Below are 72089 nucleotides of genomic sequence, written 5' to 3'. Positions count from 1 at the left end.
AAGAAACTACCTCTGACATCTGTCCTATATCTTTCACCCCTCAACTTAAAGCTATGTCCCCTCGTGTTTGCCATCCTCATCCGAGGAAAAAGACTCTCACTATCCACCCTATCTAACCCTCTGATTATCTTGTATGTCTCTATTAAGTCACCTCTCCTCCTCCTTCTCTCTAACGAAAACAACCCCAAGTCCCTCAGCCTTTCCTCGTAAGACCTTCCTTCCATACCAGGCAACATCCTAGTAAATCTCCTCTGCACCCTTTCCAAAGCTTCGACATCCTTCCTATAATGCGGTGACCAGAACTGCACGCAATACTCCAGGTGCGGCCTCACCAGAGTTTTGTACAGCTGCATCATGACCCCGTGGCTCTGAAACTCGATCCCCCTACTAATAAAGGCTAACACACCATATGCCTTCTTAACAGCCCTATTAACCTGGGTAGCAACTTTCAGGGATTTATGTACCTGGATACCAAGATCTCTCTGCTCATCTACACTACCAAGAATCTTCCCATTAGCCCAGTACTCTGCATTGCTGTTACTCCTTCCAAAGTGAATCACCTCACACTTCTCCGCATTAAACTCCATTTGCCATCTCTCAGCCCAGCTCTGCAGCCTATCTATGTCCCTCTGTACCCTACAACACCCTTCGACACTATCCACAACTCCACCGACCTTCGTGTCATCCGCAAATTTACTAACCCACCCTTCTACACCCTCATCCAGGTCGTTTATAAAAATGACAAACAGCAGTGGCCCCAAAACAGAACCTTGCGGTACACCACTAGTAACTAAACTCCAGGATGAACATTTGCCATCAACCACCACCCTCTGTCTTCTTTCAGCTAGCCAATTTCTGATCCAAAGCTCTAAATCACCTTCAACCCCATACTTGCGTATTTTCTGCAATAGCCTACCGTGGGGAACCTTATCAAACGCCTTACTGAAATCCATATACACCACATCCACGGCTTTACCCTCATCCACCTGTTTGGTCACCTTCTCGAAAAACTCAATAAGGTTTGTGAGGCACGACCTACCTTTCACAAAACCGTGCTGACTATCGCAAATGAACTTATTCTTTTCAAGATGATTATAAATCCTGTCTCTTATAACCTTTTCCAACATTTTACCCACAACCGAAGTAAGGCTCACAGGTCTATAATTACCAGGGCTGTCTCTACTCCCCTTCTTGAACAAGGGGACAACATTTGCTATCCTCCAGTCCTCCGGCACTACTCCTGTCGACAATGACGACTTGAAGATCAACAACAACGGCTCTGCAATCTCCTCCCTGGCTTCCCAGAGAATCCTAGGATAAATCCCATCTGGCCCAGGGGACTTATCTATTTTCACTCTTTCCAAAATTGCTAACACCTCCTCCTTGTGAATCTCAATCCCATCTAGCCTAGTAGGCTGTATCTCAGTAATCTCCTCGGCAACATTTTCTTTCTCTACTGTAAATACTGACGAAAAATATTCATTTAACGCTTCCCCTATCTCCTCTGATTCCGCACACAACTTCCCACTACTATCCTTGATTGGCCCTGTTCTAACTCTTATCATTCGTTTATTCCTGATATACCTATAGAAAGCCTTAGGGTTTTCTTTGATCCTATCCGCCAATGACTTCTCGTGTCCTCTCCTTGCTCTTCTTAGCCCTCCCTTTAGATCCTTCCTGGCTAGCTTGTAACTCTCAAGCGCCCTAACTGAGCCTTCACGTCTCATCCTAACATAAGCCGCCCTCTTCCTCTTGACAAGCGCTTCAACTTCTTGAGTAAACCACGGCTCCCTTGCTCGACAACTTCCTCCCTGCCTGACAGGTACATACTTATCAAGGACACGCATTAGCTGCTCCTTGAATAAGCTCCACATTTCGTTTGTGCCCATCCCCTGCAGTTTCCTTCCCCATCCTACACATCCTAAATCTTGCCTAATCGCGTCATAATTTCCTTTCCCCCAGCTATAATTCTTGCCCTGCGGTATATACCTGTCCCTGCCCATCGCTAAGGTAAACCTAACCAAATTGTGATCACTATCGCCAAAGTGCTCACCTACATCTAAATCGAACACCTGGCCGGGTTCATTACCCAGTACCAAATCCAATGTGGCATCGCCCCTGGTTGGCCTGTCCACATACTGTGTCAGAAAACCCTCCTGCACACACTGGACAAAAACAGACCCATCTAAAGTACTCGAACTATAGTATTTCCAGTCAATATTTGGAAAGTTAAAGTCCCCCATAACCACTACCCTGTTACTCTCGCTCCTGTCGAGAATCATCTTCGCTATCCTTTCCTCTACATCTCTGGAACTATTCGGAGGTCTATAGAAAACTCCCAACAGGGTGACCTCTCCTCTCCTGTTTCTAACCTCGGCCCATACTACCTCAGTAGACGAGTCCTCAAACGTCCTTTCTGCCGCTGTAATACTTTCCTTGATTAACAATGCCACACCCCCCCCTCTTTTACCCTCTTCTCTGTTCTTTCTGAAACATCTAAATCCCGGAACCTGCAACATCCATTCCTGCCCCTGCTCTACCCATGTCTCCGAAATGGCCACAACATCAGGATCCCAGGTACCAACCCATGCTGCAAGCTCACCCACCTTATTCCGGATGCTCCTGGCGTTGAAGTAGACACACTTTAAACCAAGTTCTTGCTTGCCAGTGCCCTCTTGCGTCCCTGTAACCTTATCCCCTACCTCACTACTCTCAACAGCCTGTACACTGGCACTGCAATTTAGGTTCCCATTCCCCTGCTGATTTAGTTTAAACCCCCCCGAAGAGCACTAACAAATCTCCCCCCCAGGATATTGGTACCCCTCTGGTTCAGGTGAAGACCATCCTGTTTGTAGAGGTCCCACCTACCCCAGAAAGAGCCCCAATTATCCAGGAAACCAAAACCCTCCCTCCTACACCATCCCTGCAGCCACGTGTTCAACTCCTCTCTCTCCCTATTCCTCTCTTCGCTAGCACGTGGCACAGGCAACAACCCAGAGATAACAACTCTGGTTGTTCTCGCTCTAAGCTTCCACCCTAACTCCCTGAATTTCTGCCTTAAATGCAGACTCTGGAAGAACCCACCAGAGTTGCTAACAGCATTTACAGGAATCTACCGAGACAAAAAGAGACCTCGAGGAGGCACAGACACTGAGACAGTGATGCCTCACCTAGTCAAGGTGCCACAGGAGAGTGTAGTCAAGTCTGCACACATACCTGCCGGCAGAAAGGTCCCAGAGAACAAAGGGGAGATTAACCAAGAATCTTCCCCCACAGTCAGAGGAAAAGGGAACCACCCATCCCCTGAAGTCAAAAGCCTTTGCATGACTCAGCAAAGCACTGAAAGGGAGTTCAGAATTGATCTACCCACCACTAACTCTCCTGGAAAAAAAATGACCTCAACAGGAACAAGAAAAAAATCCTAGGCAGTCATGGCAATGGGTAAATTGAAGAAAACCTTCCCCAAAGAACCACATGGCTATTGGGATGCCAAAAAGGGAGAAATTAAAGCAGCACTGGCACAATTTTAATAAGCTTTAAGATTTATGAATGAATGGAAATGAATGAGACAAATGCATGGTTTTTCTTTCAGTATCTTATATTTCTCTCAAAGCTTTTAATGAAATGCATCGTTTTTTCTAATCGCGTTTCATTCCCCTGGGTTTAGTGGTGTCATGCAGGCCCTCACATGCCAAGAAGAAGGCACAATAATTTCGCCACTTGAACATTGATTTTTAAACTGTTACTGGGGTAAAGAAAGAATTTGTTTTTTTTCAAAAAAAAACCCTGACTGGAAAGACATTTGCATATTTATAGACAGTGCTTAAAAGGGACAAAAGGCCATGCCCTGATACATTCAATCCACGATGGACTTTTGATTACCAGACGTTGAGGGTGGAGGAGCATGCATTCCAGGTTGACTGTTAAGATGGCCGAATACACAAACAGATATGGTCAGACCAGTTTAGTCACATGACTAACTGACCATTGGAGGTTTTTTTTGAACTTGCCACAGAGAATTTGAACTCAGAAAGCTGTTTGCTCCTGGACTAAAAAGACCTCTCGTAGCTGGCTTGCCGCAGCCTCTCCTGTCTGCTTCTATCTCTTTCTCACGGAACTCCAAAACCCATTGAAGCCACATTAACCCCAAGAGAGAAAAGTCTCCTACAGTGAACAAGGTTTAAAAAGAATACTGGGCCCCAACAAAAAGCAAGATCTACCGACAAGCAAGGACTACAGCGAGCTCAAAGCACAGTAACAAACCCCCTTCAGAGATTCCCTCAAACTTTTTCACTTTATTGTTCTGCTCTTTTCTGTCTCTATTTGCATGTGTGTATCGCATATGCATGCTAGCGTGGGGCACGCCATGTATCCATAGGCGTTAACCGAATTACAGTTTAAGTTTAAGTTTTAATAAATTTCACTTTTCTTCTTCAAACCTAAGAAAGCCTTTTTGTGCTCATTTCTTTGCCTTATAATTGGAAAGCGGTGAACAACGACCCACCAAGAGGGGGCTCAAAACACAGTGTGTTTAAAAACAAAACCCTGTTACAGTAAGACAAGGTGAAGGCTGAAAGAGAACTCCCTAGACCTCTTTCTCACCTGGTCATAACACTAGGGACACGTTCCGTTCAGTGCATCACAACTACTGCCCATGCATAAGTCAGTTCACCCTGCGGAAACCAGGAATCAAATGTAAGACCATTTTTTATAACAAGGAAAATTATGTATCTTGATATTTTCAGTGGGGATTCTGTCACCCTGATTACACTGGGGACACTGTCATTCAATAGGGATACCATTGGCCAAATCATTGAGCTGAAATGATGAGCATCAGGCTTTGTCATGCTTCACACGCAGCAAGGTAGAAATGACGATGGGTTGAACTCAGCTGCACAAAATAAACAATGACCAAAGTTTTAGCTCAATCTACGAAAAATTCTAATAAAAATGCCAAGTCCTATGATAATTTTGATCTTTTGTCAATTATGCCAATGTTACCATGATTTCAATGATGTTTTCCATGCAGAGTTGTTGGTCAGAGGATCAAAGTGGAAATTATGGTTTTGTATTTCAGTTTGAAGCTAAACCAGGGTATCTTTATCTCTTGATGTATTTTTAAAATATCAAAGCAAATCTTACTGAAAAAGGCAGAAATCCCTTTAACATTTTCATTTGATTTAAAACATAATTGAGCGGAAAATGTCTAAAAGCTGTAGGTACATATTGTTACACGGTTTTTATTTTTGTATTTAAACTTAGAATGCTGTGTGTTTGAAAAATTTGGTAAAGGATTTTTCAGTGGGCATTGACACCTGCAAATAGCTGAAATTTTTGGATGTTTTGAAAGGAAGCTGACTTTATATACAAGGACAGGAAAGCAGGCAATTTCAAGGAAACCAGCAAGGGGTTTGACCTGCTCAGAGCAACTCTTTGAATGACAAGGGAGACTCTATGTCTGGACATGTGACCTTTTCAGGAAGATTTGCTTTCACTTTGGACCTTTTAAAAAGCCAGTGAGTTGGACAAAGAGCAGGTATTTGAACTTTGATTTTTGACCTGCCTGGAGATCAGAGCAAAAGACCCAGAAAAAGTGTTACCTCTTTCTGTAAAGGAATTCTGCACCTCTTGAGAAGAAACCCTGTATTTCAAAGGTGGCAAATTCCTATTCCCTCCTGACTCTGAAGAATACCTGTATCAAGTATGGTTCCTGTTGCCTCCTGTATTTTAAGAAACCCTGAAATCTGAAGAAATCTTCTACTTCTATCCTGCTGCTGTAAAACCTAAAAAGACTTCCTGTTGCACCCCTGATGAAAGACCTATGTGAAGCCTGCTGCAGTTGAATTGCCTGGAAAGCCTACCCATCACAGAATGTTCATCAACCTCGCCTGGAGAAACGTCGAAAAGCATCTGACGATTCAACTCTGGGACACCTCACCAAACTGAAGAACTTCCCACCAGAACGTGACAACCTAAGTTATTTTATTATTCCTTTCATTCCTATGAAACAGCTGTAAACCAAAAAACCCTTTTTCTCTGGTTAACCATTTTTTTGGACTGTATGCCTGTGTGCATGAAAGCGAGGGAAATAAGGAGCTTTTCATATATAGAGTTATCTCATTATTTGTTAAGACTTGTTTTTTTATAATAAGTTCTTTCTTTTTCTTTTGGGCCTCCTTATCTCGAGAGACAATGGATACGCGCCTGGAGGTGGTCAGTGGTTTGTGAAGCAGCGCCTGGAGTGGCTATAAAGGCCAATTCAGGAGTGACAGGCTCTTCCACAGGTGCTGCAGAGAAATTTGTTTGTCGGGGCTGTTGCACAGTTGGCTCTCCCCTTGCGCCTCTGTCTTTTTTCCTGCCAACTACTAAGTCTCTTCGACTCGCCACACTTTAGCCCTGTCTTTATGGCTGCCCGCCAGCTCTGGCGAATGCTGGCAACTGACTCCCACGACTTGTGATCAATGTCACACGATTTCATGTCGCGTTTGCAGACGTCTTTATAGCGGATACATGGACGGCCGGTGGGTCTGATACCAGTGGCGAGCTCACTGTACAATGTGTCTTTGGGGATCCTGCCATCTTCCATGCGGCTCACATGGCCAAGCCATCTCAAGCGCCGCTGACTCAGTAGTGTGTATAAGCTGGGGGTGTTGGCCACTTCAAGGACTTCTGTGTTGGAGATATAGTCCTGCCACCTGATGCCAAGTATTCTCCGAAGGCAGCGAAGATGGAATGAATTGAGACGTCGCTCTTGGCTGGCATACGTTGTCCAGGCCTCGCTGCCGTCGAGCAAGGTACTGAGGACACAGTACTATAATAAGTAGTTAATGTTGTTGTTGATTAAAGAAACCTGATTGGTGTGCTTTATTCTGGAGGACAAATAGAGTATGTAATAGGCTGTTTTTTGGTAGGTGGGAAACTTTTATTGATATGCTGCGACCTGTGGAGAAGTGGCACTGAATTAATAGTGCAATCCTCCTATCTTGCTTGTAACAATATACTCAATATCTCAAGCAGATAATAAATAATTTCCTAGTTTATAAGGACTAAGCTTTATGGGTAGAGTTTAAGAATAAAAAAGGGACAGCCACATTGCTAGGTGTTTATTATAGACCCCCAGATTGTCAGCGGGAAATTGAGGAGCAAATATGTGTGCAATTTGCAGAGGTGTGTAAAAATAATAGGGTAATTATATGAGGTGATTTCAACTTTCCCAACATTAATTGGGATAGTCATCGTGTTAAGGTCGTAGATGGCGTGGAGTTCTTAAAATGTATACAGGAGAACTTTTTAGCTCAATATGTAGAGGATCCAACAAGGGAGGGTGCAGTGCTAGACCTAATTCTGGGGAATGAAGCCGGACATGTGGTTGATGTGTTGGTGGGGGTGCATTTTGGTGATAGCGACCACAATATGGTACTATTTAATCTTGTTATGGAGAAAGAAATAGACAAATTGCAAAAAAAGGTTTTGGATTGGGGGAGAGCGAATTTTAGTAAAATAAGGCAGGATCTGGCCATAGTAGACTGGAAAGAGTAACTTGTTGGGAAATCTACGAAGAGCAGTGGGGGGCATTCAAAAAGGAAATGGGGAGGGTACAGGCCCAACATGTTCCCTCTAGGTTAATAGGTAGGAGCAACAAGCCCAGAGAACCATGGATGACCAGAAACATTCAGGGTACGATGAGAAGGAAATGAGAGGCTTTTAGCAAATGCAAGGAGAGCAAATCAACGGAATCATTAGTGGAGTACAGAAAGTGTAGGATGGAGCTTAAGAAAGAAAGCAATTAGGAGAGCAAAGAGGGGATATGAGAAAGCTCTGGCTGGTAAAAGTAGGGAAAATCCCAAGATATTCTATAAGTACATCAATGGGAAGAGGATAACCAGGGAAAGAGTAGGACCCATTAGGGACCAAGGGGGAAATTTGTGGGTCGAGCCAGAGGACATTGGTAGGGTGTTGAACAAATACTTCACATCTGTCTTCACCCAAGAGAAAGAGGATGTAGATATGGAACTTACAGAGAGAGACTGTGAAGTTCTTGAGCAAATTGTCATAGGGAGTGACAAAGTATTGGAGGTTTTGGAAGGCTTAAAAGTGGACAAATGTCCAGGTCCGGACGATTTGTGTCCCAGGATGCTGTGGGAGGCGAGGGTGGAGATTGCAGGTGCTCTGACCCAAATTTTTAATTCCTCTCTGGCCACGGGGGAGGTTCCAGAGGACTGGAGAGCAGCTAATGTGGTCCCACTATTTAAGAAAGGTTGTAGAGATAAGCCAGGGAACTACAGACCGTTGAGTCTTAGGTCAGTGGTAGGGAAACTATTGGAGAAAATTCTGAAGGAGAGAATCTATCACCACTTGGAGAGGCAAAATTTGATTAGGAATAGTCAGCATGGCTTTGTCAGAGGGAGGTCACGCCTAACAAATTTGATTGAATTTTTTGAGCATGTGACCAGGTGTGTAGATGAGGGTAGTGCAGTTGATGTAGTTTACATGGATTTCAGCAAGCCTTTGACAAGGTCCCACATGGGAGGCTTATCTAGAAAGCAAATGCACATGGGATACAGGGTAACCTGATAAAGTGGATTCAAAATTGGCTTAGCTGTAGGAGACAGAGAGTGATGACAGATGGCTGTTTTAGTGACTGGAAGCCAGTGTCCAGTGGTGTACCACAGGGATCTGTGCTGGGTCCCCTATTGTTTGTCATTTATATATTTTTAGAGATACAGCACTGAAACAGGCCCTTCGGCCCACCGAATCTGTGCTGATCATCAACCCCCATTTATACTAATCCTACACTCATCCCATATTCCTACCACATCCCCATCTGTCCCTATATTTCCCTACCACCTACCTATACTAGGGGCAATTTATAATGGCCAATTTACCTACCAACCTGCAAACGACATAGATGACTATGTGGGGGTAGGATCAGTAAGTTCGCGGATGACACAAAGATTTGCAGGTGGAATTTAACGCTGAAAAGTGTGAGGTGATACACTTTGGAAAGAGTAATGTGACACGGAAGTATTCATTGAATGGCCTGACACTGGGAAGTTCCAAGGAACAAAAGGACCTTGGCATGTTTGTCCATAGATCTCTGAAGGCAGAAGGGCAGGTTAATAGGGTGGTGAAAAAGGCATATGGGACACTTGCCTTTATCAAGGCAAGTAAGGCCACAGCTGGAGTACTGTGTGCAATTCTGGTCGCCACATTATAGGAAGGATGTGATTGCATTGGAGGGGGTGCAGAGGCGATTCACCAGGATGTTGCCTGGGATGGAACAATTAAGCTATGAAGAGAGGTTGGATAGGCTTGGGTTGTTTTCACTGGAGCAGAGAAGGCTGAGGGGTGACCTGATCGAGGTGTACAAGGATTGTGAGGGGCATGGACAGGATGGATAGGGAGAAGCTGTTCCCCTTAGTTGAAGGGTCACAAGTTTAAGGTGAGGGGCGGGAGGTTTAAGGGGGATTTGAGGAAGACCTTTTTTACCCAGAGGGTGGTGACGGTCTGGAATGCCCTGCCTGGGAGGGTGGTAGAGGCGGGAAGCCTCACATCCTTTGGAAAGTACCTGGATGAGCACTTGGCACGTCATAACATTCAAGGCTATGGGCCAAGTGCTGGCAAATGGGATTAGGTAGACAGGTCAGGCGTTTTAATGCATCGGTGCAGACTTGATGGGCCGAAAGGCCTCTTCTGCACTGTATTATTCTGTGATTCTGTGATTCTGTGACTGAATGTAGTCAAGGCAGCGCAGCAGGTTTGATGGCGGGTAAGCGGGAAAATTTGCATTGCAGCACGGTATGCCAGTTGCCCAACATGAAGCCACCTCCACGTCACTTTACTGGAGAAGGCTTCTCTCGAAGAGCTGCCTGCCTGCCCAGTTACGGCGGGCAGACAATTAAGGTAGTTAAGGAGTCACTAGTCAGGCAATTTTGTGAGGCAGTGAAACTTTACCAGAGGTGCACAGGCTCCACGTTGTGTCAGCACCTCATCCAAGCAGAAGTGGCAGACATCAAAATTTTGCATAAAAGGATTGAACAGTGAGAAACTCATGCACATCCACTAACCTGCCACTCTTGAAGCAATGCTGAACCACTGGGAATGGTGATGGAAAAGGAAGGTCTTAGGGAAAGTTTTCATCACAAAGTTGCAAGGGAAGTTTGGCAGCTGAGGTCCCAGTGCCTAACACTGTCTCTGATAATGGGAGCCACCGACTCAGAGGTGGGCTGGAGCAGGGGGGAAAAACAGCAGCCCCAGCAACAAAGGCAGTCACATAGCGCCCACAGATGCAGAAGTGTAGATCGAGTGGTAGGAGGGCACAGAAGGCGATACCCACAGAATCAGGTGTACCACCAGAGGATCTGCTTCCTGAGCATGTTGGAGCAGCAGTGCTGCCAACAGCCTTGACTATCTAGTCAGATGGTGGCTGAGTTGTGTGCACTCCTGAAGGACGGCCTACTGCCACAAGGCTCAGAGGGACTCCCTATGCCAGGAGCTGTCAAACTGACAAGTGACCTTGAACTTTCTAGCCTCAGGCTCATTTCAGGGGTCGGCAGCTGACAAATATGGGATCTCAAAATCAGCAGCCCACGGCTACATATCTCAGGTGACACTTGCACTTTTTATGAGGGTATCTGACTTCGTCACCTTCAGCACAGATGTGGCCAGTCAGGCCATGGGGTTTTCCCGATTCCCTCAGGGGCAGGCTATGATCGACTGCACACAGGTAGCCATCAAAGCCCTGATGTCTCAGCCAGGATTATTCATCAACAGGATGGGTATCCACTTTACAAGCATACAGCTGGTATGCAACCATTGTAAATGCTTCCTTCAGCTTTGTGCAAGGTTTCCTGGCAGCTATCATGAGTCATTCATTCTAAGGCAGTCACAGGTGCCACAGCTGTTCCTTCCACCATACTGACTACGCGGATGGCTCCTGGTGGACAATGGGTACCCAGTTAAAAAGATGGCTGCTGATCCCAGTACGAAACCCCACAACTGAGGAACAGGAGAGATATAACCGCTGCCATTTCAGCACAAGAGCAACCATTGAGTAGACCATTGTCCCCAAGATACGGTTCTGGTGCCTTGACAGATCAGGGATGCCCTGCAGTACACCCCGAAAGGGTTTCCTGCATTCTTGTGGTCTGCTGCACTCTGGACAACATGGCCATCCAGAGAGGAGTGGAACTGGAGGAGGTGCACGGGAAAAAGCACGATGGCAGGGAATCCAGCGACGCCCCAATCCAGGAACACTTCTTCCGAGCATGGCAAAGCCTCCAAAGGAAGCATCTAAATCAGACAGTAATGTCATATATTGGGGCCTCTCTACAGAATACAAGGACAGATGCATTTCTACTGGGAATCATCGCTCATGATGCAGAGAGTCTTTTATGAGACTACATGACCACTTGTCTCTCTCAGACCTCACATGCAAGCAGGACCTACTGACTATGTTACAAGCTCCCATATCAAATGACTTGACAAATGGCACTTTTCCACCATTAGCCATTTTACTCAGTACAAAGTACATTTTTTCACTTTACAACCATATCTATTTTACTCAGTATAAAGTGCATTTCTTTAACAAAAGTCATAGTATGCACCCAGGTGAGACCCTTTGTGATTTTACCTGCTTCTCTGCCCCCCTTGCAAGAGCTGCAGTGGGTGCTCCCCGTGTGGCTGGACCAGATGTCGAAGCAGGCTACTTGAGACGGCCTCCTGGCTGCTGAGATGCCTGTGGTGCCCTTCCTCAGGGTTGCTGTGCATGTGATGGCACCATAACGAGCTGCACCACTTGTATTTGTGCAGTGACAGCCTCAGTCATGGGGCTGTGAGCCTTATCATGTGGCTTCGTCAGAGGTGCAGTGTGGGGCCAGCTTCAGAAGATGGGGTCCTTTGAGTGGGGCTCCATCAATATCACCCCTTCTTCCCTCAGCCCTTGCTGGGCCCATCTGCATTTCCACTCTTACCAGGTGAGTGAGAACACCTGATTGGGAGGACATGCATCCTTGCGCCATCAGTGCAATTGATGAATGCATCATAAATTCTGTTCATGGCAATCAGCTGTTCCTACATCAGTGGACTCAGTGGACTGCTGCATATGATGCTCTACCAGGTTGGCCACTCTTTCCATGGAGGGGCTCGAGCGCTGATATACCGAAGACATTGCGGTGTTCATATCATGAATAGACGCCACCATTTTCATCAGAAGGGACCGTATTGCCTCAGGAAATTCTGCCAGATGTGCACACATCTCCCATGGCTGCTCCACTTGCTCTTGCTTTGTATGTTGCTCTGCTTCTCTATCCAGGTAAGCATGGCTGGAGCTGCCCTCCGTTCTCTGATGGGGGCTGGCCACAGCAGCCTCTGCCTGCATCACTTGCTCCTGCTCTCACGTGCCATGCTGATCACCTTGTGCCACTCGTTTTAAAGTCGCCTGAGGCCCCACCGAGGTGCACGTATTTTCACTGGTGGAGGGTGCACTTGACTTTTGTGACGGTGATTCCTCAGAGTGCAAGTTGTCCTCTGAGGTAGCCACGGTCTCCACATTCAGCTGCTGCTAATCCTCCGGCATTGGCCCTGTGTAAGAGAAAAAGTGTCAGTTACTCAACTTACTTCATCTCAGCTGGTGATTCCACAGACATTTTTCAACGCACCAAGTGGCATCCACTGGAAAATACTTCAGAGTTGATAGCTACTCCAAACTGCTGCCATGGAGCATTCAATAAACTTTCACCCTCTCTCTGCCGTACACCACTCTCGCCGTCTCCAACTGCCTGCACTGTGGCCACCTTGCCAATGTCCAATGCCTCCTCTACCATTAGTGTCAATATTGCCAGGTTGGCCACTCCACCCCCTGAAAATCTCCTCTCTTGTCCAGTGTGTGCTTATTGCTCCTGCAATGTTTGGATGGCAAGATCAGCTACCCTCAACCTTCCTATTTGCACATCCTGATCCACTATCTGAAGTGATGCTCCTGTCATTGTATTTTCCCAGTGCTTTTTTTTACCTTCATGCCTCCTCACATCGCTTCACTTGTCTGAGGGATGGCAATGGGCAATAATTTCCTCAGTGTACCTATTTACTGCCTGCCTTGAACTGTGACGTTTCTGTAAGATGCTCAGATCAGACAGCTTGGCTTTGCTTCATTTTCACCTTGACAGAACGCATAAGATAATTGAAGTGCTTCCTGCACTGGACCCAAATCCTGCTAAACATGCTGCAGCTGCTATCCTCTTTGGTCTGCAAGATCTCGCAATGTAGATCTGTTATTGTAAATCTCTGGAAGAAACACACGGCACAACCTTCTGGATTGCTGCTGTAAACTGAAATTTTATCAACTCCCTCTCGTGGCATGCTGCACCAAGCACATACGGTGGCCTCAAATGAACAATGCACTACATCCCTCTCCTTGGTAAATGAGAGTCTCAATGGTTTGCTGACGTTGTTTTCTTTGGACATTACTTGCGCCTGTAATATAATCGCTTAAATATGGCAGACATTTCCGCTCACGAGACATTAGGCATTGTCTCATCTAACTGATGTGTTTGCAACAATTTGAAGAATGACATATTTCGTGTGATGATTTGCAAACTATGCTTAGCAGTGATCAGTGATCCTTTTTTGTTGGGTCACAACAAATGCTGGATGTCATAGAGGGTTGTTTGCTTTCCAACAAAAGCAACACATAGTACAAGCACTTTGCATCCTGGCTTTTATGGTGTATTTCTGAATGCCATGTTTTGCTCTGCATTTGCTTTCATGTGTTCTTTCTGTCCTCGATCACGCCCGCGTTCGTGTTGATCTTTAGCTTTGCGGGGTATCTCAGGAAGACATGCACATAGGATGTGCAAGGATGAGCATAGCTGGAGGCTTTCCTGTGGTTGAGTGAGGAATCTCTCTGTAATTGCGAAGAAAATGATACAACTCCTGCTTTCACGTAGAGCAGTAGCTGCACAGATCACTTTTTTCGAGGTACTCATGAATCTTCCAACTTGTCCTGGAACTCTTGGCCAATGGTGTGTGATTTATCAGTGAGTGAAGCCCAGATAGTTCGTGAATTTACTGAATTCATTGCTGTTGAATGGGGGTCCATTGTCGCTTCTCATCGACTAAGGGACTCCAAACCAGCGAAAATCTGATCAAGCTTTGGAACAACTGCTTTTGCTGAGGTAAACATAACTATTTCTACAAATAGGAATCTGCTGTCGTGGTCAGTGACAACAAGCAAGTTGTTCATCAGTGGGCAAGTCTGCAAAGTCTAGGCTAACTTCAGTCCATGGCCTGCTGGTAGCTCAGATATGTTGAGTGGCTGTAAAGGGAAACATAGAAACAGAGAAAATGGGAGCAGGAGTAGGCCATTCAGCCCTTCAAGCCTGCTCCGCCATTTATTATGATCATGGCTGATCATTCAACTCAGTACCCTGTTTCCGCTTTCGCCCCATACCCTTTGATCCCTTTAGCCCCAAGAGCTATATCTAACTCTTTCTTGAAAACATACAATGTTTTGGCCTCAACTGCTTTCTGTGGTAGCAAATTCCACAGGCTCACCACTCCCTGGATGAAGAAATTTCTCCTCATCTCAGTCTTGAAAGGTTTACCACGTATCCTTAGAATATGACCCCTGGTTCTGGACTCCCCCACCATCGGGAACATCCTTCCTGCATCTATCCTGTCAAGTCATGTTAGAATTTTATAGGAAGGTGGTGGCGTAGTGGTATTGTCACTGGACTAATAACCCCAGAGACCCAGGATATTGCTCTGGGGACATGGGTTCAAATCCCACCACAGCAGAAGGTGGAATTTGAATTCAATTACTAAATCTGGAATTAAAAATCTAGTCTAACGATGGCCATGAATCCATTGTCGATTGTTGTAAAAATCCATCTGGTTCACTAATGTCCTTTAGGGAAGGAAATCTGCTGTCCTTACCTGGCCTGGCCGACATGTGACTCCAGACCCACATCAATCTGATTGACTCTGACATGCCCTCCGAAATGGCCTAGCAAGCCACTCAGTTGTATCTAACCGCGACGAAGTCAAAAAAAAAATGAAACCAGACGGACCACCGGCATCAACCTCGGCATTGGAAGCAACAACGGCAAACCCAGCTCTGTCGACCCTGCAAAGTCTTCCATACTAACATCTGTGGGCTTGTGGTAAAGTTGGGAGAGCTGTCTCACAGACTAGTCAAGCAGCAGCCTGACATAGCCATACTCACAGAATCAGACCTGACAGACAAAATGTCCCAGACTCTGCCATCACCATCGCTGGGTATGTCATATCCCACTGGCAGGACAGACCCAGCAGAGGTGGCGGCACAGTGGTATTGAGTCAGGAGGGAGTTTCCCTGGGAGTCCTCAACATTGACTCTAGACCCCATGAAGTCTCATGGCATCAGGTCAAACATGGACAAGGAAACTTCCTGCTGATTACCACCTACCACCCTCCCTCAGCTGATGAGTCAGTATTCCTCCATGTTGAACAGGACTTGGAGGAAGCACTGAGGGTGGCAAGGGCACAGAATGTACTCTGGGTGGGGGACTTTAATGTCCATCGCCAAGAGTAGCTCGGAAACACCACTACTGGCCGAGTTCTAAAGGACATAGCTGCTAGACTGGTATGCGGCAAGTGGTGAGGGAACCAACAAGAGGGAAAAACATTCTTGACCTCATCCTCACCAAACTGCCTGCCACAGATGCATCTGTCCATGACAGTATTGGTAGGAGTGACCACCGAGCAGTCCTTGTGGAGATGAAGTCCTGCCCTCACACTGAGGATACCCTCCATCGTGTTGTGTGGCACTACCACCATGCTAAATGGGATAGATTTTGAACAGATCTAGCAATGCAAAACTGGGCATCCATGAGGTGCTGTGGGCCATCAGCAGTAGCAGAATTGTACTCAACCACAATCTGTAACCTCATGGCCCGGCATATCCCCGAATCTACCATTACCATCAAGCCAGGAGACTAACCCTGGTTCAATGAAGAGTGCAGAAGGGCATGCCAGGAGCAGCACCAGGCATATCTCAAAGTGAGGTGTCAACCTGGTGAAGCTACAACACAGGACTATCTGTGTGCCAAACTGCATAAGCAGCATGCAGTAGACAGAGCCAAGAGATCCCATAACCAACGGATCAGATCTAAGCTCTGCACTCCTGCCACATCCAGCCATGAATGGTGGTGGACAATTAAACAACAAACTGGAGGAGGTGGCTCCACAAATATCCCCATCCTCAATGATGGGGGAGCCCAGCAAATCAGTTCGAAAAATAAGGCTGAAGCATTTGCAACAATCTTCAGTTGATGATCCATCTCGGCCTCCTCCTGAAGACCCCAGCATCACAGATGCCAGACTTCAGCCAATTCAATTCACTCCACGCGAAATCAAGAAACGACTGAAAGCACTGGATACTGCAAAAGCTCTGGGCCCTGACAATATTCCGGCAATAGTACTGAAGAACTGTGCTCCAGAACTTGCCGTGCCCGAGCCAAGCTGTTTCAGTACAGCTATAACACTGGCATGTAACCTGCAATGTGGAAAATTGCCCAGGTATGTCCTGTACACAAAAAGCAGGACAAGTCCAACCCGGCCAATTACCACCCCATCAGCCTACCCTCAATCATCAGTAAAGTGATGGAAGGTGTCATCAACAGTCCCATCAAGCAGCACTAGCTTAGCAATGACCTGCTCAGTGAGGCTCAGTTTGGGTTCTGCCAGGGCCACTCAGCTCTTGACCTCATTACAGCCTTGGTTCAAACATGGAGAAAAGAGCTGAACTCAAGAGGGAGGTGAGAGGGACTGCCCTTGACATCAAGGCAGCATTTGACCGAGTATGGCATCAAGGAGCCTTAGAAAAACTGAGGTCAATGGGAATCAGGGGGAAAACTCTCCACTGTTTGGAGGCATACCTAGCGCAAAGGAAAGTTGTTGTTGGAGGTCAATCATCTGAGCTCCAGGACATCACGACAGGAGTTCCTTAGGGTAATGTCCTAAGCCCAACCATCTTCAGCTGCTTCATCAATGACCTTCCTTCAATCATAAGGTCAGAAGTGCGATGTTCGCTGATGATTGCACAATGTTCAGCACCATTTGCAACTCCTCAGATACTGAAGCAGTCCGTGTAGAAATGCAGCAAGACTTGGACAACATCCAGGCTTGGGCTGATAAATGGCAAGTAACATTTGCGCCACACAAATGCCAGGCAATGACCATCTCCAAAAGGAGAGAATCTAACCATCTTCCCTTGACATTCAATGGCATTACGATAGCTGAATCCCCCACTATCAACATCCTAGGGGCTACCATTGACCAGAAACTGAACTGGAGTAGTCATATAAATACCGTGGCTGCAACAGTAGGTCAGAGGCTAGGAATCCTATGGCGAGTAACTCACCTCCTGACTCCCCAAAGCCTGTCCATCATCTACAAGGCACAAGTCAGGAGTATGATGGGATACTCTCCACTTGCCTGGATGGGTGCAGCTCCAACAGCACACAAGAAGCTCAACACCATCCAGGACAAAGCAACCCCCTTGATTGGCACCCCATCCACAAACATTCAATCCCTCCACCACTGATACACAGTGGCAGCAGTGTGTACCATCTACAAGATACACTGCAGCAAAGCACCAAGGCTCCTTAGACAGCACCTTCCAAACCCTCAACCTCTACCAACTAGAAGGACAAGGGCAGCAAATGCATGGGAACACCACCACCTGCAAGTTCCCTTCCAAGTGGGCGGCACAGTGGCGCAGTGGTTAGCACTGCAGCCTCACAGCTCCAGGGACCCGGGTTCAATTCTGGGCACTGCCTGGGTGGAGTTTGCAAGTTCTCCCTGTGTCTGCGTGGGTTTTCTCCGGGTGCTCCGGTTTCCTCCCACAAGCCAAAAGACTTGCAGGTTGGTAGGTAAATTGGCCATTATAAATTGTCACTAGTATAGGTAGGTAGTAGGGAAATATAGGGCCAGATGGGGATGTTTGGTAGGAATATGGGATTAGTGTAGGATTAGTATAAATGGGTGGTTGCTGGTCGGCACAGACTCGGTGGGCCGAAGGGCCTGTTTCAGTGCTGTATCTCTAATCTAAAAAAAAATCTAAAAGTCACACACCATCCTGAATTGGAACTATATCGCCATTCCTTCACTGTCGTTGGGTCAAAATCCTGGAGCTCCCTTCCTATTAGCACTGTGGGTGTACCTACCCCACATGGACTGCAGCGGTTCAAGAAGGCAGCTCACCACCACCTTTTGAAGGGTAATTAGGGATGGGCAATAAATGCTGGCCTGGCCAGCGATGCCCACATCCCACGAATGAATTAAAAAAAAGATTTGACATATGGCTTCTTGATATGGCAAACACTCATTGATTTTGTGGTGTACCATGCAGTCAATTCCTAGGAACCATACCTTTTCCAGAAGAAGTTGCTTATTTTGACTATTGCCTGATGACGCTCATGTGCTATTTCTGCAACACATTCTCTCAATGACTGCAGAATGCCAGTGCAGTTGCTGCGTAACACGAGGTCAGCAGTCATTGCAACTGAGCTCATTTCAAACATTGTGAAGATCTTGTAGCGTGTGAGCGATTTCATTTGTTGATGCTCTCTCAATCTCATCTTTCCAGTTTTGTGATTTCATAGCTGTCATACATAGCTGCAATGCTTCATCTTGTTTTGTTGCTACTTTGATGTCAGTTAATTTTAGCGACTTTGCACCACATTTACGCTCACAGAGTTAACATGGTGTTCGGCAGTCTGTTCTTTGTGACTAGGGGGACTGATTGACAGCAAAGGATAGCATCAAAGGTAGTCTGCTGGGTAAAACTTGCCTGGCTGATACTTAACATGGAACTCATACTCTTGTAGTTTGAGTATCCAATGCTCTATTTGAGTAGGTGGCTTGCTATGTTGAACAGGCTCACGAGTGGCCTATGATCGGTTATCACTTCAAACTCACATACATACAAGTAGAGATGAAAGTGTAGGATGCTCTATGTGATTGAGAGTGCTTCTCTCTCTGTTTGCGAAGATCGTTATTCTATTGGCTTTAAATATCTGCTTGCCATTGCAACGATTGTTGGGTGATTTGTTTTGTCTTTCTGCAGGAGAACTGCACCTAAGAGAATTGGGCTTGCATCCACAATTAGCTGGGTTTTTCAGAACTATGTGTCCTGGCCTGTCGGAAGACCTTACACAAATCAACGATTCTCGGAAGACCGCCATCATTAAGAACGAGCTCAATAGACTCAATGTAGACATTGCAGCACTTCAGGAGACATGCCTCCCCCGCGAGTGGATCTCTAGCAGAGCAAGACTACACCTTCTTCTGGCAGGGTAGGGATCCTGAAGAACCAAGACAGCATGGAGTGGGCTTCGCCATCAGAAACTCCTTGCTCAGCATGAAAGAGCCTCCCTCAAATGGCTCGGAATGCATACTGTCCATCCGACTGCTCACTACCTCTGGTCCAGTACACCTACTCAGCATCTATGCTCCAACACACAACTCCCCACCTGAAGCTAAAGACCAGTTCTACGAGGAACTCCAAAATATCATGAGTAACATCCCCAACACCGAACACCTGTTCCTGCTGGGGGACTTTTATGCCAGGGTTGGGGCCGACCATGATTCATGGTCCTCCTGCCTTGGGTGCTATGGCGTTGGAAGGATGAATGAGAATGGACAGAGACTGCTTGAGTTGTGTACCTATCATAACCTCTACATCACCAACTCGTTCTTTCACACTAAACCCTGTCACCAGGTTTCATGCAGGCACCCAAGATCGCGTCGTTGGCACCAGCTAGACCTCATCGTCACAAGGTGAGCCTCCTTAAACAGTGTTCAAATCACACTCAGCTTCCACAGTGCGGACTGCGACACCGACCACTCCCTGGTGTGCAGCAAGGTTAGACTCAGACCAAAGAAGTTGCATCATTCCAAGCAGAAGGGCTACCCACGCATCAACACAAGCAGAATTTCTCATCCACAGCTGTTACAAAAATGTCTAAATTCACTTGTAACAGCCCTTCAAAACACTCCCACAGGGGATGCTGAGACCAAGTGGGCCCACATCAGAGACGCCATCTATGAGTCAGCTTTGACCACCTACGGCAAACGTGCGAAGAGGAATGCAGACTGGTTTCAATCTCATATTGAAGAGCTGGAACCAGCCAGGCGCTGCGCAAATGACTACTGGCAACACCTATGCAGTCATATTCAGCTGGCCTCCGACACCGGAAACATCAGAGGAATGTATGATGGCATTAAGAGAGTTTTTGGGCCAACCATCAAGAAGATCGCCCCCCCTCAAATCTAAATCAGGGGACATAATCACTGACCAAAGTAAGCAAATGGACCACTGGGTAGAGCACTACCTAGAACTGTACTCCAGGGAGAATGTTGTCACTGAGACTGCCCTCAATGCAGCCCAGCCTCTACCAGTCATGGATGAGCTTGACGTACAGCCAACAAAATCGGAACTCAGTGATGCCGTTGATTCTCTAGCCAGCGGAAAAGCCCCTGGGAAGGACAGCATTACCCCTGAAATAATCAAGAGTGCCAAGCCTGCTATACTCTCAGCACTACATGAACTGCTATGCCTGTGCTGGGACGAGGAAGCAGTATCTCAGGACATGCGCGTTGCCAATATCATCACCCTCTATAAAAACAAAGGTGACCGCGGTGACTGCAACAACTACCGTGGAATCTCCCTGCTCAGCATAGTGGGGAAAGTGTTTGCTCGAGTCGCTCTGAACAGGCTCCAGAAGTTGGCCGAGCGCGTCTACCCTGAGGCACAGTGTGGCTTTCGTGCAGAGAAATCGACCATTGACATGCTGTTCTCCCTTCGTCAGATACAGGAGAAATGCCGCGAACAACAGATGCCCCTCTACATTGCTTTCATTGATCTCACCAAAGCCTTTGACCTCGTCAGCAGACTTGGTCTCTTCAGACTACTAGATAAGATTGGATGCCCACTAAAGCTACTAAGTATCATCACCTCATTCCATGACACTATGAAAGGCACAATTCAACATAACGGCACCTCATCAGACCCCTTTCCTATCCTGAGTGGCGTGAAACAGGGCTGTGTTCTCGCACCCACACTTTTTGGGATTTTCTTCTCCCTGCTGCTCTCACATGCGTTCAAGTCTTCAGAAGAAGGAATTTTCCTCCACACAAGATCAGGGGGCAGGTTGTTCAACCTTGTCCGTCTAAGAGTGAAGTCCAAAGTACGGAAAGTCCTCATCAGGGAACTCCTCTTTGCTGACGATGCTGCTTTAACATCTCACACTGAAGAGTGCCTGCAGAGTCTCATCGACAGGTTTGCGGCTGCCTGCAACGAATTTGGCCTAACCATCAGCCTCAAGAAAACTAACATCATGGGACAGGATGTCAGAAATGCTCCGTCCATCAATATTGGCGACCACGCTCTGGAAGTGGTTCAAGAGTTCACCTACCTAGGCTCAACTATCACCAGTAACCTGTCCCTCGATGCAGAAATCAACAAGCGCATGTGAAAGGCTTCCACTGCTTTGTCCAGACTGGCCAAGAGAGTGTGGGAAAATGGGGCACTGACACGGAACACATAAGTCCGAGTGTATCAAGCCTGTATCCTCAGTACCTTGCTCTGTGGCAGCGAGGCCTGGAGAACATATGTCAGCCAAGAGCGACGTCTCAATTCATTCCATCTTCGCTGCCTCTGGAGAATACTTGGCATCAGATGGCAGGACCGTATCTCCAACACAGAAGTCCACGAGGCGGCCAATACCCCCAGCTTATACACACTACTGAGTCAGTGGCGCTTGAGATGTCTTGGCCATGTGAGCCGCATGGAAGATGGCAGGATCCCCAAAGACACATTGTACAGCGAGCTCGCCACTGGTATCAGACCCACCAGCCATCCATGTCTCCGCTTTAAAGACGTCTGCAAACGCGACATGAAGTCCTGTGACATTGATCACAAGTCGTGGGAGTCAGTTGCCAGCGATCGCCCGAGCTGGTGGGCAGCCATAAAGGCGGGGCTAAAGTGTGGCGAGTCGAAGAGACTTAGCAGTTGGCAGGAAAAAAGACAGAGGCGCAAGGGGAGAGCCAACTGTGTCACAGCCCTGACAAACAAATTTTTCTGCAGCACCTGTGGAAGAGCCTGTCACTCTAGAATTGGCCTTTATAGTCACTCCAGGCACTGCTCCACACACCACTGACCACCTCCAGGCGCTTACCCATTGTCTCTCGAGATAAGGAGGCCAAAGAGAAGAGAAGAGAAATAGGAGTCGAAGTAAGCTTTTGTGCAACTTACTGACAACCGTTGTTTGACTGGTGTACAGCTTGTTTGTGCGATGTAGTCCACTCCCACTTGGTGGTCTGTAGTCAGATCGCGTAGGGAGGCAGACAGCATCATGAGGTCAGGAATGAAATGAGTACAGTGTGTGAAGAACCCAAACAGACTCTGGACTTTGCACATTCGTAGGATCTGCAGCATTTGCAATGGCTTCAACTTTCCGTGGATCAACTGATAGATTCCTTCACCGCTGAATACATGACTGAAAAATTTGGTTCTGCATTCATTGAACAGGCATCTGTCCTTGCTCAGGGTGAGCTGCATTCTGTAAGATATTGTAGGCATGCATATAGGCATTTCTTGAATTCATTTTTAGTGTGACCGTAGATGTGAATGTCATCGCTGATATTCAGCATGCCCTCAAGTCCTTGCAGTGTCGACAGAATCATGTGCTGAAATATGTCAGCTGCTGAGTTGAGTCCAAATTTGATCCTCTTGTATTGAAAGAGCCTGATGTGAGTGGAGAACACTACGATACCTCAATTCTTCTGCAAGCTTGATTTGATGGTAGCCTGCAGTGAGGTCAAGTTGAGCAGAACATTTGGCACCATTCTCTTTCTCTCTATCATCAGTTTTCGGTGTGAAATGTCTTTCTCATTGTATTACTTGATTTGGTGCCTGCATATCGAAGATCCTGATCTTGGGTTTCTTGACAATTTGCATGGGTGAGACAAAGGGTGGGTTCATCCCTAACATTCTCAATGATGTCAAGGTCAAGCAAGTGCTGAAGTTCCTTCTTTGTCTGCTTTCTGACATGGCACGGTGTTCATCTATGTTGACCCATGACTGAACCCACCTTGGGATTTACATGCAGTTTGTACAAAGCACCCTTCAGTTTGCCGATTCCCATGAAACAGTCAGCATATCGTTCAGGAACATTGTTGGTAAGAGTATGAACTGCGTATGGGACTGCAATCATGCGCATATCTTTTGCTGTGTGGAAACTGATGAGAATGTCACTTTCTCCAGATATAACGTAGGATACAGCATTTGTTTTGGTGTCTTTGAATGTGACTGGCGGTTCAAAAGTCCCAAGGCCTTTCAGTGATTTGTTTCTGTTGTAAGGGAAGATTTTTTTATTCCCTGTTTGGCAAAGGATGGGATAGTCCTGAAGTTTGTTGAATGCTTTATTTCCCATGACATTGACAGATGCACCTCTATCTATGAAAACATCGACTTTTGAGCAGCCAATGGTCACTGTCATACATGGCTGGTTGCTGTGTCCAGAAGAGAGATAAACGTATAATCAGGATCATCTCTTCGCTCTTCTCAGTCAGTCCCTCAGGATCGAGGATGACTTGCTTCCACTCCTGTTCGATAGGTCCTGAGATGGCTGATAAGTCCAATGCATGATCTTCAGACTCTGCCACATGAGGGGCAGGTGGTGCTTGAAGGGTCAGGTAGATGCAAAGTTTGGAGGTTTGTGCATTCCCTCCGATGCTGCAGCTGTGACTTCACCTCCGCATGGTTCTGACAAAGTCCCTCGAGGTGTACGATGCTTTCCCAAATGAGCTGTCTCCATCTAGGACAGTCATGAGCCAGGGACTCCCATGAGTCGACAGGTTGTTTGATCTCTTCAGGGATGCTTTGAGGACATCTCTAAAGCATTTCCACTGTCCTTCTGGGAGTCACCTGCCGCGACGAAGTTCTGAATTGAACAGCTGCTTCGGGTGTCTAGTGGAAGGCAAGTGAATGACATGCTCTGCCCAGCGGAGCTGGTGTTGGGTGATTAGCACTCCGATACTGAGCAGGTTGGCTTGGGAGAGGACACTGCTGTTTGACTGCCTTTCTTGCCACCGGATTTGGAGGATCTTGCAGAGGCACCTCTGCTGGTTCTTCTTCAGTGCTTTGAGGCTCCTGCTGTAGACTGTCCAAGTCTCTAAAGCATATAGGAACACAGGGATCACTGTTGCTCAGTAAACTATTATCTTAGTCTTTGGTTTGAGATCCTGATCCTCAAATACTCTCTTCTTCAGTCAGCTGAAGGCTGAGCTGGCACATTGGAGACGATAATGAACCTTGTCGTCTATGTCTGTCTTTGCCGAGAGGAGGCTCCCAAGATAGGGAAAATGGTCCATATTTTCCAGGAACTCACTATTGATCAGGGTCATCTATCTCTACATTAGCTACATTCTCTCATCCTTTTGGTGTGGCATGCATACGTGGCACCCTTTTGATAGTATTGGTCTTAACAGTTGATTTTGCTGATGCATGGCAAATGCACATAAAATGGTTGCGTTTCCCACAAGCTTTACACCGCTTGCAAGCAGTAGGGCATACTGTCTGGTGTGGATACATAATGCCACAGTGGATGTATTGCTTGGACAAGTCATGATCCTGCTGCAAGATTGCTGTCGTTGCTTTGCAGGTGGTTGCCTGGCACATGAAAGGTGAACACCTTTCACAGGAGTTGAGTTTGAAGTGTGGCAGTTGCTGTTGGCAGCCTCAACTTCAGCAGCTCTGGACTCTGAAAGGGATAGCGATCTTGCTAATTCCAGCAGTTTTGACAGCTTTCTGTCTTTGTCGAGTGCCTTTTTGCATATTTGACAGGAGAGACAACTTACAATTATTTGTGTTTTGATTTCCCATTCAACATTACCAAAGTCACATTTAATGTGCAATATTGATCAATAGTCTCATTTGCTTCTTGTTTGGTTCATCAGAAAATAATTAATTGTTTCATTAGTGCATTCTTCTTGACCATGAAATATATTAATAGCGCATTTTTAGCTGAGTCGTAGTCATCTTGTGTAGGTATAAGTGTCTCAAAAATATTTTCCAATTCTTCACCTCCATAGTGGAAAAGCAAGGCCTTTTTTTTCTCTTATCATCGATGATTCCAAAGCCCACCATTGCAACATTGAATCATCGCAGCCACTTCTGTCAAAGTGGGAACACAGTCGAAGGCTTGGAGAGCACGTCAAAATGTGAATAGCTTGGGCATAACCGTCGCGATCTTGATCATCAGTGCAGCAATAGAGCGTGACCAATGATTCATGATAGTGTTCCGCGGGCACATACAGACGTTGTCAAAAGTAATAATGGCAGGTGGAAGAAACAAGTCCACATTTTGTGGGGTGCTACAATCCTGCAATAAATTCTTCCCTATGGTTTAAGCAGACCAAACTATTCTTGCATTGGTGTATGAGACAAAATGGTTGTCCTGAATTAGCTGCTCAAAGACACAAGTCCTGCTGTGCACAAATCCCAACACTGTCCGTATTTGATAATCAGCATTACTTGGAGTTCATGACTGAAAGCATAGCGACTGATACCTGGCTATGAAGTAAATGCAGAATCCAACTTTCTTGCCATTGTAAGAGCTCACACTATAGATTTGCTATTGCTATTGCGAATCTCGGGAAGAAACACACAGCACTACCTTCTGGATTGCTGCTGTAAACTGAAACTTAGTTATCGACTGCATGCTACGCCAAGCATGTACAGTGGCCTCAAATGAACTATTCACTACATGGCGACCTCCATGTCTCCTTTGTTTGCCTGGCAGAACTCCTTCTGCCAGTCCAAGGAAACAAAATCTGGAGCCTGACTCCTACCACCTCTATCATCACCTCCAGTGAGGCATCCAAGAATCTTGTGGCTGCCCTGCAACAGCTGACTGCCATGTCCCTTATTTGATGTACCGTCCCTTCAGCACTGCTTCTCTCTGCTTGCATTCTCTTTTAAGATTGATGGACGCCCTTTAAAAGGGGCACTCCACTTCCAGGTCCCGACTCCTACTCGAACCCACCATCCTTTATTGGATGCAAATCGCCTCCCACAAATTACTGCCCATCAGCGCACTCGGGACTCAGAAATGGTCCCGATGTCTGAATGCCGGCGAGATTGGTAAAATCCAGCCAAATGTGTGAGCTTTTGTTCCAGGGTTCCTGGTTACTTGAACCCTGTCATTGCATTTGAAAGAATTTCACCAGCTTTCAGCCGAAGTGTTTGCCTGCTGTAGTCATGGTTGCTGTTTGATGGTTGTGATTGGTATTGACAACAAAGAATAAGAACAGAAATCAGAATTTTTTGTCCTTTTTAACTTCAGAATTTATGTAGTAAAATAAGTCAGAATTGCTATTTGTTAAAGGAATTGTATTTACACTTGATCAAAAACCTTGATAAATTTAAATGATTTAAGTGACCCAGACATTTCTGCCTTTTGAGGGATTCATGGTGACAAGTGTTATGAAGGAAAGTGAGCAAAGTATACATACAAACCCCGTAGGAATGAATCCAGGATTCCCAGTTTAAGATTGCGAAAATGAAAAGGTTATTTTTATCAGATAATGTGAAAAATACTTGCAGCAGAGCAGCAATGAACCATGCAACTCTCGATCACCCAGCTGAAGTTTGATCTAATAGTGCCCATATGATGGGCAGAATTTGCTGAAGTGGGTCATTTCACCATGTGCCCTGTGACATGGATTCTTTTCCCTCATTCTTCAGCTGAAAAAATTCTGCCGGAAATTGCTGGGGTTGTGAGCTGAGAATGACATGGTGAGGTGAAAAGGGCATCTGGAAAACTTGATGAATGATGGAACCAATAGTCATATCTCCTTAACCAATTTAAGGATGGAGAAAAAAAAAACAGAAAACAACCTACAAGGAAATAGGATGAATTATAGCCAAATTAGGTACTGAAAGAGAAATAAAAGAGAGAAAGATAGCATTAAGAATGAGAAAAAAAAGCAGAGAGGGAAAAGTAAGAGAATAATTTAAAGTTTAAAAGATTTCTAGGAACAATTTACGACCTGCGGGAATAAGTCTCCTCAGTTTCAATTGTCCCCTTCCTGGGCCTCCAAGGTTGAGTGGCATTGCAGGAACATAAATCTCATCATTAAAAGGGCCCTTACATCATGAAATACCAACTCTACCTTTTTATGGCAAGTTTAATTTGCATCTATGATGCAAATCCAGCAATTTCTTGAACCCCATGGGGAGATGGATGGTGAGATCCTAAAGAGCAGAGCAGCGCAAACAATCCAGCAATTTGTAGCTATTTGCAACTCACGGTCTATGTCTTCCTTGCCATAAATTATAGTCATAATGACACAGAAGGAAGCCATTTGGCCAGTCAAGTCCATGCCGGCCCTCTAAAGAGCAATCCTAACAATCCCATTCCCTGGCCTTATCCTTGTAGCCCTGTAAGTTTATTATAGAGTTATATAGTTATAACGAGTGATAAATTGCTGGATCTTTTAAGCACACTAAATATTGCATGCACCTTTCACCAATATTTTGCCAGCAAATTTTGACCCATAGTATGTGTAACATTCTTTGCAACAGATGAGAGATTGAGGTTGTTATACAAACCAAATACATTTTACATAAAAAAAGTGTGGGCCAATGCTAAGTTAACTAATTTAGTCTAAACATAGCTGCATAAAAATAACGGACTAGCCTTGAAATAGTTGTACAACTTCATAGACTTCACTTTGTTTTCTGGTTGTGTGAAAAGTTTTGGTGTTGCAGCATATATATTATGCCAGTACCATTGCGTAAAGTTTGCTCATTGAGCTATTTTTGTCTTTGCTATTTGTTTCAAACTACATCAGTATGTCAGCTGTACTTCTGGATGTGATAAGATCATGAAGCATTAAAGCACTGGATTGGTGCACAAATGGTATACCTGTAATGAAAACTGAGTCAGCTATAAACTATCAGCAACAATAGCATTAAGTCACCCCAAAAAGAGTCTTGTATCTACTTATGGAGACATTGATAAGAAAGCTATTCTGAAGTTTCATTCAAACAAAGAGTAAAGTTGACAGATGGTCTGAGCTTAATAGACAAGATAAGACTTCCTAAAAAAAAATGCTACAGTGCATTACTTAGCTTTAATAACAGCTTACTTGTGTATTTACTTCACCAGGGTAGTCAGTTCTTCAAATGTTATATTTCCTATCCCTGACATACCCAGGAGGTGCTGATAGGTACCAGGCTACCATACAGGATTATAGTATCATACAGCATAGAAGGTGGCCATTCTACCCATAATTCCAATGCTGACTCCTTGAAAGAGCTATCCAATTAATCCCTGCTCTTTCCCCAGTAGGTTATGATAAACAAATTATTTGACATTTGATTTCATATACCATGGTGTTTGGTTTCTTTAAGGTCTCACACCATATTTAATCTCCAAGAAAATATTGCTTATCAAGGTAATGAATGTATGCTTTTCAATGGAATACTGCAACCTGTGCTCATAGCTACCAGCCTGAGACCCCACACATAGGTCAGAATTTTTCATTGGGCAGGAGGCCCCATCCACCAGCCACCAGCCGAAAAGTCGGTGGCAAGCTCGCCTCTGCCGGGCCTAGGGAGCCAGACTGGGATTTTCGATCCCCAGGTCTTTAATTGGCCTTGGGCGGGACTTCCACCTCCTTGAGACAGGATGTCCCACCTAATGGAACTGCTGGCCAATCAGCAGGCCGGCAGCTCGTAGTCACAGCAGTGCAACCGGGAGCAGTGGCGACTGCTGGGACTACACCCAGCCAACTGAAGCAAGAGGAACAACTGCCCTGGACTCAGCGTAAGTTTTTAGGGCCTCGCTGGGGACAATTGGTTGGGCCCCGGCAAGTCAAGATGGGTCAGTTAGGGGAGCGGGGGGAGTGTTGTGTGTTGTGGGTGGTTGGGACTTCTGGGGCAGCCCTCCGTGGAGCACAGGGTGACTGATCAGGAGGGCCCCCCAGCAGCCTGCAAGAAGACTGCCTGGTTTCACCAGGCAGGCTTTTTGAGGCCTCAGCTGCCCACCAGCCAAGGGTAAAATACTTGCGGCAACGGACAGAGACCCTTAAGTGCCAGTTAATTGGCCACTTAAGGGCCTTGATTGGCCTGGGGTGAGCAGGTTGTTTCACACTGCCATTGCCCTGCATAAAATTGCAGCGGCAGCAGGAGGGGGGTTGCGAACAGACCCCCCCACCCCAGCCTCCCACTCAATTTCACGCCCTCCCCACCAGCCCGCTCATTTAGCGGGCGTAACATTCTGGCCATAGTGCAAGATAAGGAAAAAATACCTCTTCAATATATTTTAACCCCAGTCTCAAAAAAACACTGCAACTTCCACCAAAGTGACATTTCAGTGTCTTACACCAGCTGTTCTTATGTTAGTTTGAGTGAGATTGCCCATTAAGTGTTGATTAATGACAATTTATTGGTGGTTTTGTGCTCCCACCCCTTTCCCAGTAGGAAGTGGATTGAATTAATTAATTATCAAAGTCAGTAAGCTTTGATGGAAAACTTTAATCTCATTTGTATGGATTGAATTCAACCCAAGATTCCAGTCGTGAAAGAACATTGTTGTATCTCACTTTTCTACTCAGTCTTTCACATTCTAAAATTCTGCAAATTGGAAATGTATTGTTATAAGGTTAATGGATGTTTTGTAAAGGGAATTGGATTATATTTTAATAGAAAATGAAAATAGCAAATGTCTGTTTTTGATTAAGGTACGAAAAGACTCACCTTGAGGTTGGCCTTCTCTGCAAGGCTCACTTTGATAAGAAACACCCTGTGATATCAAATGCATTCAAACACTTGACCAAAGCAATTAATCATTGTTCAGCACTGATCAGCTTACTAAAATCCTCTGTATTCTTTAATCAAAGCTGAACATATTTCTTATTCCTTGTTAACAATATGAATCTCAGATCTCGTTATGCAAATTTCTAACCAAACTGATCAGCTCATATCACCTGTCACTCTGAATTCCTTGCAGACAATAAACAATTCTTCCTAGGCTCCATCAGCTGTTCAGAGCTGAAACAGAACTACATAAAACCTCCTGCAATGCTGAATAAGTGTCAGAGCTAATTACATATGAACCTCCAATCCTGAAGTACTGTTCTATTCTGAAATGAAATTGATATTCTATTTCATCTTCCAAAATTTTGAGAATATAGTCTTTTATTGGAGACTTAAAACAGGGTTTTTTCGTAATTATTTAGGTCTGACATTTATAATGAAACACCGAACATTTTGCTCAATCAAACTACTTTATTTCACTTTGCAGATTCACTGTCCCATTGTAATTTTTTGAGGCAGGACCAAAGAACTTTACTTTCCAAACATTGGTGATGTAACAAGGCCATTTGTGGTTTCCCATTCTCCTACAGTTGATCCTTCATTTATTTCTACGATAGCTCAAGATTTGAAAACTGTCATGTGCATCTTTTTGCTGCTCTTGTGAAAAGGAAAACTTTATTTTGAGAATTGAGTTTCTCCACAAATCTCCACATCAGGTCTCATTCTCTGAAATACTTTTCCTGAAAATAAGGTTGTGTGAAAAAATCACTGATTTTAAATTCCATAAAACAGTCATGTTTAAGGTTCGGCCTTCAGAAATTGGAGTATCACCGGGTGCCTACTGGTTTCGTTGATTCTGCTGGTATTTTTGTTTCAGTGGCATTATGTCCATGATAGAGTATTACCTCCTCCTGTAGAGTGTTTGAAATTCTATTCTGCTATTTTGACTCTTATTATCTTCAATATCACCTCTCAACCTGGCTTTTCTGATTAATGTTTGTTCAGCTTGCATTTTGAATGCACAATCTCTGCTTTTTTTTAAAGGGCAGCGGGGCAGATCTACCATGTCCACATGTAACAAATCCAGACACACATGATACTTCAGATCAGGCCAAACAATGTCCACTAACAAGCCATGTGCAGCATTATGTAACAATAAAATTTCCTGCGGGGTTATGCAGAATGTGCAGCACAGAAAAGGCCTTTTGGTACCCTTTTCCTTACCTAATTTTTTTAAATAAACGATATTGTTTCCCATCCTAATTCTTCCATGATTTTGTCCAATCTTCTTTGCTCTGCAGTCCAAAATAACATTCCTTGATTAAAAGAGCAAGTGAGAAACATGCTCCAAAACCCAATGTTAATCTATGACCAATCACCAGGAGGTGTACCAGAGCAGGTTGTAATTATGTTTTCTTCCCTCCTGCTATTGGAAAGATCCAGAATCACAGAATTGATCACAGAATTGTTGCAGCGCAGAAGGAGGCCATTTGGCCCATCGTGTGCGGACCGGCTCTCCGAAAAAGCAACTCACTTACTGCCATTCCCCCGCCTCTCCCCGTAACCCTGCACATTCTTCCTTCGCATATAACAGTCTAATTCTCTTTTGAATGTTTCAGTTGAACCTGCCTACACCACACTGTCAGACAGTGCATTCCAGATCTTAACCACTCACTGAGTGAAAAAGTTTTTCCTCATGTCACTTTTGCTTTCTCTTACCAATTACTTTAAATCTGTGCCCTCTCGTTCTCAATCCTTTCACAAGTGGGAACAGTTTCTCCATATCTACTCTGTCCAGACCCCTCACGATTTTGAATACCTCTATCAAATCTCCTCTCAGCCTTTTCTTCTCCAAGGAAAACAGTTCTAATTTCTCCAATCTATCTTCATAATGTAAGCTCCTCATCCCTGGAACAATTCTCAATAATCTTTTCTGTACTCTCTCCATTGCCCTCACATCTTTCCCAAAGTGCGGCGCCCAGAACTGGAAGCAATACTCCAGCTGAGGCCGAACTAGTGTCTTATATAAGCTCAACATAACTTCCTTGCTCTTGTGCTCTATGCCCCTATTAATAAAGCCCAGAATACTGTATGCTTTATTAACCGCTCTCTCAACTTGTCCTGCCACCTTAAATGACATATGCACATATACACCCAGGTCCCTCTGCTCCTGCACCCCTTTTAGAATTGTACCCTTTATTTTATATTGTCTCTCCATGTTCTTCCTATCAAAATGTATCATTTCACATTTTTCTGCATTGAACTTCACCTGCCCCCTGTCCACCCATTCCACCAACTTGTCTGTCTCCTTTCAAAGTTCTAAACCATCCTCCTCACAGTTCACAATGCTTCCAAGTTTTGTATCTTCTGCATGCTTTGTAATTGTGCCCTGTACACCAAGGTTTAGGTCATTAATAAAATCCAGGCTCCAGTTTGATATATCTCTTTGACAACCTAGCAGAGGTTTGAGGACTTGCTACATAAACAACTGCAGATATCCTATAACTCTGTGATGTTCAGTGTGTTAGTAAATTGGCAATGCCACAGAACATGCTTTCCTAATTCAGAATGTTTCATACTGTTAAAAGGTGATTATAAAAGTTCTAATGAAAAGAAATAACCTACTGTTGTAATGCATGTTAATTCAACACTACTTTATGGATGTTCAGGAATCTGCTCACTGTTGTTAAGTATCTGGTGTGGACTGTGTTTCAAATTATTTTAAATCTGTTGGGTTGCATGACAGTCAAAATGTTTTTTAAATGGATGAAATCTTACATCTTCAAGTTAATTATGTAGTGGCTGGAAAGAGTGTAGGTAGCAAGCAAGCTGATCAGCCAATCAGATGGATGAATTCTCATAGACAGCAAAGCAAGTAGTTAAAAGCATTTTTTATAATTCACATTTTAATCATTGTACAGAAAGAAAGATAAAGATTGGGACATACACATGGTATTAAGGTAGAAGCTGAAATGTCATAAATCAACTTTAATATTTTTATTGTTCTAAAAATCATTCAATTTTTAAATGTTGTTCCGAGGAAATGAGACTCCACGCTTGTAAAATTAGTTCTTCAGGGCCAGAAAGGTTGTTTGGCAATAGTTATGACTTAGTACATCTTTGAAAACTCAGTTATACCTGATTAAACAAGGATTCACATTTTAAATGTCTTTTTCAACAGGAATAGTGCATAAAAAGTTGAATTTTCCATTAAATCATTAATTCTGTGTTGATTACATCTGTGAAGACTAATAGCGTAACCCGTGGTGAATCTGGGTAGCATTGACCGCAGCTTCTGAATTTCCACATTTAACTGCATCATGTGTGGACATCAGAAGTTGTTGTCAGTAATGACGGCAAATGCTGACTGTTTCACCATCATTATAACTTCAAATTTTGGGCCTATGTCTCAGTGTTGCTACTTGTTGGAAGCACTGAAAGAAATTTCTACTTCTAGATGGCTTAAGTTGAATATTTTTGGCAACTTTTCCTATTATATTGCCATTTTCCTTTCATTGCATGAAATTTTCTTCCTGCAAAATTTCTCCTCCTTTTGAGATCCTATTTATTTATCTTATTCACTGATATTCCTATTGATGTTTGTGTATAAAGAACTGGAATAACTTGACGCTTCTCATTCTAGGTTCATGAAGGTTCGAAAGCTTATTCTTCATATTCTAAAATTATCAACTAGGATTGCATTGGCTATAAATTCAAATAAGAACGAACAGCTGAAATCGAGACCAAATTGTGATTTTGTTTAAGGAAGAGTGTAGCCAAATGTTCACCCAAAGGAGTTCAAGCACCATTTATTTTTATATCAGGCAATGTTCAAATAATGATAGATGCAATGTGAAATATATTCTGAAGAGAATCCACCAGTTTATTTGAACATGACCAGAATATTCTTATAAAAATACACATGGAGAGAATTTCAATATGATTAGTTTTTCTCTTCAAATGAGTTCTATTCAGCTCACAGTCCCTTCACACCATCCTGCTTTGATTGTGTTAACAGGGGTGAGCAAAGGTTTGGTGCTCCCCGAGTGAGATGGAAATCAGCAGGGCAGACCCTTCAGCCCCTGTATTTATGGGGAGGTGGGAAGGGAGTGGGTAGGGTGTGTGCCAGTTTCCGGGAAACATGGAAATGTTGGGAATACAGGAATCCTGCCAAATTTAACAGCAGGATCTTATGAGAATTTCTTTGCCCCATTTCCTACCCATCTGTTGGACAGATTGAGAGGCTGGCTGGCTGCCAGGTGGGAAATCTGTAGCACAAGACAGCAGCCCAGGATCACTGGGAACGCTCCTCGAAAATCAAGAAGAGCAGGCTGGGAAGGTTAGTGTGTAGGTTCAGGGCATTCTGAGCACAACACGAAGAGGGAGGAAGGGAGGGAGAGATCGTGGAAAGGTTCTGGAGATTGTGGGGAGGGGGAAAGATAGAGATCACAGGAGGGGGTGTGATCAGCCAAGCACAGGGAGGCAGATCACGGCAGCTTTGCTTGAGGGGCATGGGGAGGCGCTCCTGCTGTTCCTGGCCAATAAGCAGTGTTGGAAAAGCACTTACCTGCTGGATCTGGCAGCTTCCACCTCCCTTAAGCTCCCAGGTTTTCAGGAGCCCTGGGAAATACATTCAGCAGTCATTAAATTTAAATGGCTGCCAAAATGTTTGCAACACAATCTTCTTAACATATTAAAATCACTGTTCCCAGCTCTTCTCCAGAATCTGTTACTGAGGTGCCCCCAATCCTGTCACAGTTAAAGCAGAAGTGGGCACATTTGTGACATATTGGGGTGGGGTTTCATATTTTTAACAATTTCCCACTCCCCAACACACCCTGACCCTCTCCTGCTCACCATGGAGGGTGGGGGTGTTAAGATTCCTCATGTCAGTCTCACATATGATCACAGCTGGATCAAGAATGGCATTACCAAAATGTCTGACATTATCACCCATCTCTTCAGATAGGAAACAATGCATTACATTGATGGACTGAAAGGGAAAAAAGAGAAGATACCATCAGAAAAATGCTCATAGAACTGAGGACATAACCATTATCATACCATACAGTTAACTTCCCCATCAATAATGCTGTTTTATCTTTCATACAATAATACCAAACAGAATTCACTTCCAAAGTAGTTTACATAATTTTATTCCACTTTTGAGAACAAGCAAAGTATTTTACTTAAGTTCAATGTGTATCACTTCCGATTTTCTATGCTAGCTATGAGAAGAACCAACATTTGAAATAGAGGGTACAGAATGCTATATAGGACAGCCACCTAACCCACTGAATGTGGGCTTGGCTGAATGTTCAAACAAAGGAATTAACTGATTCTGAATAAAGAGTGGACAAACCTACTCTTAGTGATAAGATGGTAGTCAGATGAAAAATGATCAATTTGGGCCTTTAACATAGACTAAAATGATGAGGGCAACTTGTTTGTGAGTGGCTTATTCTTATTCTCATATTCTTCCTGAAGGGCATTGTTTAATCAGTGTTAAAGTACAGTTTTGTGCTGGGGACTGGAGATTTTTCACTTTAAACACTGAACAGCAATCAGAGAAGAAAATGTTCATTTCAACTCTCTTGAATGTATTCAAACACAGATTCCAGAGGTCTCATTGAAATGATGGTGCTCCATCTCACATACATGCAATCCCACTGCAGAAAGTCTAATTAAAAAAGATGACAATTTTTTGTTATCATAGAGAGGGAACAAAAGTCAAAATAAAATTAATAGGGTCATTGGAACTTTTAGCTAATGCAGTCCTGCTATTCAAGAAAGGAGATAGCAAGAAAATATGGAACTCTTGGCCAGTTAGCCTGACATCAGTAGTCAAGAAAATAGAATGATCAAATGGTTACAGAATAGAAGGAGGCCATTTGGCCCATCATGTCTGTGATGACTCTCTGCAAGAACAACTCACCTAGTCCCACTTCCCCACCTTTTCCCCTGTAGCCCTGCAAATCTTTTCTTATAATTATCCAATTCTCTTTTGAAGACCTCGTTTGAATCAGCCTCCACCACAGTCTCAGGTAGTGAGTTCTAAATCCTAACTAATTGCTGCAAAAAAGAAGTTTTTACTCATGTCGCTGTTGCTTTTTCTTTCAATCATCTTAAATCGGTGTCCTCTGGTTCTTGATCCTTCTGCCAACAATAACAGTTTCTCCTTATCTACTCTGTCCAGACCCCTCATGATTTTAAACACCTCTATCAAATCTCCTCTTAATCTTTTCCAAGGAGAACAACCCCAGCTTTGCTGTAACTGTAGTGCCTCATCCCTGGAACCATTCTTGTGAATCTTTTCTGCACCCTTTCTAATGCTTTCACCTCCTTCCGGAAGTGTGGTGCCAGAACTGCACACAATCCTCCCATTGAGGCTGAACCACTGTTTTACACAGGTTTATCATAATCTCCTTGCTTTTGTACTCAATCCCCCTATTTATGAAGCCCAGGATCCCGCATGCTTTATTAACCGCTTTCTCAACCTGCCCTGCCGCCTTCAATGATATGTACACATATACCTCCAGGTTCCTCTACTCCAGCACCCCTTTCGAATTGTACCCTTTATTTTATATTTCCTCTCCTCATTTTTCCTACCAAAATGAATCACCGCACATCACCAGCCTGTCTATGTCCTCTTGAAGTTTATCACTATCCTCCTCACTGTCGACAATACTTCCAAGTTTTATGTCATCCATCGATTTTGAAATTCTGCACTGTGCACCCAAGTCTAGGTCATTAATATATATCAATAAAAGCAGGGGTCCGAACACCGACCGTTAGAGAACTCCACCTTCCTCCATTCCAAAAAACACACGTTCTCCACTACTATCTGTTTCCTGTCACCTCTGCCAATTTTGTATCCATGCGGATATATATCCCTTTTATTCTATCGGCTCTAACTTTGCTGGCAAGACTGTTAAGTGGCAATTTATCAAATGCCTTTTGGAAGTCCATTATACCACATCAACCGTATTTCCCTCACCAACCCTCTCCGTTACCTCATCAAAAAACTTAAGCAAGTTAGTAAAAAATGTTTCGCCCTTAACAAATCCATGCTGGCTTTCCTTAATTAATCCACATTTGTCCAAGTGACTGTTAATTTTGTCGCAAATTCTCGTTTCTAAAAGCTTTCCCGCCACTGAGGTTAAATGAGTGACCTGTAGTTGCTGGGCTTATCCTTGCACCCTTTTTTGGCATTTATTGCCCATCCTGAATTGCCCTTGAACTGAGTGGCTTGCTAGGCCATTTCAGAGGGCATTTAAGAGTCAACCACATTTCTGTGGATCTGGAGTCACATGTAGGCCAGACCAGGTAAGGAAACCACAAGTGAACCAGAAGGGTTTTTGCAACAATTGACAATGGTTTCATGGTCACCAATAGAATTTTTTAATTACAGATTTATTAATTGAATTCAAATTTCACCATTTGCCATGGTGGGATTCAAACGCATGTCCCCTGAGCACTAGCCTGGGCTTCTGGATTATTAGTGCACTGACATTACCACTACGCCACCGCCTCCCCAATAATCACTATGATTTTGGCAGCATCTTCATCCTTTGTGAAGACAGATCCAAAATATTCATTTAGTACCTTAGCAATGACCCTTGCCCCTATGTGTAAATCCCCTTTTATGTCCCTAATAGCCCCCACTCCGCCTTTTACCACCCTTTTACTATTCATATGCCTATAGAGGTTTGGATTCCCTTTTATGTTCGCTGCCAGTCTCTTCTCACACTCTCTCTTTGCTTCTCTTATTTGTTTTTTCACTTCCCCTCTGAACCTTTTCTATTCAGCCTGGTTCTCAATTGTATTATCCACCTGATATCTGTCATGTGCATCCTTTTTCTGCTTTATCTTACTCTCTATCTCTTTCATCATCCAAGGAGTTCCAAATTTGTTTGCCCTCCCTTTCCCCCTTGTGGGATTGTACCTTGACTGTATCTGAACTATCTCCTCTTTAAAGGCAGCCCATTGGTTTGTTAAAGTTTTGCCTACTAATCTTTGATTCCTGTTTATCTGGGTCAGATCCATTTTCACTCCATTTAAAGTTGGTCCTCCCTCAATTAATTGTTTTTACTCTGGATTGCTCATTGTCCTTTTCCAAAGCCAACCTAGTCCTTATGATCCTATAATCTATTAGTAAGGATGTGGTAACAGGACATTTGGAAAATTACAATATGATTAGGCAGAATCAACATGGTTTTATGAAAGGGAAATTGTGTTTTTCAAATCAATTAGAATTTTTGAGGATATAACTAGCAGGGTAGATAAGAAGGGATCAATGGATGTAGTGTATTGGATTTTCAGCAGGCATTCAATAAGATGTCACACAAGAGGTTTTTACATAAGATTAGAGCACATGGGATTGGCAGTACCATATTAGCATGAATAGAGGATTGGTTAATGGACAGAAGAAAAAGAGTACGAAAAAATGGGCCACTTTTGTGACGGCAGGGTGTAACTAGTCGAGTACCATAAGTATCAGCTATTTGCAATCTATATCTTGACAAGGTAGATGCTGAGAGTCTGTGTCCCCTGGCCGGAGAGTCTAGAACTAGGGGGTCATAGACTCAGGAAAAGGGATCGAACATTTCTGACTGAGATGAGAAGAAATTTCTTCTCTCGATGAGTTGTGGATGATCTTTGGAATTCTGTTGTGGATGCTCACTCGATAAGTGCATTCAAGACTGAAATCAATAGATTTTTGGGCACTAAGGGACCCAAGGGATATAGGGATCAGACAGGAAATTGGAGTAGATATAAAGTTCAGCCATGATCTTATTGAATGGCAGAACAGGCTCAATGGGCCATTTGGCCTACACCTGCTCCTATTTCTTATGTTTTTATGTACTTTTCCGGACAAAAAATATTTTGTTGACATTTTAATTTAATTGGGGAAAAAATTAATTCTGAAAGATGGATTACAATATCTAAAAAATATATTAAGGAATCTAAAAAAGGGGGCATTAAGGGGCAAATAGAGTGAATGGGAATAGCTCCTGATGAAATGTTATCACCCTGAAATGTTTAATCTGTTTATCATTCCATAGATGCTGCCTGACCATCTGAATATTTCCAGCATTTTCTGTTCTTATTTCAGATTGCCAACATCTGCAGTATTTTGCATTTGGTTTAGAATATATTAGTGGCTTACTTAAAGGGGAACTGAAGAGACTTATAAAAACATATTGATAGTAAAAGGGAAGTTAAAGGAAGGGTGGAACCAATTAGCTATCAAAAAGGAGATCTTATTGTGGAGGCAGAGGGCATGGCCAAAATACTAAATTAAACTTTCATCTGCCTTCACTAGAGAAGAGGGTGCTGCAAATGTAGCAGTAAATTGTAGCAGGCATTGGTGATATTGTATATGATGAAAATAAAGAGGAGGTAGTTGGGAGTCTTCAAAGTAGAAAAGTCACCCAGTCCCGATGGGGTGTACCATAGGTTATAAGGGGAAGTAAGATTGGAGATTGTTGAGGCTCTGGCCACCATCTTCCAATCTTCCTTGTATATGGGGCCTGGCAATTCCTTGTGATAGGCCCTCTTTTCTTCCCAGCCACAATTTTAAGTTTTAATGTTCATGTGGCAAAATAATGTGTGCCTCATTCTTGGCAGGTGGGGGCCTTCATGACACACCCGACTGGAAGTGGTTAGCAAATTCCGCTACCTTGGGTCCATGGTGATAGACAATCTGTCCCTTGATGCAGAGCTCGAATCACGCATAGGGAAAGTAGCTACCACCTTTGGCCGACTTACGAAATGCGTATGGGATAGCACCAAGCTGACCCTTAGGACCAAGCTGATGGTTTATAAGACCTATGTTCTCAGCATCTTGCTGTATGGCTGCAAAACATGAGCGACTTACAGCTACCAGCAAAAGAAGCTCAATAATTTCCAACTTCGCTGTCTGCGGGGCATTATGTCCTGGTCAGAAAAAATCACAAATGTTCCAGTCCTCTCAAAGGAAGAGCTCCCAAGTGTGTTGGCACTAACCAAACAGAGGTAGCTTCGGTGGATCGGACATGTCCGCAGAATGGAAGACGGTCGCATACCCAAGGACCTTCTGTATGGTGAGGTAGCGGGGGCCAGATGACCAGTGGGACGCCCAAAGCTCCGCTTCAAGGATGCTTGCAAGCGTGACATGATTAGATTAGATTAGATTAGAGATACAGCACTGAAACAGGCCCTTCGGCCCACCAAGTCTGTGCCGACCATCAACCACCCATTTATACTAATCCTACACTAATCCCATATTCCTACCAAACATCCCCACCTGTCCCTATATTTCCCTACCACTATACTAGTGACAATTTATAATGGCCAATTTACCTACCAACCTGCAAGTCTTTGGCTTGTGGGAGGAAACCGGAGCACCCGGAGAAAACCCACGCAGACACAGGGAGAACTTGCAAACTCCACACAGGCAGTACCCAGAATCGAACCCGGGTCCCTGCAGCTGTGAGGCTGCAGTGCTAACCACTGCACCACTGTGCTGCTTTGTCGACCCTAAAGGTCGACTATCACACCTGGGAGTCACTAGCTGGCAAAAGAGGGAAATGGTGCCACATCCTGTGGATTGCTGTGCACTACCATGATGACCAGTTGCTACAGCAGCTTGGCAACAGGTGCCAATGACAAAAACAACAACTCACAGCATCACTTGGCAGCTTCACGTGCAGCACTTGTGACAGGATTGGCCTTTACAACCATCAACAAAAGTGCACCAAGAGAAGACACCCCACCTAAATGGTTTGTTTGCTGCGTGTCCATCATCTTTTGTAGATGGAAGGATGCCAACCCCAATGGCCCTTGAGAGCGTGGTGGTGAGCCGCTTTCTTGAAATGTTTAGAGGAAGCAATCAAGGACAAAACCAATTGGCATTTAGAAATGTATGGGCTAATAAATGGAAATCAGCACGGATTTGTTAAAGGCAAATCGTGTTTGACTAACCTGATAGAGTTCTCTGATGAAGTAACAAAGGGGGTCGATAAGGGCAGTGTGGCTGATGTTGCATATATGGACTTTCTACAGGTATTTGGCAAAGTACCATGTAATAGACTTGTTCACAAAATTAATGCCCATAGGATTAAAAGGACAGCAACCTGAATACAAAGTTGCCTAAGGAACTGAAAGCAAAGATTTATGCCGAGTGGTCAATAGTCAGGCCACTGCTCTATTAATAACCTGGACTTGGGTATGTATGGCATAATTTCAAAGTTTACAGATGATAAGAAACTTGTATATGTAATAAACCATGAGGAACATAGTAACAGACTGCAAGAGGATATGGACATAAAAACAGAAAGTACTCGAAATACTCAGCAAGTCAGGCAGCATCTGTGGAGAGAGAAGCAGAGTTAACTTTTCAGGTCTGTGACCTTTCATCAGAACTTGCAACGGTTAGAAAAGAATTAGGTTTTAAGCAAGTGAAGTGGGGGGGAGGGGGGGTGGCAGTTTGGTAGGGAAGAGAACAAAAGGGAAGGTGTGTGATAGGGCAGAGAGTAGGAGAGATTAAATAACAAAGCTGTCACGGGACAAAAGCAAAAAGCGGATTAATGCTTGTGGTGAAAGACAAAGCATTAGTCCAGAGACAGTGTTAATGGCAGAGTAATGAGAAACTCTGTGGACATGAAAAAACAGGCACATGGTTAAAAAATAAAAATAAAATAAAATAATAAAAAATAGAAAAATATACATGGATGAATAAATATACATGGAGGACATGAACAGATTGCTGAAATGGCTAGATGCATTGCAGATGAAATTTCATGCAGTGAAATGTGAAGAGATACATTTTGGAAGGAAAATCTGAACTAAATGGTACAATTTTAAAGGGGGTGTAGGAGCAGAGAGACCGAGGAGTGTATGTACACATATCTTTGAAGGTCGCATGACAAGTTGAGAAGGCTGTTAAAAAAAAGCATATGGGATGATTGGCTTAGAAATACAGCGAATACAGAAGCAAAGAATTTGTGCTAAACCTGTACAAATAACGGTTAGGCCTAAATTGGAAGTAGTGTCCAGTTCTGGGTACTAACATTTAGAAAGGTGTCAAGGCCTTGGAAAGGGGGCAGAAGACGTTTACTAGAATGTTTTTTTTTTATTTGTTCATGGGATGTGGGCATTGCTGGCTATCCCAGCATTTATTGCTGATGCCTAATTGCCCTTCAGAAGGTGGAGGTGAGCTGCCTTCTTGAACCACTGCATCCATGGTGCTGTTAGGAAAGGAGTTTCAGAATTTTGACCCAGCGACAGTGAAGGAATGGTGATATAGTTCCAAGTCAGGATGGTGTGAGACTTGGAGGGGAACCTGCAGGTGGTGGTGTTGCCATGCATTTGCTGCCCTTGTCCTTCTAGTTGGTAGAGGTCGCAGGTTTAGAAGGTGCTGTCTAAGGAGCCTTGGTGCGTTGCTGCAGTGCATCTTGTAGATGGTACACACTGCTGCAACTGTGATTCGGTGGTGGAGGGAGCGAATGTTTGTGGATGGGGTGCCAATCAAGCGGGCTGCTTTGTTCTGGATGGTGTCGAGCTTCTTGAGTGTTGTTGGAGCTGCACCCATTCAGGCAAGTGGAGAGTATTCCATCACACTCCTGACTTGTGCCTTGTAGATGGTGGACAGGCTGTGGGGAGTCAGGAGGTGAATTACTGGCTGCAGGATTCCTAGCCTCTGACCTGCTCTTGAAGCCACGGTATTTATATGGCTACTCCAGTTCAGTTTCTGGTCAATGGTAACCCCAGGATGTTGATAATGGTGGATTCAGGTATCGTAATGCCATTGAAGGTCAAGGGGAGATGGTTAAATTTTCCCTTGTTGGAGATGGTCATTGCCTGGCACTTATTTGGCGTCAATGTTACTTGCCACTTATTAGCCCAAGCCTTGATATTGTACAGGTCTTGCTGCATGGACTGCTTCAGCATCTGAGGAGTCGCGAATGGTGCTGAACATTGTGCAATCATCAGCGAACATCCTCACTTCTGACCTTATGATTGAAGGAAGGTCATTGATAAAGCAGCTGAAGATGGTTGGGCCGAGGACACTACCCTGAGGAACTCCTGCCGTGATGTCCTGGAGCTGAGATAATTGACCTCCAACAACCACAACCATCTTCCTTTGTGCTAGGTATGATTCCAACAAGGGGAGCATTTTCCACCTGATCTCCATTGACTTCTTAGAGCAGAGAAGGTTAAGAAGAGATTTGATAGACGTGTTCAAAACGAATGGTTTTGATAGAGTAAATGAGCAGAAACAATTTTCCCGTAGCAGAAGGTTTGAGAACCAGAGCACACATATATATAAAGTGATTGGCAAAAGAACCAGAGGTGACATGAGGAATTTTTTTTTTACGCAGCAAGTTGTTGTGATCTGAAATGCACTGCCTCAAAGAATGGTGGAAGCAGATACAATAGGAACATTCAAAAGAGAATTGGACAGTATTTGAAGGGAAAAAAATACAGGGCTATGGGTGAAGAGTGGGGAAATGGGATTAATTGGATAGCTCTACCAAAGAGCTAGCAAAGGCACAATGGCCTCCTTCTGTGCTGTATCGTTCTATGATCGAACAAAGATTTTAAATGATCAAAGTCAATCTCAATGGGCATCAGTGAATAATTGCTTCTTCTTCAAAGAACAAAGAACGAAGAATAGTACAGCACAGGAACAGGCCATTCGGCCCTCCAAGCCTGCGCCGATCTTGATGCCTGCCTAAACTAACACCTTCTGCACTTCCGGGGCCCATATCCCTCTATTCCCTTCCTATTCATGTATTTGTCAAGATGTCTCTTAAACGTCGCTATCATATCTGCTTCCACCACCTCCCCTGACAGCAAGTTCCAGGCACTCACCACCCTCTGTGTAAAAAACTTGCCTCGCACATCCCCTCGAAACTTTGTCCCTTGCACCTTAAACCTATGTCCCCTAGTAACTAACTCTTCCACCCTGGGAAAAAGCTTCTGACTATCCACTCTGTCCATGCCGCTCATAACTTTGTAAACCTCGATCATGTCGCCCCTCCACCTCCGTCGTTCCAGTGAAAACAATCCGAGTTTTTCCAACCTCTCCTCATAGCTAATGCCCTCCAGACCTGGCAACATCCTGGTAAACCTCCTCTGTACCCTCTCCAAAGCCTCCACGTCCTTCTGGTAGTGTGGCGACCAGAATTGCACGCAATATTCTCAGTGTGGCCTAACTAAGGTTCTGTACAGCTGCAACATGGCTTGCTAATTTTTATACTCTGTGCCCCGACCGATGAAGGCAAGCATGCCGTATGCCTTCTTGACTACCTTATCCACCTGCGTTGCCACATTCAGTGACCTGTGGACCTGTACGCCCAGATCTCTCTGCCTGTCAATACTCCTAAGGGTTCTGCCATATACCGGCTGTGACCTTCCTTTTTCCCCAAGAGTCTTTCTGAAATGCTTCAATGGGTGTCGATACAATCGCGAGCTCCATTATTCGGTCCAACAGCTCAGTTTCTAAAAAACCACATTTGTTGCCCTTTCTACAGCTTCTACTGATGTACTGGTCTATTAATTCCTGTGGCTGTTGCCTGCAAGACACCAGCTCCAGGTGGTAAATTTGAAAATTCACTTGTAATCAGAACTGATCTTCTAGCACTCTCCCTATCTTTGTGGGATCTTTCTGGTCCTCTTCAGATAGGCCTGAGGTATTGATTCTGTGAAATCCCTCATTTAAAAGTGCTATCAGTATCTTCACAGCCTGTTTTTCTGTTTCTACAATTACTTGGTTTGTGAAGCATAACTGTATTCTTTGTTTGAGCAGTTGGAACTCAGATAGGCTATCCAAGATCTTCCAGTTCATACTGGGAAATTAGGTATTCATCTTCCTTCTGTTCCTTTGCTTGAAACTTGATTTCAGAGTTTTTAGATGACTCTGTACTGTCTCCCCTTTAAAAAAAACTGTCCTTTAGACTAGCTGCTTTGATTGACAGGTGCAGGTGTTTGCTAGTGCTGTGTGTTTATCTTGCTTCAGCACTTAAGCCTGTTCTGTTTACACAACTGTCCAAAAGCCAGTTCAATGTTTTTTTTTGTCTAGAGTTTGTTTATATTGTTCAGGCTCCAGTGTCTTGATGAGTTTTTTTTTACTGTGGCTTCATGAATAGAAGCTCTTATTCACGCTCAAGTGGTTTAATGTTTTTTTAACTTTGCCTGCGTGGAAGGCTCTGCAGTGATCTCGGTATTCCCGCATTTTTTCTAATGGACACCTCCTGTAATGGCACTACCTCGATCAGTTCGGGAAAGGAATTGGGACTTCCCTGTTTTTTTTCTACACAGAGCTTTAAGAAAAAAAATCTTTTGAAGGACTTCAAAGCTTTTTTTAAGCAATATCCCTCACCTGTCGGCACAATGACACACCTAATTTATTTACAGCCTGTCATTCTGTGCTCTGTCTTCTACAGCTTGAGGTAAGTTCTTCTTTTTTCATTGTTTGAGCCAGTATTTTTCTTGAGCTTTCTCGCTATTGACTGTAGGAAAGATTGTTTTCAGAGCTATTTTAGCCATGGTCTTCAAGCTCAGATTTTGGGTTGGATTTTACAGCTCCCCCTGATGGCAGGGGTCGTGGCAGGGCTGGGGGGGCGGGGTTGCGGTGGCTAAATGTCAAAAGGAGGTCGTTAGACTTTCTCTTGTTGGAGATGGTCATTGCCTAGCACTTGTGTGCCATTAATGTTACTTGCCACTTATCAGCTCAAGACTGAATGTTGTCCAGGTCTTGCTGCATTTAGGTACAGACTGCTTCCTTGTACATCATTCTGAGATCAAACATGTAGCCCTTCTCTTTATGCCGTCCAATAACTTAATGTCCTTTTGTAACAGGGAAACCGAAACTGCAGAGTACCCCACATGTAGAGCTGAATTTTACAGACCCCAGACATTGGGGTTCATGACGGGGGGGACTGGAAAATGCCTCCGCGAGATGGCCTCAACGCAGCACGAAGCCAAGAGGGCCTGGCCCGATATTGCTGGTGTTGATGAGGCCTCATGTCGGCCCCCCGCCACTTGGCAGCAGGACCCCATTTACATATTTAAATAATTAAAATTAATGAATTAATTATATTTACATCACTGCCTTCCATCCCGCTGTGATCTTCCTGATGCTGGCTGGCATTCCCATGCCTTCAGATCCCCATCTGGGGAAACAAAGCTGAACACTCATGGGGAGGGGGGAGGAGGTAATTTTCTCAGTGCAGGAGGGGGGTGGAATAGGGTGAAAGAAACATCATTGGTGGAGGGCATGGTGGGAAGGGTTTTAGGTTAAAGTTTATGCACTTTGCAGGGGGTGGAGGGGAAAGGTCAGGTAGACAAGGTAAGTGTTTTTGGGGACAGAGAGCAAGTAATTGATTTAATTGTTATGGGGGTTAAGAGAGGGGCAAAATGAATGTAATTTTTTTGATTCACTGTTTCTTAGAAGTTTTACATTTAACGGTAGGGCTCAAAGACTTTTAAAAATGATGTCAGTGCCAGCGCACAGGCAGCTGACGTCATTGCCGGGGCTGGCCGGCCGCCCCCTTCACGTGATTTGGGGGGCGGACCGCCCCGGTTATTTAAGTGATCCCCCGCTCGGTAACCTGCGGCACATCCATGTTTTCACCCGCCACCGATTTCGGCAGCAGGAGTATAAATTTCAGCCTGTAGTCTCACTGGGGCCAAATATTGTTTCAAAAAGAACTCCCTGTGTTTATATGTTTCACCTCTGGCTATACATATCAACATTCTGATTTTATTTTCACAGCTTGAGAACATTGTTCTAATGGTTTTAATTGCCTGTCCACCAAAATCCAAGATCTCTCTCCTATTCCAATTGCTCATGTACATTCCAATTCAGCACGTGATGCTTATCAACCATCCATCTGTCAAATCTCACAACCTTGCTTGGAGGGCCGAATGGCCTGTTCCTGTGCTGTACTGTTCTTTGTTGTTACATTGCCCTGCATTAAATTGCATCTGTCATTTCTCCACCCACTGATTATTTTGTATTTGTGTGCATTGATATGCATTATTTCCCACTGCTCCCAATTTGGTTTGAGTGGATTTGTGTCCCACTCCAGAGAATTCAGCACAAGAATCTAGAATGACATTTCTGCACAGTACTGAGGGAGTGCTGCACTGTCGCCTTTCGAATGAAACATTAAACCGAGGCTCCATCTGCCCATGACACTATTTCAAAGAAAAGCATGGGGTTATCCCCAGTGTCCTGGCCAATATTTATCCTAAAAATCAAACATTATTGTAATGCTGTTTTCTTGAAGCTTGCTGTGTTCAAATTCTGCCATGTTTCCTGCATTACAACAGTGATTACACTTCAAAAGTACTTAATTGGCTGTAAAGCATTTTTGGATGCCCTGAGGCACCAAATAAATGCAAGTCTTTCTTTCTTCTTTCTTTCTTTGTTATTGTCATGCTAAGCCCCCACCTGCCAAGAATGAGGCACATTAATTTTGTCATGAACATTGATTTTAAACTGTTTCTGCAGTGAGGAAATGACTTGTTAAACAGATCAGCCATGGCTGGAAAAGACATTTGCGTATTAACAGACAGTGCTTGGAAGGACAAAGGACTATTCCCTGACACATTCAACCCACAATGGACCTTGATCACCAGGTATTGTATGTAAGAGGAGCATTCCAGAGACTACTAATGTGATTCAATCCAGGACTAACTGGCTGTTCCAGGGTTTTTTGAATTAGCCACAGAGAGTTTGAACAGAAAGACTGTTTGCTCCTGGACTTAGAAGATCTTTCCTGTCTGTTCCCATCCCTTTCTCACAAGCCTCTGAATCCATTGAAGACACACGAGCCCCAAGAGAGAAAAGTCCCCTACACCGATCAAGGTTTAAGAAGAATTCTGGGCTGCAACGAAAAACAAGATCTCCCTACAATCAAGGACTCTACAGTGACTTCGATGAACCGTAACATTAACTCTTCAGATATGGCCTCAAACTTTTCCACTTTATTTTTCTTCTGCTCTTTTCTGTCTCTATTTGCATGTGTGTATCACGTATGCATGCTAGAATGGGTGTGCCATGTACCCGTAGGTGCCAACCAAATTAGAGTTTAAGTTCAAGTTTAATAAGTTTCAATTTTTCGTCTTTAAACCTAAGAAAACCTGTTTGTGCTGGTTTCTTTGCCTTGTAATTGAAAAGCTGTGAACACTGTGTGCTTAAAAATAAAACCCTGTTATAGTAAGACCAAGTGAAGGCTGAGAGGGACTCCAAGACACCTTTCTCACCTGGTCGTAATAGTATCATCTGAAAATCTGGATACTTGAGCCACGATTCCTTCCTCTAAATCATTTATAAAAATTATAAATATTCACAACTCAATAATTGAGCTCTGTGGTACTCTATTGATAACTGGCAGCCAACCAAATGCTTGCACATGTACTATTACTCATTATTGCGTACAACCAACCATTTACTAGTCCATTTTAATATATTCCAACCTAATCCACGGATTTTGAACTTGGGACATTCACATTTCTATACCATCAGCCTTTTGATTCAGTTAACTTGGGCTGATTTCCCCTTGAGAACACTGTGCCAAATTTTGGTTTCCTCACATAGTGGGTGATTTTGAGACCCTGAGAAAGAGGAGAGGCACTAGATTGATAATTAGTCTAAAGGCTCTTAGTTATCACTGTAAGATTATAAGTTGTAGCCTTGTGCTCTAGAAAAGCATAGACTTCAAGGAGATTTAAAATAACTAAAAAGATTAGATTTGGTTTGTGTGAATATGCTACCTGAGTTAGATAGGTTAGGGTGAAACAAGCAAGATATGTATAAATTACATAAGTATTGAATTAGGTTAGACATCAGGATGTTTTTTCTTTTCACAGAGTGTCATTGATCTTCTGAACAAGTTGATGGTTTGTTAAACGAATTTAGATTGACTGTAACCATTCAAGAAAGAGCTGGGCGAGTTCCAAATGTGGCTACTGGGTAATTGTGTCTCCAAGTCATTTTGGTCTCCTGGGACTTGTTTCGCTGCCATTGGGAGTCAGAGAGAAATTTCCAACATATGTTTTTTCTCTGTTTTTTTGCCTCTCCCAGAAGATTGAATAGTAGCCCGAGGGGTGGGGTGGGGATGAGAGGAGCTGGTGGGGGGGGTGGAGTGGAAGGGTGGAGATTACACTCCAGCATGATGGTATGGGACAGGCTTAATGGACTAGTTGGTCTTTTCCTGTACATTGTCTTTATATGCTGATAGCCTGCTAAGATATGGTTCTCATTGCATCTTATTGTAAATGTGCCTTATGGGAAAGAGGGCCACATCTATTGAATATATCAGTATCACTTAACATACAAACATATGAATTAGGAGCACAAGTAGGCCATTTGGCCCCTTGAGCCTGCTCCGCCAATCAATAAGATCATGGTTGATCTGTTTGTGTTCCGAATTCCACACTCCCATCTACCGCTGGTAACCTCTGATTCCCTTGTCTAACAAGAATCTATCTACCTCCACCTTAAAAATATTCAATGACCCTGCCTCCACCACCTTCTGAGGCAGAGAGTTCCAAAGTCGCACAGCCCTCTGAGAGAAAAAAAATTCTCCTCATCTCTGTCCTAAAAGGGCAACCCTTAATTTTAAAACAGCGCCCCTTAGTTCTGGACTTACCCACAAGAGGAAACATCCTTTCCACATCCACCTTGTAAAGACCGTTCAGCATCTTATATACTTCAATCAAGTCTCCCCTCACTCTTCTAAACTCCAGTGAACCTTTCCTCTTAAGACAACCCACTCATTCCAGGTAGTAATCTAGTAAACCTCCTCTGAACCGCCTCCAACACATTTACATCCTTCCTTAATTAAGGAGACCAAAACTGCACACAGTATTCAAGATGTGGTCTCATCAATGCCCGTTTTAACTGAAGCATAACATCCTTACTTTTATTTTCATTTCCTCTCGTAATAAAGGATAGCATTCCATTAGCCTTCTTTATTACTTGCTGCACCTGCATATTAAACTTTTGTGACTCATGCACCAGAACACCTGGATCCCTCTGCACATCAGAATTCTGCAATCGTTCTCTATTTAAGTAATACACTACTTTTTTATTCTTCCTGCCAAAGTGAACAACTTCACATTTTCCTACATTATGCTCCATCTGACAGATTTTTGCCTGCTCACTCAACCTATCTATATCGGTCTGCAACCTCCTTATGTCCTCTTCACAACACACTTTCCTACCTATCTTTGTGTCATCTGCAAGTTTAGCTACCATGCCATTGTTCCCCTCATATAAGTCATTGATATAAAGTGTAAAAAGTGACAAGAGTACTATAAGGAATTAATTTGGTCTTACAGTGGCAGGCCATTGACAAAAAATATATCTCAAATTAGCTGCAAAAACTAATCAGAACATTATATATGTATCCTTATTCAATTCAGTCTTTGTAGAATATTTCACAATAATTTTCACCTTCTCAGAACACAAACTATCCTAAAGCCCTGTACATAGAAAGGTTTATAGTATCTTCATTAACAATATTCCCCAATGTCCTTAGCCAGCTATATTGCAGAATTCATCACACAACTATGCAGTAACAATATTAAAGGTTGCAAATTAATTTTTATGTCCCTCTATGTGAGTTATCGCCATTGTGTAGAACACTTCTGTGAGTTTCCACAAACATCAACCATCAGTTGTTGTTTGTTGCTGGAGTGTTAAATTGATTTTTTTAAATTGTGTCTGCCAGGTTACTTGAGTATGGTTAGCAATTCATAAGCTGCACTAAGCCTCACTATATCATGTGAAAATTATAGGAATTTAGATTGAAAATGCACAAGGTTATATTGGGAATATGAAGAAAGGTATTGAGTGGGGTGAGAGCCTTCTATTTCAGTTCCTGATTTTGCAAGAGATTGCATGTGGCAGCTAGCACTGTATGTTATCCGTTTGTTGCAAACTCTAACCTCAGTGATTACTGTAGACTTAAATTTACAAACAAATTCAAAAGTGTACCATTCACTTTCAAAATAAACCAGAAGCCTTGGTCCGTCAAACATAATGAATTCCTGTTTCCATCTACCGTCACATGATTATAAGAATGTTCATTTCAGTTGCATCTTAAGAGGCACCAGCTTTCTGGCCATTAAAAAATGTGGCCATTCTTCTACCAGTGCAATAGTGTTTTACACTCCATTTGTGCCCTGACTCTCAATTGGTCCGTTTTTAAATCCGAGGTTGGCTAATCAGTCCTGCTTTAGCTGCGAAAGCTTCATTTTGTTGAATATGATATTCCTGAAAGCGTATTGATATTCTTTGGGTCATCTTCAAATATTTTTGTAGACAATGTTCTGAACAGGTTACCTCTTCTGTTCTCACATCCCTGTTTGTGAAGTCCTTCACACAGTCCATAAAGCAGTGCTCGGTCAATTTGTTGTATGTGCCCAGAAATTCTTTAAACTGTTTTATATCTGGTCCATTTCTGATAATTGTGCCATTACAACTATGCTTTTAGGCCTTGGGAAGGATTACTGTATCAGTAGTGTTCTGACAGGGCTCCCACCTTAAGCACCAACTGGCTCCTTGCCCCTACCTCTGTGAATATCAGCACATGCATTCCAAATTGCACACCCATCAGCCTTTTTCTGTAGATCACCCCATTTAATTCCTCACCTGAGTTCTCTGCAGCACCGCTCTTAAAGCTCACCTCTTTGCCCCCAGCTTTTGGTCACCCCTCCTATGGGCTCTTTAAATTTGATCCCCAGAAGAGACAGCAATATTTTTGGTGTCTGTATACTCTAGCACTGTGAAATGTTCCATGGCAAATACAGAAATAAATACCAACAGGATTATGTAAAACAGTAAAATTACCATACATAGTTATGACTGTTTTTTTGTTATTTTTCTCTAGTTTAATTTTGGTAATCTTTCAATTATATAATCGGGTACATTTATGGATCTTATCATTTTGTGGAATTATATTGCTGTAGATATAATCCTTCCTAATTAAGTTTGAACTGAAATATTTCAGCCTTTCTGTTTGGAAACAATCCAGCCTCTGGTTGACAGTAATGTCAATTGCTTAATCTGATATAAATCTGTTCTTTGGCTGTTTTCACCAAAGTTTGGAGTTGTCTGCATTACCAGTTAGATTATATTTTTCCCTTCTTTTTGTGGAATAGCAATTCTTTTTGCTATAAGGGAACTCTTTTATATCACCTCTAAAAATACTTTTGCCCCAAGAGTTTGTAATCAAAATATTTGAACATTGTTGTAGATCCAGTGATTTCATGCAAGTTAGTATACCAGGAGATCTCCCTCACCCTTCTGCAAATAGCGCAATGGGATTTTTTTATGTCCACCTGAGAGGGAAGACTGGACATTGTTTTAACATCTCATGTGAAGGATGGTGCATCCAACTGTCCAGAACTCCCTCGGTATTACGTAGAACTGCCAGCCTAGATTGTGTTCAAGTCTCTGGAGAGGGCCTTGAACGCATAATCTTCTGTCTCAGAGATGTTTTGAAGCAGAAATGCTGAAATATTTCAGTTCCAAATCAATTAGGAAGGATTAAGGCTACAGCAACACATTTTCACAAAATGAAAATGATCAACCAAAGGTGACCATTTACTGCGTGATCATATGTATAACTTCTTGTAGCATATTTGTGTATTGTATTGCTAACTAGTATTCCTACTAAACCTAGTGTTTAATTTGGGCTTTGAGTGCTGTCTCATTATCTCGCACAATTCTCGTATCTGAACTGTAGAATAACCTGTCAAGGGTAGAAGGTTACCTGTTACATGAGGCTGCATGCCTTCTTTTTAACAGTCATTTCATTTATAACTGCATACAGTTGGGTTTGCCAGACCTTGAGCATCTCAACAGCGTAAACGAGGCTAGAGATTGAATCCACAAGGTAAGTGCCTTTACAGTACTGCTCGTGGGCCAGGACGAGAGGGAATGTTTCCTCCAGGTCCAACAACCTAACACACTAAACAAACTCCTGCTGCAATCTATTTGCTGCCCCCTCCCACTGCTCCCCCTCCTCCATGCAAGCATCATCTCTTCCCCAGAACAACACCGGATTCCTGCCCCCTGATCGCCATGTCCCCAGCCCTCCCTCGACAATTGGGTCGCCTGGACCATAATCTGACAACACCCCACCCACCAACCCCACTATCGGGACAACTCGCAGACGACCATCGGATGCCCTCAATCCTGCGATCTGGATTCCCAGCACCTCGGGACACTTCTGAATCACCATCCAAAGACCCCCACTATCCAGACACCCTCCCCCTCAACCCCCCACCCACCCCCACCATGATCTCTCGCTCTCCCAATACATCTATCTAATTGCTCTCATCAGCTTCGGTCCTATGAAAGCAGGCTTCCTGCTCAAAGAAACACTAGCCTGTCAATCATGCTGCCTGTGGGCAAGAAACCCACTTACATGGAGTCCTGTAATTAAATTCTGGAGGGTGCTCAGGAAACCCATTACTCTGGGTTTCCTGACCTCATAACAGTCCCACCCACAACTCACCTCCAGGTTAAAATCCAGCCTTTATAGAATCGTAGCCTCATTACAGCACAGAAGACGGTTATTTGACCCATTGAGTCCATGCTGGCCCTCTGTAGAGCAGCCAGTCAGTTCTATTCCCCTGCTCAATTCCCTGTAGCCCTGCAAGTTTATTTCCATCAAGTGCCCATCCAATTTCCTTTTAAAATCATTGATCATCTCCACTTCTACCACCATCGTTGACAGCGATTTCCAGGTCATTACCACTCAATGCATAAAAAGGTTCTACCTCACATCACTTGCCATAGAGTCATAAAGTTATACAGCACAGAAACAGGTCCTTCAGCCCATCATGTCTGTGCTGGCCATCAAGCACCTATCTACTCTAATCCTATTTTCCAGCACTTGGCCCGTAGCCTTGTATGCTATGGCGTTTCAAGTGCTCATCTAAATACTTCTTAAATGTTGTGAGGGTTCCTCCCTCTACCATCCCTACAGGCAGTGTGTTCCAGATTCCAACCACCCTCTGGGTGAAAATTTCTTTCCTCAAATCCCCTCTAAATCTCCTGCCCCTTGCCTTAAATCTATGCCCCATGGCTATTGATCCCTCCACTAACGGAAAAAGTTTGGTCCTATCTATCCTATCAATGACCTTCAAATTTTGTACACCTCAATCAGGTCCCCCCTCAAACTTCTCTGCTCTAAGGAAAACAACCCTAGCCTATCCAGCCTCTCTTCACAGCTGAAATGCTCCAGACCAGGCAACATCCTGGTGAATCTCCTCTGCACCCTCTCCAGTGCAATCACATCCTTCTGATAGTGTGGCGATCAGAACTGTACACAGTACTCCAGCTGTGGTCTAACTAGGGTTTTATACAGCTCCATCATAACCTCCCTGAGCTTATATTCTATGTCTCAGCTAATAAAGGCAAGTATCCCATATGCCTTCCTAACCACCTTATTTCCCTGTGCTGCTGCCTTCAGTGATCTATGGACAAGTACACCAAGGTCCCTCTGACCCTCTGTACTTCCTAGGGTCCTACATCCATTGTATATTCTCTTGCCTTGTTAGTCCTCACAAAGTGCATCACCTCACATTTCTCAGGATTAAATTCCATTTGCCACTTCTCCGCCCATCTTACCAGCCCATCTATATTGTCCTGTAGTGGCGCAGTGGTTAGCACCGCAGCCTCACAGCTCCAGCGACCCGGGTTCAATTCTGGGTACTGCCTGTGTGGAGTTTGCAAGTTCTCCCTGTGTCTGCATGGGTTTCCTCCGGGTACTCCGGTTTCCTCCCACATGCCAAAAGACTTGCAGGTTGATCGGTAAATTGGCCATTATAAATTGCCCCTAGTATAAGTAGGTGGTAGGGAAATATAGGGACAGGTGGGGATGTGGTAGGAATATGGAATTAGTGTAGGATTAGTATAAATGGGTGGTTGATGGTCGGCACAGACTTGTGGGCCGAAGGGCCTGTTACAGTGCTGTATCGCTAAATAAAAAATAAATAAAAAATTTACGACACCACCAATTTTCATGTCATCTGCGAACTTATTGATCATACCTCCTATATTCACGTTTAAATCATTACTGTACACTATAAACAGCAAGGGTCCCAGCACTGATCCCTGTGGTACACCACTGGTCACAGGCTTCCACTCGCAAAAACAACCCTCAACCATCACCCTCTGCCTCCTGCCACTAAGCCTATTTTGGATCCAATTTGCCAAATTGCTCTGGATCCCATGGGCTCTTACCTTCTTAACCAATCTCCCATCCAAGACCTTATCAAAAGCCTTACTGACGGCCATGTAGACTACATCAACTGCCTTACCCTCATCGACACATCTAGTTACTGTCTCGAAAAATTCAATCAAGTTTGTTAGACACGATCTCCCCCTAACAAGGCCATGCTGACTATCCCTGATTAATCGCTGCCTCTCCAAGTGGAGATTAATCCTGTCCCTCAGAATTTTTTCCAATAGTTTTCCTACCACTGATGTGCAACTCACTGGCCTGTAATTACCTGGTTTATCCCTGCTACCCTTCTTGAATAATGGTACCACCTTTGCTGTCCTCCAGTCCTCTGGTACCTCTCCTGTGGCCAGAGAGGATTTGAAAATTTGTGTCAGAGCCCCTGCTATCTCCTCATGTGCCTCACATAACAGCCTGGGGTACATCTCATCTGGGCCTGGGGATTTACCCACTTTTAAGCCCGCTAATACAGCTAATACTTCCTCCTTTTCAATGCTAACATGTTCAGGTATATCACACTCTCCCTCCTTGATCTCTACACCTACATTGTCCTTCTCCATAGTGAACACAGATGAAAAGTAATCATTTAAAACTTCACCTATGTCCTCCGGCTCCACACACAGATTGCCACTTTGGTCCCTAATGGGCCTTACTCTTTCCCTGGTTATCCTCTTGCCCTTAATATACTTATGAAACGCCTTGGGATTTTCCTTTATCTTGCCCACCAGTGCTTTTTCATGTCCCCTCTTCGCTCTCCTAATTACTTTTTTAAGTAGCCCCCTATACTTTCCAAACTCCTCTAGGGCCTCTGCTGTTTTCAGCGCTCTGAATCTGCCATAAGCCTCCTTTTTGTTCCTGATCCAATCCTCTATATCCCTTGACATCCAGGATTCCCTGGACTTGTTGGTCCTACCCTTCACCTTTACAGGAACATGTTGGCCCTGAACTCTCAATATTTCCTTTTTGAATGTCTCCCACTGGTCTGATGTAGTCTTTCCTACAAGTAGCTGCTCCCAGTCCACTTTGGCCAGATCCTGTTTTATCATATTGAAATCGGCCTTCCCCCAGTTCAGTACTTTTATTTCCAGTCCCTCTTTGTCCTTTTCCATAACTACCTTAAATCTTCCAGAGTTATGTTCACTATCCCCGAAATGCTCCCCCACTGACTTCTACCACTTGTCAGGCTTCATTCCCTAGGATTAGGTCCAGTACTGCCCCTTCTCTTGTAGGTCTTTCTGCGTGCTGGCTCAAAAAGCTCTTCTGTATGCACTTTAAGAATTCTGCCCCCTTTAAGCCTTTTGCACTAAGACTATCCCAGTTGTTGTTGGGGAAGTTGAAATCTCCTACTATTATTACACTATTATTTTTACACCTCTCTGAGATTTCCCTGCATATCTACTCCTCTATCTCTCCCTGACTGTTTGGAGGCCTGTAGTACACTCCCAGCCAAGTGATTGCCCCCTTTTTGTTTTTAAGTTCTACCCATATTGCCTCATTTGAGGAACCTTCTAAGATATCATCCCTCCTTACTGCAGTAATTGACTCCTTGATCACCAATGCAATGCCACCTCCTCTTTTACACCCTCCCCGTCATGCCTGAAGATTCTATACCCTGGAATATTGAGCTGCCAGTCCTGCCCTTCCCTCAACCATGTCTCTGTGATAGCAAAACCTTAAATCTATGTCTCCTCATCCTTTTACAATCAACTAATAGGAACAGCTTTTCTTTGTCTACTTTACCCAAACCTGTCAAAATCTTGTACGCCGCCATCAAATCTCCTCTCAATCTACTTTGCTCCAAGGAGAACAGCCCCAGTTTTTTCAACCTAACCTTATAGCTGAAATGCCTCATCCTTGGAACCATTCTGGTAAATCTCTGCACTTTCTCAGGGACCCTCAAATCCTTCCTAAGGTGTGGTGATCAGACTGAACGCATTACTCTAGTTGTGGCCTAACGAGAGCTTCATACAAGTTTGGCTTTTGTACTCAATACCTCTAATTATGAAGCCCAAGATCCTATATGCCTTGCTAACCACTCTCTCAATATGTTCTGCCACCTTTAAAGATCTATGCATATGAACCTCCAGGTCCCTCTGTCCCTGTACACTTTTTAGAACTGTGCCATAAAGTCTGCATTGCCTTCCCCTATTCCTTTCGCCAAAGTGCATTACCTCACACTTCTCTATATTAAATTCCATCTGCTACTTCTCTACCCATTCTGCTCGCCTGTCTATGTCCTGTTGCAGTCAATTGGTATCATCCTCACTTTTTTCCAGACCTCCAAGTTTGGTATCATCAGCAAATTTTGAAATTTACTCTGTATTCGAATATCCAAGTAATTTATATATATATCAAAAAAGCAGTGGTCCCAGCACTGACCCTTGGGGAGTACCACTGTCTACCATCTTCCAGTTAGAAAAACCATCTACCTTGACTCGCTGTTTTCTGGCCTTAAGCCCATTTTTTGTATCTAAGCTGATATTGATCCTCCCATCCCATGAGCATCAATTTTATCAACCAGCCTCTGATGTTGTACTTCGTCAAATGCTTTCTTCAAATCCATTTAGACAACATCCAATTTGTCAACCTTGTCTGTTACATCATCAAAAAATTCAACTGGACTGGTCAAGCATGATCTGCCTTTTATAAATCTGTGCTGGTCCTCCTTAATTAACACAAATCATTCCAAGTGCCTATTGATTTTTTTTTCCTGATATAAGAAATCTGTACCTGGAATAACCAGTAATATTGAACTGAGCATAGTTACCTGTTGTACAGTTTCCTGGATCAGGCTCAAGTTTGATTGCTGAATAAACTTAAAGATATGAGAAGATACAAGTAGCATCCCAGTATTAGCTGTAAGTCAGTAAATGGAAGGGAGGGAGGAACTCAAGAAAATTACAATCACCAGGGAAATGGTACTGAACAAATTGTTGGAGCTGCGGGCTGACAAGTCCCCGGGTCCTGATTGGCATCATCCTAGTGTGTTAAAAGAAGTGGCTAGCAAGACAGTTGATGCGTTAGTTTTAATTTTCCAAAATTTTCTAGATTCGGGGAAGGTTCCGTTCGATTGGAAAATAGAGAATGTAACTCCTTTATTCAAAAAGGGAGGGAGACAGAAAGCAGGAAACTACAGGCCAGTTACCCTAACATCTGTCTTAGGGAAAATGTTAGAAGCTATTATAAAAGACGTTATGGGAGGGCATTTAGAAAAATTCAATGTAATCAGGCAGAGTCAACATGGTTTTGTGAAAGGAAAATCATGTTTAACCAATTTATTGGAGTTCTTTGAAGAAGTAACATGTGCTATGGATAAAGGGGAACCGGTGGATGTACTGTATTTGGATTTTCAGAAGGCTTTTTATAAGGTTCTTGCAGAAAATAAAAGGTCATTGTGTAGGGGTTAACATATTGCCATGGATAGAAGATTGGCTAGCTAACAGGAAACAGAGAGTCGGCATAAATGGGTCATTTTCTGGTCGGCAAGATGTAACGAGGGGTCTGCCACAGGATCAGTGCTGGGGCCTCAACTTTTTACAATTTATTTAAATGACTTAGATGAAGGGACAGAAGGTATGGTTGCTAAATTTGTTGATGACACAAAGATAGGAAAGTAACTTGTGAAGAGGACATAAGGGGGCCACAAAGGGATATAGATAGGTTAAATGAGTGGGCAAAGACCTGGCAAATGGAGTATAATGTGGGAAAGTGGGAAATTGTCCACTTTGGCAAGAAGAATAAAAAAGAAGCATATTATCTAAATGGTGAGAGATTGCAGAGCTGTGAGGTGCAGAGGGATCTGGGTGTCCTAGTGCATGAATCGCAAAAGGTTAACATGCAGGTACATAGAATGTTATCTTTCATTGTGAGGGAAATTGAATACAAAAGTAGGGAGGTTCTGCTTCAGCTGTACAGGGCATTGGTGAGACCACATCTGGAGTGCTGTGTACAGTACTGGTCTCCTTATTTAAGGAAGGATGTAAATGCGTTGGAGGCAGTACAGAGAAGGTTTACTGGACTAATACCTGGAATGGGCAGGCTGTCTTATGAGGAAAAATTGGATCGGCTAGGCTTGTATCTGCTCGAATTTAGAAGAGTAAGAAGCGACTTGATTGAAACATGTAAGAACCTGAGGGTTCTTGACAGGATGGATATGGAAGGGATATTTCCCTTTGTGTAAGAATCTGAACTAGGGTCACTGTTTAAAAATAAAGGGTCGCCCATTTAAGACAGAGATGAGGAGAATTTTTTTCTCTCAGAGGGTCGTGATTCTTTGGAATTCTCTTCCTCAAAAGGCGATGGAAGCAGAGTCTTTGAATATTTTTAAGGCAAAGGTAGATAGATTCTTGATAAGCAAGGGGATGGAAGGTTATTGGGGGTAGGTGGAAATGTGGAGTAATCAGTTCAGCCATGAACTTATTGAATGGCGGAGCAGGCTCAAAGGGCCAAGTGACCTACTTCTGCTTCGAATTCATATGTTCCTATGTTCGTATATATGTAAGAAGTGACATCTGAGATCTGAGCTGTGATCATGTATTAGTTTTGTGTGAGTGATGGTCTGGTTGAGCAATTGATTATGGAGAAGTTAGTGAAAAAAAAATGTTGTATGAAATGTATGTACAGCTGCATATGGTGTAACAAGTAAATGAGACAGAGGTGGACAATGTATCGAAGATTTAAATGATACATACCTTACCACAAATGACAAACTGGAAGTCACACTTTTTAAAGCAAATAGTGTACAAAATGAATCAATTATTATTATTTCATTGAGTTGGAAGTATTCAGTTGCAATGTATGTAAGAGGAACACACTGTCTTTGAAATTGGAGTAAGCGCTGAGCCAGAAGTATACATTTTCTGCTTTTGTGAAACTGGCACGAATCCTTGCCCACCGGCAGTGCACATTGGGAAATCACATGCATGATTTTTCATCTACCCACATGAACAGATAAACATTCAGGAACTTTGCAAGCTTGATTTCTTGACATGCACTCCAAATGAGGGCTAGGCTTTCAGGCAAGATCACAAGATGAAAGTTAAAATTTTGTATCAAAATTGGTCAAAAGTAAGTTTCTTTTAAGAAGATACTAGGGAGAAGTTTCAAACTGAGATTCACCTTTGAATTGGGTCAATTGAGTCTCTTAAACATTCCCTGCATACATCAACTCAGAGGAATTTATATTACAGATGAAACTAATCCATTGCCTCAAAATTCAGATGCAAATTCATATTTTAAGTTCTAAAGATGCTACTTCAGGTCTAAAATGTGTGCGCACTTCTGGTGCCTGCCACAGCCAATACCATTTTGTCAAAGTTGTTAGTGTAGGTGCTTGGAGTGTGCACCAGAAGTATGCAAAGTAGGCAGATCATGATGTCCGTCAGCATGCAACACTGATTTGATGCCAGTACCGCTATTTTTGACTTCAACAGTTCAGCTAACATCCTCTCTCAACCTCGCGCAGCTGAACGTGTGTTCAGTAGCAGGAAGGACCCCCCTCCCCCACCTCCCACCCTCCCAGTGCTATTTCAACTTTCAGTTTAGTTGCTGATTGATTTTTACTAGCTCCTCCTGAAGTAGTTTGTACAGTTACTTAACGTTAGTGAAGTCCACAGGAAGTGGTGAGGCATGTGCTGAAGGGCCTGGTTTTCACTTCAAGGATTCTGCTTAGACGACTTGCTCCGGGTCATGGGTGCTATAGTTTCTATCTCCCTTGGCCTGCAGCATGAAAGGGAGAATGAGCAGAAGTGACACAGAAGAAGACAAGCTGCTCAAAGAGGTAAGAGGAGGAGGGAGAGAAAGGCTCTCAGCAGAAGGCTAATATCCCCCACGGGTTTTCAGGGAGCAATTCTCCTACCTCAGCCTCAGTGAAGAATAGTGTGGGTAATGTCTCTGTTTCACTAAGGAGGTGCTCAACAAAATCTCCCACCTTTTGCAGGCAGACTTCAGCCTCAAAGCAGGGCAAGGACAGCACTGCCAGTAACTGTGGAAGTGACCATGGCCATAACTTCTTCACATCAGACTCCTTGCAGACCAGAGCAGGAGACAGCTCCAATATTTCACAATTTGCCGTCCACTGTTGTATAAGGGAGGAGACAGACGCACTGTATGCAAAAGAGAGGAAAACATTGCCTTCACTCTTTCCAGAGAGAAGCAGATGGAGCATGCATGTGGCTTTGCCAGGTTAGCAGGCTTCCTCGTGGTGCTGGATTCCTTTAACTGTCCAAAAATTGCTTTTTGGAAGCTGCATCTAAATTCAGAGATGTACCGCAAAGGGTTTCACTCCTTCAATGTCTAGCTGGTTTGCAACCTAACTCATTGTATCATGCTTGTCAATGCTGGGTATCCTGACAGCAGTCATGATGCATTTATTCTGCGCCAGTCCACTGTACTATCAGCATCTGAGACACCATGAGATACCAAAATGTGACTATTGGGCGACAAAGGCTATCCAGTGACAAACTGGCTCATGACTCCAGTGTGCAACCCATGCAAAAGTGCTCAGCACGCATATAACAAGAGCCATATCCCCACATCAAATGTCATTGAGCAGACCATTGGGGAAATTTAGAAACGCGTCCACTGCCTTGGCCACTCTGGAAGAGCCCTGCAGTACTCTCCAGAGTGCGTCATGATTTGTCATGGTCTGTTGCATCTTGCACAATATTATATCATGAGGGCACAGCCCTTGCCACCAGGTATACAGCAAGCAGCTGACAAGGAAGAGGAAGAAGCCAAGGAGGAGGCGGCAGTGGAAGGAGAACAGGAAGAAGGAAGAAGAGACAGAAGAGGAGGAGATGGCTATGAGCTGTGGTTGATAGAGATTGTTGGTAGGTGAGTGAAGTGGGTGTCATTAATGGAGCAGTGTGTGAGGCTAGTGGTTCATTTGTAAGGATACCACATTTGAGGATGAATTCACTGATGTGAACCATTCATATGAGGTAATTAAACTTCATTCTGCACTGCATCCAGGTTCTTGGGGCTAGGTGGCTAGCATTGACAGTGATGGCTATCTGATCAATTGCCTTTGTATTGTCTGTCTGGACGGCCACCTGGGTCCTTTTAGATTGATGACCTCACTCCTCCTGTCCACACCCTGCACCAAGGCCTTGAGTGCTGCATCAGAGAACCTTGGAATCTGCTCTCTGCCCTGATACAGCATTTTCACTTGTCTTGTAAGTTAAAGATTGTTCCCAGCCACTTCCAGGAGCTGCTGCAGCCAAAATGTAGCTCTCCTTTAAGAGGTGCAGCCTGGTTTTTAAGGAGTGCAGACTAATTTTAAGTGGGGCTAAGCTCACATGAACACAGGCCCACTTGCTGTGTTTTCATGATACCCTCTGACCTTCCCCTCTCTGGTTCTGAATGATCTTTTCTTAACAAAGGCCTCAGTTTCATTCCCTTCCGCCCCCATCGCAATGAATTCCGAGCTTGGCACACGCTGAGCTCCTCTTCTGTTACCTTCGCCTCCTCCCCCATTTCTTTGGCCAGGTGTCTTGCACCTGCACAGCAGATCCTTTGACCTGTCTCCAGTATTCTTTCTTCACCTGGACTCCTCCCTGTGGCCACTTACCTTCGCTAGATCTTTTCATTGAGAATTGCCGGCACAACATTGGCCATCTCAATTTCTCTGCTCCCATCTCTCACTCTAATCTATCTCATTCTGAACTTGTTGCACTCCGTTCTCTTATGTTCAAACCTAATATTGTCAGCAAACCTGCTACCAAAGGTGGTGCTGTTATTGTCTGGTGAACTGAACTCTACCTAGCAGAGGCCGAAGGCCAACTCTCCAACACTTCCTCCTACCTTCCCCGGACCATGGCCCCACCACCAAACATCAAGCCATTGTCTCCTGGAATGTCACTGACCTTGTATCCTCAGGAGATCTTTCCTCCATGGCCTCCAACCTCATAGACCCCCCTACCACAAACAACCTGAGTCTACTTCCTTCCAAAGATCCACAAACAACACTTCCATTGTAGACATCTCATTTCAGCCTGTTCCTGCTCCACCAAACTGATTTCTTCTTAGTCGGTTTTATTTTTTCTCCCCTGTTCAGTCTCCTCACCTACATCCATGATTATTTCAATGCCCTTCCTCATTTCAACAATTTCCAATTTCTTGGCTCTAACTATCTCCTCTTCACTGTGTACGTCCAATCTCTCTACACCTCCATCCCCTACCAGGACAGTCTGAGGACTCTTCACTTCTGCCTGGAAGGGAGGCCCAACTAGCCCCCTTCACCACCACCCACCTCCGCCTGGCTGAACATGTTCTCACATTGAACAAGTAATCCTTTAACTCCACTCACTCCAAATAAAAGGTGTTGCTATGGGTACCCACATGGATCCTAGCTATGCCTGTCTTTTTGTGGGATATGTGGAATATTCGTTTTCCAGTCCTACTCAGGTCCCCTCCCTCACGTCTTTTTCTCGTACAATGTTGACTGTGTCAGTGCCATTTCCTGCTCTGCACTGAACTTGAAAATTTCATCAACTTTGCTTCTAATTTCCACCCTTCTCTCACCTTCACATGTTCCATCTCTAACTCTTCCCTTCCCTTCCCTTCCTCAACTTCTCTGTCTCTATATCCAGGCTATCAACCATATTCACTATAAGGCTACTGACACCCACAGCTACCTCAACTACACTTCCTCACTCCCCATTTCTTCTAAGGACTCTATTCCATTCTCCCAGCTTCTCCATCTTCATCAAATCTGTTCCAATGATACAGCCTTCCATACCAACGCTTCTGATATGTCTTCCTTTTACTTCAACTGAGGATTCCCCCACACCGTGGTTGACATATGAACATACCAACATACGAACATATAAATTAGAAGCAGGAGTAGGCCACTCGGCTCCTCGAGCCTGCTCCACCACTCAATAAGATCACCGCTGATCTGATTGTAACTTCAACACTACATTCCCACCTCACCCTGATAACCTTTCACTCCCTTGCTTATCAATAATCTTTCTACCTCTGCCTTAAAAATATTCAAAGACTCTGCTTCCACCACCTTTTGAGGAAGAGAGTTCCAAACTCATGACCCTCTGAGAGAAAAATGTTCTCCTCATCTCTGCCTTAAATGGGCGACCCCTTATTTTTAAATAGGCCTTTGACTGGATTCATCTCATTTACCACACTTCTGACCTCATCCCTTCCCTCCCTCCCAGAACCCCAATAGGGTTCCCCTTGTCCTCATCTTTTGTTCCACCAGCCAATGTACTGAGAGATTGAGCAGTTTAAGCCTTTACTCTCTGGAGTTTAGAAGAATGAGAGGAGATCTAATTGAGGTATATAAGATGATTAAGGGGATTGACAAAGTAGACATAGAGAGGATGTTTCCTCTGGTGGGGCAATCCAGAAAGAGAGGTCATAGTTTTAGGATAAGGGAAGCAGATTTAAAACAGAGATGAGGAGAAATTACTTCTCTCAAAGGGTCGTGAATCTGTGGAATTCACTACCCCAGAGTGCGGTGGATGCCGGGACATTGGGTAAATTTAAGGAGAAGATAGACAGATTTTTAATTAGCAATGGGTTGAAGGGTTATTGACAACGGGCAGGAAAGTGGAATTGAGGCCGAGATGAGATTAGCCATGATTGTATTGAATGGCGGAGCAGGCTCGAGGGGCTGAATTGCCTACTCCTGCTCCTTGTTCTTATGTCCAACAGATCATCCTCCACTATTTCTGCCACCTCCAGCATGAAGCCACCACCAAATACATCTTACCCTCCCCATTGACTAATCTGTTGAAGAAGAATATGAAGGTCGAATGGTCATTTGTGACGTTAAAGGTCATTTTAATAAAAGAACCAGCTCTTACAGCACCAGATTTTGATAAACCGTTCAAAGTGGCTATCAACGTCAGTGATGTCGGGATAGGAGCGGTGCTACTTCAAGATGATGATGCTGGTATGGAGTGGTCTGTTAGCTACTTCTCTAGGAAACTTAATAACCATCAAACAAAGTACTCAACCATGGAGAAAGAAGCTGTAAATCTTGTCTTGACTTTACAACAGTTTGAGATATATGTAACTAATAGTCAGGAAGAAATATTGATTAATGCGGATCACAATCCACTTGTGCTTCTGGAAAGGTTCAGGAGAAAGAACCTGAGATTGTTTCGCTGGAGCTTAACGTTACAACCATTTACATTGAAAATTGTACATGTTGCAGGGAAAAGCAATGTAATTGTTGATGCTCTGTCCAGAGTTGAAGGGAAGTTGTAAGAGTGAAGGAAAGCTTTGACATGTGAAAATATTACCTGTACACTATGCACAAGCTATTTGTTTAAAATGTTCATGCTATGAAGAACTTATCTTTTTTTGCACTGTTCGAAAGAAGACATTACTATGGTAAGGTATTCTTTTTTCCAAGGGGGAAATGTTATGATGTCTTTGTGTGGAAACTGAGTTCTGTACAGCTTGAGCTTGTATTTCTGAGATGGTTCCTGATTTGTGGCTAAGGTTTTCCAGGTTGGAAGTCACACCCAGGTTAGACAAACAAACATTCCTTTGATTGAAAAGAAACAGCTTGTATTTTTTTAACCAAGAACAGGTGACGAGACGTTTTTAGTTTCAGTTTCAAGAAAACACTACAGACTGTAGGAGCCAGCTAAGAGCTGGGTTTGTTTTTAAAAGAAGGCTTTAAGAATTGTAATGGTCTGCAGTGATTTTTTAAAGAAGCTTGGACTGAGGGCTGACCGTTGGTTGTCCAGGACGGTAGTGGGCAAGGTCAAGGTTGTTCAAGAGGTGACAAGACTGAATCGTTAAAGAGAAGGTAGCATCGCTCGCTATCAATGGGACATCATTACTTCCATATCTGCAACTTTGAGGCCGGGACTTTGAAACCTACCAGAGGAAGTTCCTGATCTTCTTGTACTGTGGAGGTGTTCAACACCACCTGGCTGATAAGACTGTCCAGAGGAGCTGTGAGGACTTTCCTTGATGCGTCTGCTAAATAGCTAAATAACCTTTGAGATACAAATATGACCAGTATTTAACTGTTAGTATATGTTTGATTTATGTTGACTTGAGTGTTAAAGTAAAATTTATAAAAGTGAAATCCTCTCCATGTTTCTTGGTTTCCTAAATTGGGGTCAATTGGTGGATTCAATTCTTTACATTTGTAGGTGGTCTCCACGGGGATCATAACACCATGTGCAAGCATGGGAGGTGCAACACCTGCCTTTTTACCTCCTCTCTCCTAACCGTCCAAGGCCCCAAACACTCCTTCCAGGTGAAACAATGATTTACGTGTACTTTTTCCAATTTAGTATACGATATTTGCTACTCACAATGTGGTCTTCTCCACACTGGAGAGACCAAATGCAGATTGGGTGATCACTTTGCAGAACACTTCCATTCAGTCCACAAGCATGACCATGTGTTTCTGGCTGCCTGTCATTTTAATTCTCCATCTTGCTCTCACGCTGACCACTCTCTTCTCTGTGTTTCAATGCCGTTTAACATAAGCTCGAGGAGCAGCACCTCATCTTCTGATTGGGCACGTTACAGCCTTCTGGATTCAACATTGAGTTCAACAATTTCATACTGTAATGTCTGCCCCCATTTTGTTTCCTTTTTCTTTGCAAGTTTTTGTTTTAACTTGTTTTTTTTTTCTTGTTTTTGCATTCAGATGGCAGCTGTTCATCAATCTGCCATTCACACCTCCTCTAGGCACATCTTTTGTTTCTTTACTTGTCCCATTACCATTCCCTTTGGCCTTGCACCATCAACTCTTTTATTATTTAATCTCTCCTGTCTGTCACCCTATCACAGACCTTCCCTTTTGATCTTTTTCCCACCCTTCCCCCTTTCACTTGTTCAAAACTCATTACATTTCTAACTTTTCTCAGTTCTGATGAAAGGTCATCGACCTGAGACATTAACTTTGTTTCTGTCTGTAAGATACTGCCTGACCTGCTGAGTATTTCCAGCATGTTCTTTTTTTATTTCAGAATGATAGGAATCTGGTTTAGTTATTCTTAAATAGCTCAGATGAGAGAACCTTGTGTATAATGTAAAATTTACTGATCATAACAAACATAGAGAAGACAAATAAAAAACAATGAAAAATATTTGCATCAGTTAAACAGCCTGGCTAGAGAATAGCAGATGGATTTTAATGAAGATAAATGTAAGATCATGATTATTGGAACAGGGAACAACAAACATATGTCCATGTTGACCAGATGTCCTTTCGCAATCATGGCAAAGAAAAAACATCTGGATGTAATTATTTATCACACTGAATGTTTTGAGTCAGTGTGAGGCTGCTACTTGGCGAAGCAAATCCAATATTAGAGTACAATTTAATTACAGTTATTGAATATATCGACCTGGAATGTGCAGGACAGCATCTATATGGTTATATGAATATAGTTACAATTCTAAGTCAAGAGAAATTATTCTAACCTCACAAAGATGTTGGTGAGCTACAATTGGTATATTAGGAGTAATTTAGTAATAGCGCAGTCACAGAAGAGAACAAAGCATCAGGGATCATTGGTCAGACCTGCATTTTCTGAATACCAGTTGGGATCATGGGATCATAGAATCACAGATCACAAAGCATCCCTATTGGGATACATTTTCCTGGACCTCAGTCCTGTTTTGGAACCCCGGCCAAATTCCACAGGGACAGCCAGTTAACTGCCTGCCGTCAGGGACACTCTCCCTTTAAAGACAGGAATCTCACCCCCTGGAGCTGCCGGATAATCAGAGGGAGCCTTGGACTTCAGGTAAGTACGGCAGACTCGCCAGGGCCAATCCGGCAGGCCCTGGCAAGGGGGTGCGGGGGGGAGGGTGGTCGTTGACAATGGGAGAGATTTGCTTGCAGAGAGACAGCCTTTGCTGCTGACATCACTGCATGGGCTGCAGATTGCTAATAATTGGTCACTTAATGGCCTCAATTGGCTTCTGGGCAGGAAAGCTATCCTTGGTCTTCCCTGCCCCAGACTAAATTCAGGGGCATCAGGAAGGCAATGGGCACTCCATCCCTGCCTTGCTACACAATTTGATGGGCCATACCCTTCCCACCCCCCTCCCACTCGCACCTCTGCTCCTGATCCTAGCAGGCCCATAAAGTTCAGCCCATTGTGTGCAATTTTGGATACTTGATTTATACAGGCCATTGATATATTGGAGAAGGAACAAGGAAAAGTAACATAAAGGATTCAGGGAGTTGAGGCTCCAAGTAATGAGGAGAAATTTGGAGAATAGAAGAAAAGAAACTTGAGGGGCGACATGCTACAAATCTCAAATATTGAGAGGCATATATAATGAGAAATGTTTTTATGTTGTCTGATGCAACATAAATAAGCTGTGTAGAGTTAAGTTGATTGAAGATCTCAAAAAGGTTTATTAAAGCTAACCTATAGACAGTGCAGAGCTAACTATTGACAGGACTTGCCTCTTGCTGTTACAGTTGCAGAGTGAGACTGACCTGTAGTCAAATGACTGCATACTGGTACTCAGCTCATTAGCATACCAATATCTGAAAGGGACATCACTCTTAAAGGCAATCACACAACATCCTCCTTGTTTTCAAAGATAAGTCTCGTATGCTATGAGTAAAAAATACTTAAAATTAGATAACATCAAAATTATTTACAAATGGATAGAGATTGTGAAATTTTACAAATATAGAGGCTTAGGAGTCCATATATCATTTGACAACTCTTCCAGATCTAGTTATGGTATAACCTTCTGGGGATATAGATTTCACCCTTGGCTGTCCTGGGTTTGTAGGCATGTTGTCAATGCGTTGGCTGCCATCCTGTTGATCTGTCACATTCCCACCGTCGGAGCGTGCTCCCTTGAGTCCACGATGCGCAATTGGAGTACTGCATACCTCTCTCGGTTGGCTTTGATTCTTTCTCAACACCATTCTGCGAGATGTTATAATCTCATAGCACCGAGGCTCACTGCACACACCAGACACCTCGGCAGGCAACCATGGTTTCATTGTGGGGTGTATGACCCTGACCTTGTGTCCTACATGTAGCTGAGGTAATTCCATCCCTGCATGTCAGTCATTCTCAGTCATCTTCATTCTCCCTTGTTTTCCAAACAGTGTCTCCTGCACCTCAAAGAATTTGGACAGACGATGGTTGGCAAAGTCATCCACACATGTCTGCCAATCATGATCTCTGCGAGTGACGGTAAGCCTTTATCCATAGGTGTAGCTCTGAGGTGGAGCATGGCAATACGAAGATCTTGTTTCATTGCCCTACATTTCAGGATAAATGATTTGACTGTGCGGACCATTCACTCGATGACACCATTAGACCTAAGGTAATGCGGTGAGGACATCACATGGTTTATGCCCCCTTTGGCCCACATAACCCTGAAAGGTTTGCCCATATACTGTGGCCCATTGTCAGAAATGATTTCTTCAGGTGCACCAAATAGATTGAATATAGCACTTAACGTGTCTGTGATGACCATGCCTAAAGTGTCTTAACCTGTGTGATAATTGGAAATTTGGAGCAATAGTTAGTGACAACGATAAAGTCTTCTCCATTAGCGTAAAATAGATCAGTGGCAATTTTGGACCAAGGGAACTGATGGAATCTCATGAGAATGTAGAGGTTCTTTGCGTTGTTGTGGCTCTGGCATGCCTCACACATCCTCACTAACCTTTCAATGTCATTATTGATCCCTGACCGATAAACAGTGTCTCGTGCCAGTTGTCTTGTTCGCTCTATGTCCTATGGCCTTGGTGAAGTTGTAACAAGATGTCCTGTTGGAGAGCTTTGGGCATAATCACTTGTTTTCCTTTGATGGTGACATCTCTCGAGATACTGAGATCATCTCTGTAAGGCCAGAAACATCTGAAGGTTTCTTGCACCTCTTTTACTGTATCAGGCCAGCCTTCCATGATGACTCTCCACAGTGCCTTCAGTTTCATGTCATTTGCTGTTTCTGATTGTAGTTGGTCACATTTGTGCTAACTTCTTCAATATGCATATGATTGAGCTGCACCAGTCTATGTGATGATGCACACGACGGATAATGCCCTTGTGCTCCTTGTCATCCAACTCATGCTCAGGTTTTTCTTGTATGTGCAGGCTGCACTTTCTGGGAGGGTCAATTGATGGAACTGCATCTTCTCTGAGATGCAGTGCGGCATCACCTTTGGAATTTCCTATGGTATCGAACCTGTCCAGGTACATTTGTTGTAGGTCTTGTACTGACTCAATATGGGTACCTTTGGTCTCTTCTGCTGTAATGGGTAGCTTGGTGACCTCGTGGATAGTTATGACATTGAGGACCTGACACGCTGGTAGTCCTGCCACTGCTGGTCTGCTCATGTCTACTAGGTAGAACGTTTGCAGTTTCCATGCTGACTTTCCGTATCTGCATTGCATTGTTAATGTGCTAGTGCACGGGATGGGTGACCCGTTGTATGCAGATAACTTGGCAGTTGTCATTTGTATCATTGATTTCCAACAACTCTGGTTCATATACTTGAAGATAGACTATTTGCACTAGCGCCAGTGTCAATCTTGACCTTGAGTGTATATCTGCTAGCTTTCTTAGGGCACATGATACTGATAGTGGTGAAAGCTTCCAGTTGTTGGAGTTCATCAACGTGACATGTCAGGTTCACAATGTGGAATGCCTGTTCATCTTCTGTCTGAAAACTACTTTTCTCTAAGTCTTGTCTCAGGTCTGTTTCACTGTAGACCTCATGTATCAGCTTATGTTTATGTGTGTCTCTTGCGCTTTCCTTTCTGCTGTTACCGTGTTACTGCGCCTGTCTTCTGTTGGCTCGTGTCCTACCGTGGCTTCTGGCTGTGTCTCTTGAGTCAGAATTCCTGCATAGGCAGGCCCAATGTCCTTTTGCATCATACACCTTGCACAAATCTTGAAATGCAGGGTAATTCCACCATGAATGGGATAAACCACACTTACCGTTCAGCTTGCTTGCTCTTCTCAACCTGGTGATGGTGTTGATACTGTTGGTTGCACCTAGTGCTTACAGGTGCTGTTGTCCAGCTACAATGGCTTTGTATTTCCTGCCATCTTCCAGCAGTGCATCGATGCTGTGACCTTTCTTTTTCCCCAAGAGGTCCTTCCGAAACACTTCAATGGGTGTTGATACAATCACCAGCTCCATTATTCGGTCTGACAGCTCAGTTTCTGAGAAGTTACATTTGTTGCCTTTGCTACGGCATGTACTGACTAACTGGTTTATTGATTCCTGTGGCTGTTGTCTTTAGGACATCAATTCTAGGCAGTGAATTTGAACATTCACTTGTAACCAGAGCTGATCTTCCAGCGCTTTTCATATCTTTGTGGGATCTTTCTGGTCCTTTTTAGATTAGCCTGAGATATTGATTCTGTGTAATCCCTCATTTCCAATTGCTATCATTATTTTTACAGCTTGCTTTTCTGGTTCGGTTATCACTTGATGTGTTAAGCATAACTGCGTTCTTTGTTTAAACAATTGGAACTCAGGCAGGATATCAAAAGCCTTCCAGTTCATGCTGGGAAATTTGGTATCCATTTTCCTGCTGTTCTTTACTTTGAACTTGCTTTAAGAACTTGCTTTATGATTCTACACCATTTCCTCTTTAAGAAACCTTTTTGGCTGATTTGATTTACAGCAGCAGATGCTTAGCAGTGCTTGTCTTTTGATCTAGCTTCCAGCACTCTAGTCTGTCATTTTATACAGTGGTGCATTAGGCATTTCAAGTGCTTTTTTTGGCTAGGATTTGCTTATACAGTTGGTCAAGAGGCAATTCTTCGTGCTTGAGTAGTTTTATGAGTTTTTTCAAATTCTGGCTGAGTGAATGAATTTCTTCAACATTCAAGTGATTTAATGGTTTCTTTTTATAGCTCTAGCTGTGAACTGCGTGAGTGGAGGATTCCCATACTTTTCACTGTCAGATGCCTCCTGTAATGGCGCTGACCTGATCAGCCGAAGAACGGGATTGGGTCTTCCCAGTATATTTGAC

The 72089-nt window shown here is 43.7% G+C and overlaps 1 protein-coding gene across 1 annotated transcript; it reads right to left on the bottom strand.

Moving 5' to 3' along the window:
* Window positions 1–50948: 50948 nt before the first annotated feature.
* Window positions 50949–51346, bottom strand: LOC137377324 (mitochondrial import inner membrane translocase subunit Tim9-like). The gene is given in 2 exon segments (XM_068046900.1): window positions 50949–51317; window positions 51320–51346. Coding segments are annotated over 2 exon segments (270 nt in total). The 3' UTR covers window positions 50949–51074.
* Window positions 51347–72089: the final 20743 nt, after the last annotated feature.

This window comes from Heterodontus francisci, chromosome 14, assembly GCF_036365525.1.
Source record: "Heterodontus francisci isolate sHetFra1 chromosome 14, sHetFra1.hap1, whole genome shotgun sequence".
NCBI classification, from domain to species: Eukaryota; Metazoa; Chordata; class Chondrichthyes; order Heterodontiformes; family Heterodontidae; genus Heterodontus; species Heterodontus francisci.
Note: the sequence above shows the minus strand (reverse complement) of the source record. Positions and strands in the feature narration are given on the sequence as shown.